This window comes from Dermacentor variabilis, chromosome 4 (genome assembly GCF_050947875.1).
Source record: "Dermacentor variabilis isolate Ectoservices chromosome 4, ASM5094787v1, whole genome shotgun sequence".
Classification (NCBI taxonomy): domain Eukaryota; kingdom Metazoa; phylum Arthropoda; class Arachnida; order Ixodida; family Ixodidae; genus Dermacentor; species Dermacentor variabilis.
In genome coordinates, this window is record NC_134571.1 from 211,491,265 (window position 1) to 211,563,072 (window position 71,808).

The 71,808-nt window shown below is 48.5% G+C and overlaps 2 protein-coding genes across 3 annotated transcripts; one reads left to right on the forward strand and one right to left on the reverse strand.

Moving 5' to 3' along the window:
* Window positions 1–5,895: 5,895 nt before the first annotated feature.
* Window positions 5,896–18,582, reverse strand: RpL27A (ribosomal protein L27A). The gene is made up of 5 exons (XM_075690885.1): window positions 18,494–18,582; window positions 18,164–18,227; window positions 18,012–18,087; window positions 13,024–13,198; window positions 5,896–6,058 (listed from the first exon to the last, which is right to left on the reverse strand). The coding sequence occupies exons 1-5, from the start codon at window positions 18,494–18,496 to the stop codon at window positions 5,930–5,932; spliced, it is 447 nt and encodes a 148-aa protein (XP_075547000.1). The 5' UTR covers window positions 18,497–18,582; the 3' UTR covers window positions 5,896–5,929.
* A 228-nt stretch (window positions 18,583–18,810) lies between these two features.
* On the forward strand, window positions 18,811–47,578 carry LOC142580099 (uncharacterized). Of its 2 annotated transcripts, none has more exons than XM_075690886.1 (5): window positions 18,811–19,126; window positions 19,985–20,216; window positions 23,594–23,754; window positions 25,074–25,159; window positions 44,490–47,578. In XM_075690886.1, exons 1-5 carry the CDS (start codon window positions 18,944–18,946, stop codon window positions 44,737–44,739), a joined length of 912 nt encoding a protein of 303 aa, XP_075547001.1. In that variant the 5' UTR covers window positions 18,811–18,943; the 3' UTR covers window positions 44,740–47,578. The 2 variants fall into 2 exon arrangements, with proteins under 2 accessions (XP_075547001.1, XP_075547002.1); XM_075690887.1 differs by having other exon boundaries at window positions 20,006–20,216.
* The last annotated feature ends 24,230 nt before the right edge of the window (window positions 47,579–71,808 follow it).

Genomic DNA, 71,808 nt, shown 5'->3' on the forward strand with positions numbered 1-71,808 from the left:
ATTTTTGTCAATTTTTAATAAAAAATTGACGACCTAACTCAAAAATTCGAAACCAACAGTCACTAGATTTTAATTTTGTCTTGTAAATGCAACAAACCTCGTCAAATTTGGTGCAGTGATTGCCGAGAAAAACGAATTCTCCTTTTACATGTATTTAGATAGGAGCACTCGAGCTAAAGCTTCCTCTTAAGAGGGAGCTTTAGCTTCTGCACAGGCGCAAGTAAGAGCGGGTGCGAGAGAGAAAATCTGGGAGCCTTTGCTCCTTGAATATGTGAATCTGCCTAGGCACAATGGAGGAGGTTTCGCGTGCTGTATGCGTTTGTCCCCTAGACATGCCATCATTGCGGAGTGCGGTCAGGTTGCGCTCCGCCGCTGGCTGCCAGCGCGGTGAGGCAGTGGGCACGGACGCCCCGTTTGGTGATCGTTGTGTCTGAAGGGGTAATGTTCTGACTGGTGTTGTATAACTCCCGGGTCGCTTTTTTAGTAGCGACGATAGATTGCATTTGTTACAAGCACTGCTCCAGGACGGCACATGTAACCGGCAAATGGAGGCCTCAGGAAAGCATCTGAGGTTATATTAAAGCAGGCGGCGCAGGATCTCCAGGGCGCCCAAGCGGTAGCGGGGGGATCAAGTCTAGAAGCAGGGCGGCCCTTGGGTTGGGGCCGCGGAGGCCGCACAAGCCTCTGCGAGCCCCAACCTATGGACCTGTCCGGGTTCTAGCTTTGATGTCCCCGTTGCCGCTTTGGTGTCCTGGAGGCGCCGCCAATAATTCGAAATAATGACGCGTTGTTTTGATTTGTAGGAAACACGATTGCATAAATATAATTGCGTCGAGCCGCCAACTTGGGATGCTAAGTTCAGCAGTACCGCGCCTCGCGACTTCTGCCGGCACGCCTAGGGACAAGTGCATACAAGAAACTCCCCCGTAGTGCCTAGGCAGAGTCGTATATTCAAGGAGCAAAAGCAACACCCTCTAGAGATCTCTTGTCTAGGTGGTGTTGGCAAAAGTCCCCACATTTCCTCTCTCGCACCCGCTCTTACTCGCACATGCGCGCAAACGTCCGTCGTATCCGCAAGTGCCACGCCCCGCTGTACCTACTAGCAATTGAAAATACGCCGACGGGTGCTGTTGTGGTCGGCGGTGCAGGACAGCATGAACAAATGTCGGGGGTGGGGCTGAAGCCCCATAAGCCCCCCCCTCCCCATCCTCTGGCTACGCCCCTGCTACACACATTGTCTGGATAGGATGCCACAAAGAAACTCGCTTTAAAGGGACACTAGAGTAAAAAATGATTTCTTCTGCATCAGTAAATTACCGTTATACAACACCAAAAACACCACTCTTACAACGATGAGACGTTTGGTAAGCCAGAAAAAGCGCAAGAACGGAATACGGGTGGCGACGCCTACTTAAGTTCCCGCACCTGGGGGCTGTGACGTCTTGGATTTTGATGGCATCTTCTAGGGCCTACTAAATATATATAGCGGTACAGATTGACTACATTGTGTTCTAAAGCAACCAAATATTAAACATGGCAAGTTTTGGAGACCTTTATTTAGCCAACGCGGCCCAAACGCGAAACATACTTTGGAATCCCTGACGTCACGCTGACGTACTGGCGCTGGCGTGTCGGCGCGAAATTCAAATGCTGATACTTGGACCTTCATTTTCACATCTAGTAATCAAACTATTTTTTTGAAATGACTGCCTGCAGGGTTCTCACACAATGCTTCATTAGTCTAAACTGATTTATTGCTTCGCTTTAGTGTCCCTTTAAGCTTTAAGGAACCTATGCCGCAATGGGTGCGGGTTAATTCCTTGGTGCACCATAGGAAATTGACCAATTTGATCGACAGTTGTTCGACCTACTCTAAAGCAGTGACACGGGAGCACTTCCACAAGAAACGCAATGCAGTCTGAAATGACAACTATACTTTTTGGCCACATTTGGCTGTATTTAATGCATATTGTTGTCTTGAAGACTATAATTTTGACAGCAGGTTTTGTTGAAACTGGTGTCAGAGCTTGTAACTGTTCCTAAATTTAACAATGAACGAGAAGAAAAGGGATTAACCGAGGGGCCCGATTTTTAATAATCATATCGTAAGAAGCCAACAAAGAAAGACACCAAGGACAACATAGGGGAAATTACTCGTACTTACTAATTAAAGAAATGATAAATTAATGGCAATGAAAACGGATGAAAAAACAACTTGCCGCAGGTGGGGAACGATCCCACGTCTTCGCATTACGCGTGCGATGCTCTGACCATCGTACTCGTAATGCGAAGACTGCGGGGGATTCACTCTGCGTGCGACTAGGGCTGAAGGCGAGCTCCTGATCTAGCCCCACAGAGTCGCTCCGTGGTACTCCCCAACTAGTAGCGCAGGAATCGTGGCTACGTCGGGTTCGAACGAATAAGGCGAAGTAAGGAAGGAATAAAGCAATAAAGAGCACTGGCAGAGGGAAATCCTCTCTGTAATAAGTAATAATAGGCTGGCCTCGTTGCCCGGGATAGTCAGGCGAACGAGGTCACTCAGAGGTTGCGGCAGGTACTCCGGTGGCGCTGTTTTATGCCTTTCTACCTTTGCGAGGGGCATGTCCTCCTCGCCCGTCAGATACATTCCCGCGAGTTGGGGAGGAAGGGTGCACGCGTCGTGAGAGCAAGGGAGAACCGGGAGAGGGCGTCGAGCACCGCTCCCGTGTCTACGCCGGCTCTCGACGAGACCGCAACGACAGATGGGCGCGTGTGCTCCCCACAAGACGTGGGATCGTTCCCCACCTGCGGCAGGTTATTTTAAAGCGAAGCTTTCTGTGGTTCTTTCTTGGGCTTTCCCACTGCTGCTGCTGTCGGGCACACCGCGTCCGGGGGTTGTTAAGAGCGTCGCAAGCCAGAGAGGAAAGGCGACAGGAGAAACTCGTTTTCACCCCCACCGCAGTTTTGGAACACCTTGGTAAACATCAATACGAGAGAAATACAGGCCTATGAAGAAAATGTGCTCCTTATTTGACTTTGCAGAACATTGTTAGGTTAAGGCAAATCAGTTTTGCACGCAAGGAAAGCAAAACTTATGAAACTGAAAAATCGGCACCTAACCGACTGAAGCATGAAGCTACAAAGGCAGCCCATACAGGTTTCTCAGAAACCAGCATTAAATTACATACCGTATGCGCCAACTAAATGTGTCCATCAAAAAATAACCTAGGGCTTTCCGTGAACAGGGCCCACTACATGCCAACAGGCTTATTTTAATGCTAGTCGTTTTTTTTTTGTGAGCAAGCGATTAATGTTTAATGTTAATGAACTACCATTTACTACTTTATTCAATAAGGTGCCAATGCGAAGGTTGTGGTATACACAGAGAAATGACCGATAACATCAGTCTTGTGTGGTTTTCTTTTCCGACAAAGAATTTTGACTTTTCTATATAAAAAAAAAAGCTTGTAGTTTCTTTTAAATTGCATTATTGGGCTTCATGTGCCAAAAGCACGATCTGATTGATGCACGCCGTAGTGGGGGACACAGGAAATCTGGTCCACCAGGAATTCTTTAACATGGAACTAAACCTATGTACATGGGTGTTTTCATGCTTCGCCCCCATTGGAAGGCGGGTGCCGTCGCCAAGATCCTGCGACCTCGTGCTTTGCAGCCCAACACAAGAGCCACTAAGGTCAGATGCAACTTACGTCTGCAGTGAAGCCCCGCCCACAGCCTCATAACTGCCAGTCACTGTTCGTCTGTGAGGCTGCAAATAGTTCATATTTCAAACTTCCCCTGTTACCTAAATAAGGTGGTAGCCGCAAAAATAAAATTATAAGCATGTAATTCTATACATTTTGACTCGTCTATTACAGTGCAACGATGAAACCCTAATTTTATATTGAACTGAAATAGAACGGTTGTTTCGCTGCAACTATTTACTGTCAAGTTTCACTTCAGTTGGCATTGAAATTTCATCAGTAAAACAGACTCAGCAGTGAAATGACTTTTGAAGAGTGAAATCCTAACTCTGTACACATTGTCCATGTCTGTTGCACACCTCATCACTTCCGACGATGAAACGACTCTTCCAGAACAGCAGATGTCCCGATATCAAGTACAATGCCATTTTGAAAACATCGCACGACTTCTTTTGCTTCTGCGGTTGGCTAGTGGAGTAACACAACCCCATGCGGTCCGTGTGCCTTGGTTGCCAACTGGTTTCTTTAAGTCCACACAGCACTTCCCCATGCCAGTATTATAACTGGCCTCAGACACAGGTGTCATCATCAGTGCACTGTTTGCAAAAATGTAGAAACCTGGGGCATGGTCTTGTAACGGTTTGCTTTTAAAAACGTTAAAAGCTCTCGCTACTTCACAATGGAGAGGTACCAAAGATGCGCACCAAAAACTGCTGACGCCGCAAGAAAGAAAGCCGGTCGCTCATTCTCAGTGCCCCAATTTGACGAGGTTTGCATAAAGATTGATGCAATCTTTGGTGTGCAGCATTGTCATGGTCACTCCCAATTTTTAAAAAAATTATTTCACGGGCTTTGTATTCAAAAAAGCCTTCATGAATCCCAGGTTGTTTTAAATGTTGTCAGTCATTTGTCAACATCACTCAAGTTTTCATTCACATCTGATCGATGAGGTTACTTAAAAAATTTATTGAACATGTTCCTGCACAATGAATGAGAAATATTCACAATGGCCACCATGGACAACACCCATCAAGGTACAGTGAATGCTGTTCACGTAGTGCTCTCAGGCCATTCTCAATTCTTGGCAACCTTCAGACAAAATAGCAGAATACCACAGAATGCAAAGTAATGTACATTGCACGTTTGCCGATATATTTCGCATCGCGTGCCAAGGAAAGACTCAAAAGATATTTCTGAAAACAGTAAAGGGACAAAAAGGTTCACTGGCTTTCCTATGTGCATCATTGACCAACATCTTGAACAAGCTTGATTATTCGGCCTTATTTGCGGTTCTGCCACAGCAACCATAAAGCTAATGTAAAACGGCAACCGATATTTCGTGCAACGAACGGTCATTGATTAAAATATTTATTTGTGCCGGTCATGTCAACGAACGCAACTTTGGAAGTTTGTGGTTTCGTCAAACAATTATGTTCACACAGCTAGGCCGTTAAGGTTGACTAAATATGAAACTTTACATCCTTGGCTTGCTTTCTGCCCGATTTTGTGTGGAGTGGCCTGGCAGAAAATAGTGGAGCCTGCATGCAAATTTGAGAAGATTGCGGTTGCCATAGGATACTTGTGACCAAGAAGCTTCATCAAAGCAAGCAGGTCGTATGTCAGCGTGCCGCACTATCATCCCGGTAACCGGATGCGGTGCATGTGCGAAATAGACTTAGAATGTCACATGCACGGTGTTCGCCTATTAATCGATGTAGCTGTGCCAATAGGACGCAAAATAACGAAAGTGATGAGCTACATGCTGAGCAGGCTTATGGCCTTATTCATTCAGCGCGGCTTTTCTTTCTGACTGCCACACGAAATGAGGGCAGTCTCAAATCTTTAGCCGATATACACAAACGAGCAACACTTTTGTAACATTTGCGATGCATTGCTTAGCACAAAAACGTCATCTTGTGGCCTAATTACAATTATGCCACCAAACAGACCCATGCTGATTGCTTAGGCTTAGATTGCAGGGTTAGTGCTAGTCAAATCATGTATGGCTGTGTGGTTGTCACTGAACAAGCACATCCTGCTAAATTTGGCAATTTCATTTGAAATTAGTGTTATGGCACAGGTCGGTGCAGCACTTCCATCCCTGTTGAGTGCATCACTTGCCTGTTTCACAAAGTATATGTATTATCTGTGGATCACCATCACACTCATAACAGACTACACAGTGTTGACAAACCACCAGTACGAGGCCCAGTAGCGTGGCAATGTACATTTTATTGGTGAGCAACTTATGCGGTGAGGATGCAGGCGCCACCGACACTCTTCACTTTCTCCTCAGCCTGCCGGCTGAACCACTTTGCCTTGACAATGACCGGCTGCTTGGGAAGAACGCCCTTGCCCAGAAGCTTGTAGTAACCCTGCAAAAGACAGTTGCGGACATGCCATGTCTGTTCACTCAGGATTATTCAAAAAAGGGGCAGTTAAGGGGAGACACGGGTCTTCAAATGACAAAAAATCGCAAAAAAGTCAATTTTCTGAAAAGTGCACTTTCGCTATGTTTATACATTTGAATCCTTCTGTAAAATCTAGAACCTAAATTTAATTTGAAAATAATTTGAAAATAATAATAAAAAAGTACTTATAGGGGCCAGGGTGGCCGCGGAATTAGCAAAAGATTGCCAACAATGTTCGAACTTCGCGCCGTCGTTATTTGCGAACACGGTGGCCGGCGGGTGCCATCTTGAGCTTGTTTGCAAGCTTTATTTGTGCGTATTTTGCGCTGGTTCAAAATAGCGTAGGTGAGGAGGAACTGACGCTATCGCGTCATCTCTGAAGGATGCGCCCATGCTGCTCACTCCTATTGGCTGCTGATTCTCGCGTGCCCGATGGACTGGTCGCTCTCATGTGCGCTGCGTGTTTCTTTGTGGTTTTATTGCGGCGCTGTGAACGTTTGTTCAGCCGCTCGCCTCTCGACAACGTTCGATAAGGTGTCTTTCTCGCTGCCTGAATGGTCGGAGGAGATCGCCGTCTGAAGACTAATATGCGTCAAGCGTTCGGCAAGGTGCAAAGGCGGCCGTGGAATGCACGTCATGCACCTGCAGTTGCCGGTTGCTGGTCTGCCTGAAGGTTCTGCCGGATCGAGTTTCGAGCTGCAACTCGGTACGTCTAGCATCAACACTTCGTCGACCCACGCCTCGCGTGTTGGCACAGACTGTGTAGATATAGTTTTCTTCACGACCGAAGAAAGTAGCAAGCGCGCAGCGATCGCCGATAAGGTGGAAACGTGCCTGGCGTCGCAGTCTGCAACAGAGCGAAAGTTTGAGCTGCTGGGTGTTGACACGAAAGAGGACATCAATGACAGCGGAACGGAATTAGCGATTGTGGATTTATCCGTGGTACAGTGCAGTCCACTTATAACGATACCACATATAACGATATATCGGTTATAACGATGGGTCGACATGAGAGTGTCATTTTATGCATTAGGTCTATGGGGAAAAAAACCATTTATAACGATAGGTTATTCACCGCATATCGGATATAACGATAAAATTTTTGCAGTCCGGAGGGCGTTTTCCGTGCCAAATAATCGTAACACTTGCGTTGCTTAGTTCCCTGAAACGAACGATGTTGAGACGAGGCGATGTTTACCTCCGTAAGTTTGTATCTGCCGCCATTACCGCGCAGCGAGTCTCGCCCCGCCCGCGCACCGGAGAATAGCCGAGTAGGCGCAGCGCGCCACAAGATGGCGCTAGCTGCTTCATGCGCATCGGCCACAGTCGCTCCGAAAGAGAGAGAAAGAAAAAAAAAAGCGACAAGCAAAGCAGCGCGGTGACGCCCGTCCCGCGTCTCTCTCGCGATAGCAGGCTGACGCCACCGGAGCAGCGTGCAACCAACGGTTCAAATGGTTCAACCCAGTTAGAAGATGGCGCCGACAAAGCTCGAAGCTGTGTCGCTTGACACAAAGATGGATATTTTGCAGAACTCTCAATGCGGCTTCAAGGTGAGCGCCCTCGTGAAGAAGTATGAGCTCGACCAGTTAACGATATCAACCATCTTGAAAACCGGGAGCACCGCGATTGTGAAGGCAGGAGCTATCAGCGGCCATGCCGATCAGCGGAAAAGGGTACCCTTTGTACGCCGATGTTGAAGAGGCGCTTTACCAGTGGTTCACCAATTGCTTCAAGGCCGGCTTTGTGCGTAAGGACGAACTTCCCCAACCCACTGAGACCGACCCGGTGGAAGTCGCTGACATACCGAGCTCTGGGAGCTCGTTCCTACTGGTGACACAGGTGTTGTGTCGAAGGAGTTTTTGACTGCAGACAGTGCTGCCTCGTTCTGCGATGAAGTCACCGACGAGGTGATCGCCGAAGATGTGCTGTCTCGACAGACGGCAAAGTTGTGCGACTGTGGCAACGGCATCAGCGACAGTGACAACGAGATCGACAGTGGCTCCTTGACCCCGACCACAATGTCCACGCAAAGTGCACTGTCGTCGATCGACTCCTTAATTGATGTTATGCATGCTAAAGGATTGCCGCCAGTGTTCGCGCAGCAGCTGGAATCCATGCACACCGTGGTTGTGAATCTGAAGCTGCCGCAAAAGCAAGTGCAGATTTCGGACTATTTCGGCGCGCCTACCCATTGACATGGTCATTGGCGCTAGAAATAAAGTTTGTTTTTTACGGCCTACTGTCTACTTCATATATTCTTTAGAGCAAGTAGCGAATTGGAGTTCGGAGCTGCAAAGGTATGTTCCGCGTTTAAAAAAAAAATTTTTTTTTTTTGATAACTGCAGTCCAGATGTAGCGATCATCGGTTATAACGATCATATTTTTCGTCTTTCTCGATATCGTTATAAGTGGACTGCACCGTACAAGACTTTTTTGGACTTATGCCGTGTCCCGTGTGCGGCAAGAAAACACTGATGCTTTCGAAGGACCCCGCCAAGGAGTACGGGCTCTGTGCCAAGCCTGTGCTGGAGAGCTCCACATGTCCAACAACGATCACACAAACAGAAATGCTTTGACAAACAAGCTTGCAAAGAGGCCCAAGCCAGCAACAGACTCTGGCTACAGTCCTGGGCTTTTATAGGTCTAGGTGCAACCTGTGCTGAATGCACAATTGTGCGAGTGTGCAAGAGATATAATTTTTTTTTAAAATTTGAATTCTGGGATTTTACGTTCCAAACCATGATATGATTCTGGATTAATTTTGACACATTGGAAGCACTATGACACAAGCACATGAACTTTTTTGAATTTCAGCTCCACTGAAATGTGGCGACCACTACTGGGATTTGATCCAGATTTTTTTTGTTGTAGCCATAAACTTTGTGGAAAGGACATATTTTGTTGTGGCCATGAACTATGTGCAACTTTATTTGCATAGAGATGCCATTTGCGTGCCTTCTGTTAGACAAGGAACTAAAATAGAAATGTGAAGCTCATGGCGCTAGCTTTCTAGCATTGCTTTCAATGACTATGCATGATGTTGCAACCAATATCTTATTTTTTGCACAATGGCCATATATATGTCATGAACTTGTCGCTGAAAGACAGGGCTACATAGTGATGCAATTCATATCGCCATATTGTTAGGCCATTAAAAGTTACAGTGAACTGAAAGTTCAAATTCGTTTTTTCTCAGCTTCATTTTTTTTTTTTGGACACCACACACTGCCTTACGGGGATCTTCATATGTTCTTTCCAAGTACCAGCAAAAATGTTTGGTATCAATATATTTGTGTCGTGATCTAGCCGGTGATGCTATTTATTTATTTCTAATGTTGCCGGCTAAACTTTAATTGCCACTAAATACAAATGAAAATTAGCAAAAATATTGCAATTATGTTTACATCTTTTTTTTTTTTGCATTATAAGTGCACTGAGAACAATAACTATAGCATCACCGGCTAGAGCTACTCTCTGGCATTCTGGCCGTATACTTTGTTTTTTGCTATTGACAAAGTTAAGTTTTTTTAAATGTCCCGTAAGAAATTGGTTGAATTTCTGTATTAAAATCTTTGCATCATTTGTTCTAATGAAGATGTATAAAATCTATTGAGATATTTGCAATCAGCACAAAAAACTGAACAATACTGTTAAATATCATCCAGTTCACACTAAAATTAACAAAATTGGTTTTGGAACCCACGTCTCCCCTTAAATTAAGTCAAGCTAGTGCTTTAACTTTAGTTGCATTCGTGAATACGAATTCTTGAATAAAGTAACGTTTAAGTCTTGGAAGAGAACAGCAGTTGATGATAGGTAGTGAGGCACTGGAAGTGGTAAGGAAATACAGTCGAAACCCGCAATAACGAAATCGCCGGGGAAAGCAAAACATTTCGCTTTTGCGGGAATTTCGTTAGTGCGAGAATGAGGCAGAAAAGACAAGGAAGGGAACTGGCTTGCAAAAAAAAAAAAAAAATTTATTGCCAAAAGTCAGTCAGCTTACTTTGCCGAGCCTTGCCTTGCAGCAATTTTACTGCTCTCGACTCGCACTGCAAGAAGTGGTCCATTGCCACGTCGTCATCATGCTCACCGAAAAATGATCGAATTACATCGAAGGCATTCAACACATCCCGCGGGTTCGCAGTCCTCTCTTGATTTGGTGTCTGGTGGTCGTTGGCACCTTGGCAAACGCTACTTATGATGACTTCATCAGTGACCTCTTCATGGACGACAACACCTTCATCCACACAAAGGAAGTCATCGATGCTGAGGCCATCCGGAACACCATCTGTCACGGCAGAAAGTTCATCCCATGCGTGGGCCAGCGATGGCGGCACTGCGCCGTCAGCACTGTCAACTAGTGCACCTTCAGGCGAATCTTCTTGCGATGCCACTGGATCAGCGCATGATGCTTGCCGAGTGGCAATGAAGCCGGCACGATTAAAACAATTAGCTATCACGCCTGGCGACGTCTCAACCCATGCGGCGGCCATCATCTCAAGCGCCATGAACATGTCCACTACGGTGGGACGCTTCAACTGGAGGTTCAGCAGCAGACGCTGAATCAGCCTCTCCTTGTAGGCGCACTTGACGCTACGAATGATGCCTTGATCTAGCGGCTGCAGCACGGAAGTGCAGTTCAGTGGAAAAAAAACCAAGCGCACGTTTCCCAGTTCCACGTCATCGACATGATGGCCACTGCAATTGTCCACAAAAAGGCAGATCGATCTGCCTGCCTTCCGCATGTCCGTATCGAAGGCCTCGAGCCAGCTGCCAAATATGGCCCGGGTCATCCATGCCTTCAGGTTCGCGGTGTACTGTACGGGCAGCCGACGATTTCCCTTGAAGCAGCGGGGCTTCTTACTTCTGCCGATCACAAGTAGTGGCCGTTTATCTGTGCCGTCCATGTTGGTGCACAACAAAATTGTTACACGCCGCTTGCTGTGTTTCCCCCCGCGGCATTTTTGGCCTTTTAAGTCCAGGGTCTTCGATGGCAGCATCTCGTAGAATAAGGCCGTCTCATCTGCGTTGTAAATGTCCGAGGGCTTGTACTGGTCCAATACTTCTTTGTTGGTCAGCAGCCACGACGACGTTGTCAAAGGGTCGACGGCTGCTGCCTCCCCGGAAATGACTTTGGCCACTATGTCGTGGCGGGCTTTGAAACGGCTCAACCAGCCAGGGCTAGCCTTAAAATCAGCGTGCCCGAGAATGCATGCGAAGTCCAGCGCTTTCTGCTGAAGAACTCTGCCAGACAGCGGCACTTTGTTGGCACGTTGTTCACAAAACCATGCAAACACCGCCTTGTCAACGTCTGGAAAGGCCGCAGCGCTCACCGTTTTGTTTTTCGCACTCACACCATTTCCGAGCGCGCCGAGAATGGAGGCCTTGTTTTTCAGAATTGTCGATATCGAACTGCACGCAATTCCAAATTCTTCGGCGATATCCATTTTCTTCCTGCCCTTTCCAGCTTGGGCAATAATTTCAGCCTTATCCTGCAGTGTGATAAATTTCCTCTTTTTGGCTGGAGGCGGCATCTTAGCAGGCTGTCAAAGCAAATGGTCCGATCGGCACAGAGCCACACAATTGACGCACTCTAGCACCAACGACACTGAGCAAACGACCATGTGCGGCGGTACACAAAGCCCACCGATACTAAAGCGTCATCCGGGTTATCGGAGCCTTCACGTGCAGTAGATGTCGATTTGGCTGCCACGCACGCAGGCGTTTCGCTCCGCATTTAGCACAAACTGTAATGGCACACAGGATTAAATAAAATGTGCTCACTGCGAGATCGCCTACGGTTCTTGTCTTCTTTTTTTTTATTTGTATCATTTAAATGCTAATTGCATTTTTGGCCCGGACACTGCGCAGTCACCCGTTGCGATGGGCGAACGACCACCATTATCATCATTGCTGTCGTCTGTCACGAGAGGCGGTGCGAGGCTTTTTTTATTGTAAACAATGATGGCGGCGGCCACGCAAGTGTGCTGTGGCGGTAGTTAATGCAATTTAAGCGCACAACGAATGCATTTGAGCAGTTTCCGGACACATGAGTAGATTATTACATTACATAGTGTTACATGAGTAGATTATTTGCGGTCTGTCGTTTCAGAAAATTTCGTTGATGAGGGATTGCTATAGAAAAAAGTTTCGTTGTCGCGAGATAGGAAATGCATTGACTCCTATGGCTGTTCGCCGGGGATCCGAAAATATTTCGTTGCGGCGAGAATTTCGTTCCCTCGGGATTTCGTTACCGCGGGTTTCGACTGTACATCTACTTAGGGCAGGTAGTGACCACGGATCCAGATCATGAGACTGAAATAATCAGAAGAATAAGAATGGGCTGGGGTGCATTTGGCAGGCATTCTCAGATCATGAACAGCAGGTTGCCATTATACCTCAAGAGAAAAGTGTATAACAGCTGTGTCTTACCAGTACTCATCTACGGGGCAGAAACCTGGAGGCTTACAAAAAGGGTTCTACTTAAATTGAGGAGTACGCAACGAGCTATGGAAAGAAGAATGATAGATGTAACGTTTAAGGCATAAGAGCAGATTGGGTGAGGGAACAAACGCGGGTAAATGACATCTCAGTTGAAATCAAGAAATAGGCATGGGGTAGCACATGTAATGAAGAGGGAAGATAACCGATGGTCATTAAGGGTTACGGACTGGATTCCAATTGAAGGGAAGCGTAGCAGGGGGCGGCAGAAAGTTTGGTGGGCGGATGAGATTAAGAAGTTTGCAGGGACAACATGGCCGCAATTAGTACATGACCGGGGTAGTTGGATAAGGATGGGAGGGGCCTTTGCCATACAGTGGGTGTAACCAGGCTGATGGTGATGAATATGAGGGTTAGTGTGCCTTTAAAAAACTGCTTCACAGCTAACTTCACAACAGGCACGCAATGTCACAAGACAGGCCACTCACGTGTTTGACAATGTCAATGACTGGCGCCTTGCCGTTGCCGTCGCTCTTGAGCTTCTGGCGCGTCTGCTCAGAGACCAGGGACCACAGCTTGTCCACGTTCAGGCACGGCTTCCAATAGTGGTTCTTGCGCAAGTGGTAGTTGCGCATACCTACCTTGCCAAAGTAGCCCGGGTGGCTGTTGAAGGAAGTGAGCCATGTACAATCAGCACAGCAGAATAAAACAAATGTAAACACCAAGTATGCAAGACAAATAATAAAACGACAATGGCTTTTCGTAACCTACGAGCAAAAATCAATAATGGTGTATTCCACTGGGAGACCTGGAGCAGCTGACCGAACCCTCGAGAAAGCAGTGATTTTGCAAATCCAAATCCGACAGTGAAGAACAAACTTTTATGCACAAGACCAAAGCGGAAGCTGTCGCTGTGGTCCAGTTCTGGAAACGGGTCTTCACGTTGGAATTCACTGTCCCATAGCATGTTTTGATATGTATGAGTTGTGGCTAGCATGTGGCCGAGTTTGGTGCTGAATTTGCAAGAATCGGCATGGGTGGCATCACAGAGATGACACCAACTTCGAGTCGAGGCAATGCGGTGCAACATTTACGACAGTGCGCAACCTGCTAAAACCAAGCTCCTTTGGCCCTTTCTCCGAGCTCTTCTTAATCGGCGGATATGACGTGCAATAAGCCATCAAAAGTCTGACCAGATCAGTGATCGCTGGCAGAGCTAGATGATCTGAAACAACCAGTCGAACGCACTCCAGTTCTACCAGTGGAATTCAGTAATGGGATCGTGGTAATTCTAGCACAAGAGCAAATTTGATATGTCAAAATCCTGAACGAGACCATGCAGTATTCCGGGCACGGCAGGAACTACCTAAGGCATTGCAGCATCACAGGTCAGAAAGGTGCCTGGCTTGTAGCACATGTTGCACAAACCGGAAGTAGGCAGTGCAACGACTTCCAGCCAACTCTAACATGCCTCCACTCTGTGCATTGATTACACTCCGCTGCGCTGCACTTCTACAGATCCCGAATACCGGCTATCACAACCGCTTGAAACACCAAGCGAGATTACGTTAATAAACTGCAACTGTTCCCAATAAGCACCCTCCAATGAAAACGATTAAGAACTTTTAAATATTTATATGTTGCAGGATGAAAATGAAGTGAGAATGAAAAGCAGAAGCTAAAACGCAAACGTCTGAATGTTAATAAGGCAGTGTTTCAATCACAGCTTTATCATGTGGCCAATTTCATTCCCTATTCGAATACATGTAAAATGCAGAAATGCTTTGATAAGAGAACAGCTGGACTTGTTTGAAAAATTTTGGTGCAATTGAAAGAGAAATTGGAACTCCAGCCACTTTTCATTCATGTTAAGCGCCTTGAATCATAAACATATGCTAGAAAATTGGCAAGTATTGCAGTTCTCTAAACTGTCTCTGTTTGGGCATCTAAATGCGGACAAATCAAGTATGTAAATTGACAACTAAGTGTTTACGGGGTTTTTAAGAAAGCCCTACTCACAAATCAGCAGTATATTTCAGAGTGGTGTGTATTACACCAATTTTGTCCACTTCAGAAGTTTTAATAATGCAGGTTACAGAATTCTGAGATTGTTACTGAATTAGAGCTACGAAGGCTACTGTGGAGCAGGGTATGTGCCCACAGGACTCCACCTATTGAATGCCACCATGGCGCACAATTCAAATTTGACTTTGGATGTTCACGTAGATGCCAATACTTCCAATTTTGGCACTTACTATGTGCCAAACGCAGTTGTTCTTGGCAAGCCGCAGTGCACTTAGCCAATGGACTCGTCGCAGCACTCCGCGGTATCTTTGTCATGTAGCAGACCGCAACTGCATGCAACTGTAGCGTGTATGCGCTCATATGATCCAGTCTGGCTGTGCTACGTGGTGGGGACTGGCTTTGTACTGCACCAGCTTGACCGTCAGATAGTAGTCGCATCAAACTTGAGCATTTTGAAGCACCGTCAATAGCTTAAAGGGCCCCTGAAACGGTTCGGACAAATTTTGTAGACGCGTAGGGTACAGCTTAAGTAGAACATTCGCACCACAATTTGAGTGAAGCGTTACGTATTAATGGAGCTACAAGCGATTAGAAGTTAACCTCCTCCCCATCCACGCTTTTCCTCCTCAACTCGTTCGCCGAGCGAGCAGGGCTACGCTCCGCCTTCACTGGTCCTGCGTCACGATGCGACGTCACATCGTCCACTTCCGTTTGTTTTGGAGCCCGCCCCCGCCCGCGCGAGACCTCTCCACTAGGCGCTTGGCTGTCGACCCCAAGCGAGAGCTATCGAAGCAGCGTGCGTTGCGAGCATTCTGTCGTAGCGCCGAACGTGTCTGGTATTCCGTTAACCACAGGCAAGCTGGTCATTTCGGCAAATCACTGGAGGCATAAACGCAAGCTGATGAAGGAACTTTGGCGTAGACGTACGTGAGCGGCCTGATCGGTCTACACGGTCCAGACACTTGTTGGCGCAGCGCTTAACCAGCCAAACAAAGCGCTAATATTGCTATAACCAAGTGTAAAACATTTTAAACATTTATAAAAACAACGTGTCGATGATTACACTCCTGCGAAAAATACGCACCAGCAGCAAAGAATACGCTTCGTTGCTGCTACTGTGTATGGTTGCGCTGTATGCCACCAGGTGGCTGCACCGTGCAGACCATTCACATTTGCCCTTCTGCTCATCTCGGCTCATCCCGTTACGGCACAGTCAAGCGGCCAGACCCTGTCCCCTTGCGCTTGCGTTTGCCCTAATATCGGACTCTCGAAACGCTGTTGCGTTAGCAATCTTCCGGTGTAAAGTGACGGCCACAAACGCGCAAATCCTGGCGCCGATCGGATAGCGGTAGTCCGATGCGCAGCAGCCAGTTCGCTCGTACGCTGCCTTGCAGAGGGACACGATGTCGCAGCTTGACATATTGCCAGTCGCTACGTTTGCAGTCCACAAGGCAACAAAGTCGAATCATAGTGCTCGCGAAAAGACTGAGACCAACTGTGACCGCGGAGCTCTCGTCAAAATGGAGCACGTTGTGACACAAGCAGACGACACTTGCTGTGTGCCGGAAGTGCTTAATGTACTGAAAAATTGTTCTTGTGCATTCTCTTTATGCTACTTTCTTATCATAAAAACAAATTAACTAACATTCCAACTATTACGAAGATCATTTGTTTATCATAAAGCTGGAAAAATTATCCATCACGCGCCCTGGTCAGCCAATCGGATAGCTCGCCCCACTGACGTCATATGGGTGATTTTGGACATATGGGTAGGGGCGGCTTACAATTCCGCCGAGCAGTGCGCTGCGATCGGCAGCGATGTGCATTTTTAAAACCTTATAATAAATTACACGCTTTACGCAGAGCACTTAGATGTGTCAATTAATGATCAGAAGGACCTACTCTAACGACTCAGTTTGTTTGTAGAAAATCGTCAAAAGCGTTTCAGGGTCCCTTTAATATGAAGCACAGTTTTCCAAGGCATCCAGCCAGGAGGAGTGCAAGCTGGCAAGTGTGCGTGTGGTCTGACCTTACGTTACATGTGGTTCGAGGCTAGTTGAGTGTACAAAACTAATTGCAATTAGCGAGACCCGATGGCCATGACACCAAAAAGCAGCTTGGCAAATGTTTAGTCCCTACATGGATGGCCATAAGTGTAGTCGGCTTGTTCCAGAAGTACGTAACTGTTGAAATTGGAAAGCAGATTTCTGCTTACTTCAGCCAGTTTATTAAACTGCATCAAGAAATATATAGCTAACAAATAGGAAGTGCAATGATCGAAATACCCTTCCTGATTGATATCGGTTATTGGCCAATAGCAGCTGCATGTGGGAATCTGCTATACTACAAAATAATATAATATGTCCAGAGAAGAGTGAGGAGCAGGCTTCGGTTCAAGAAGCATTTGAGAAAATCGTGACTTCGCGCTCCGCTTCCGTGCTGCGCACGACTGCACCATTTGGCCGAGATGTGCACAGCAGTATCTGCGCACTTTTTTCACTAAGCCCGAGGGATGGTTTAGGACCCCTTTAAGCACAGCACACAGATTTCACGCTACATCTTGAAACCATCCAGATGCAAGCTCTTAATATTTACAGATTTGTGGAACAGCTTATTTGCCCATTCAAGGCTCTACAATTGGCAGTGCAACATCATTTCGACAATGCTGCTGGAATGTGTGTTTCGAGAATTATGCTGCACTGACCATTCACCAAGGTTCACAACTATAAAAGAGCATGCAGCTTAAAGATGCCGATTAATTTGACTGCAAGCACATATGCTAGCCCTAAAAGCACAGCCATGCAGGCAAGTCCTGTCGTTACTAAAGTGCATCACTGCATCTGCAGAGAAATCTTGCTTAAAGTTAACACATGCAATTGTAAACAGGACTCGAGCCAGGCTGCTGTCATAGGTCATAATGAATCACCTTGGAAGTGTTTATGAAGCATCCCTTCAAGGCAACTGGGCCTTTTTACCGTTTTCAACGTACCACCAGAGTTCACAAAATCCAATTCCGTCGGATGTTGCTGCTGAATTATGTCAACCAACAGAGTAAGGTCGGCCGACACCTGAAGACAGCTTTTTTTTAATGTCCCCACCAACTGCCACCGCAGTCGCAATAGATTGATGCAAACGCGGCCGGCTTAACAGTGGTGGGGGTTCGTAACTCCAAATTCACGGTTTTAACCTTGCTGCTTGAAAACAGTCTCGGACATTATGACACAGGAGAAAGTCACAATGTCTACAAAATATCCGAAACTGCGTTTTATCCCGACAGCCAGAACCTCGTGTGTCACATGCACGTTTACTAGCAGGCAACATGCGAGTGTTCGTTTTCGAACATTAACTTCGGCTGAGCGTGCAGCGTCTGCAGCGCTTTGCTGAAGTTTGTAACACGCGTTGCCCGACGATGCCGGACGCGTTCGAGAAACAAGCGAGCTTCGTCACTTACTATTTGTCGAAGTTTATCCTGTGATGGTGCTGGCCACCAGCGTTACCCCGACCACCAGGATGCTTGCGGTGCTTCCCTGCGGAAAGCAGAAAGTTAGGATCGCCGCTCGACGCATGCGACACCGCGAACACAGCTGAGTTCGGCCAACTTACCCACACGACCGTGGCCGTGGCTCACGTGTCCTCTCAACTTCCTGGTCTTCTTTTTGTTAGTAGACTGCGCAAGAACGAGCACACAAGCAGGCAACAACCATCAGTCGAAAAGCACTCCGCACAAAAGATTAATAGCATGGCACACTCAGACGCCGACGCGAGAGCTAAGTTTGTCTGACCAATATAAACGCAGCGATTGTGATAACTGTATGGTTCAAACATTTCCTTGGGCATTTAGGTGATCGTGTTGTTGTATTTGAGACAAATTAAATGCGTGATATATGAAGATTACATGGATTTCGCATAGGAACACGAAAACACACCACCTACCATTTCGACCGTGCTATCCCAAAAGAGGAAATGATCACGTTGCTAGCGCCGGATATACCAGCGGTGAACGGGTGAAGTGCGTTGGCTGCATAGGCATCGGCCGCGTACCACAGAGAATGTCCGTACGCTACTGTTGGCCTAATAAACGTTCGCTAAGCGACAAGGTACGCACTAAATAAAATTATACCATACAGTGAATTATAATTTAATATTCTAAATTGTATAAAATGTATTTATAATAATGAGGTTTGCTGTGATATACCGCTTTTTACTTTTAATTTAGCGCCTTCTTTAAGTACATTGGCAACTTTGTGTAACATGGCGGCGTTCATAAGAAAGCTCGCTTTTTAAACTTCTCAATGCTTTCGTCCTTGTTTGTGGTATTTCATTTGGGTCTGCTTTTGTGAAAGCAGGGCTCGTTTTACTTCATAGCTCGCTCGTCAGGACACTATGGACGCGAAAAAAGAGCTAGATGGGCTAACTTTTAAGGAGATGAGATTCAAGATGTGCCGCTTCCTCGAAGAGCAAGGGATCGTCAATGACCTTCGTGCGCGACTGCGCTACAAATTTGTGGAGGCGCTCAAGATAACTACACAAAGCGCCAAGTGTTCTTCGCAAACTCTTCTCCATCAGGTTAGCGCTTTCATGTGTTACTTTGAACTATCGAATGACACGCGTACTTTGTTTGCCTTCTTCCGGTGACCGCTTTTAACCGGCTAACAAATGGCAAGATGCGCCTGCATAGAACCTTCTCGATTTTTATAGCCGATTGTACCTGTTGCTGTACCTGTTGTATGTATTGTCGCTGAACTTTGTAATCAGATTGTGTGCGCGACGCGAATAGTGTTGCAATTCCTGGAAGGTATGCGAACACAAGCTACTACGCTGAAATCTTCGACGATTCATGTATAAAAGCCGACGCACGTGACCCGTTGATCAGATTTTAAATGGTGAGCTCTCCGCTATCCTTGTGCCGAGTGTGACTTGCTTTGCTGGGCACAGGTTCGCCGAATACACAAGTTATTACTTTCGGGACTTGCGTTGTGCCACTGTGGTTGCTTACCGTCACTACAAGGTGGCACAGATGTCGCGACGACAGGAAGAGAGTGCCCGCTAGCTTTCGCTGGTTGTTGAGTTTACTTATGATCGAACTAAGCCAGTTCATAACGAGCGTGGTTACAAATGTTGCTAGTTGAGCAGGTTGATATGCGCCAACTAACGCACCAACAGAAAACCATCGACCCCGTCTCGAAATCGCTTTGAGCACTGCGCGCATTACCAACACATTTGATTCCCATCCTTGTCCGCAAGCCACGGATCACCGCAACCAACTCCCCCCTACATTTAGTTTAATCAAGTTCCTAGAACTCACGCTTCCCTGGTGTGCGTGTCGAGCGGACACCGCCAAGGGAAGCTCCGGGCAGCCAATGCGCAGACCCGCACTGCCGATACGCGTTGCTGGGCACAGAGGCAGCTTCCCGAAACACCCAGGTGGTGCTGTGGCTGATCCAGGACTACCTGTCCAGCCAGGGCTACGAGTACGCGCTGTGCACGCTCGCGTGCGAGTCTGGCGTCGGCCGGGCGCCCTTCTCGGCGCGCGACGTCGAGGAATTGCTGCGCGTGGCCCCTCAGCGTGGGGGGCCGTGCCTGCTGCAGCGGATCGTGTCGCGCCTGATGAGCCACCGGCCGGAGGCCGCCTCGGCGCAGGCGTCGGTCGCACCGGGTGAGCGCCTTTATACGTTTCTAATGCGAGTAGCGTTCTTAGCCTACTTTGCGCCGCTGACCCAAGCTAGCTGCGTGCTGGCTGGTATCTCGCCGAGCAGCCACAGTACTGGTTAGTATGTTTTATTTATTTATCGCTTTACCCACAGCACCACGAATGGCATTACAGTGGGGGCATTATAGTACAATGAAGGGGGAAAAATACACATGAATTGTTATGTGCATAAAACATTGCAATAACACCTTCCTGGAATACACAATCTTTCGGTACCAACGATCAGTACATCGCCAAACTATGATAGCGTGATACGTTTTCAGGCCACTAGTTCCTATGTAAACAAGAAAATGTGCGAGGTGCATGCAACTTAGAGCAGTAGGCGCCTCCCATGGCAGCTTCCCTGCCGTAGACACTCGCCCGTGTCACATGAAATTGCTGGCACGCACTCAGTTTCCTACTGCAGGTCCAGCAAATTTCCTTGCAAGTCGTTGCATGTCGCATTCACGGCTATCACCGCCAACACTACTTCGATCAACCACAATGAGTCGGCACACCATTCTGCACGAGGGATCGTCGACCGCATAGCTACCGGGCAGCGTGATTTTCGGGGTACAAACAATCGGGACTCTCCCCCTCGTACAATGAAATTACTAAGTGCTTTTACTTGGCTCAGAGGATATGCCCCCTCCCACATTCTATACTCAATAGACCTCAGGCTCTAACACTAAGGCTTCTACAGACGGGGGCATACCCAAACGCCCTACTTCTTCACAGGCTTTACCCTGAAATTCAGGCAACAAATGCATGTGCACTATGCAATGACAGCAAATTTAGACCACATGCTCTGTCGGTGTCCCACGTTGCACGGCGATGAAAGCGACACTTCTTTATGCTGGGATGCAGTTCTACACAGCCCCAACCTCGAAGAACAGTTATGGGCTGTCCAACGGCCTCTCTGTCCCGATGTGGGAGCGGCCCACTGCATGCTAACGCACGCCCTAAAGCACCACAGCCATCCATCCCATCCATCCATCCCCATCTCCATCCATCCATCCATCCATCTATCATGTTCTGGCGTCGCCGACCTGCTCAATTTTGTTTCGGCTTCCCATTGCCGTCTTAAAATACTACACAATAGGCCTTGAAGAAGACAAGTCCACTTATCGAAACGTTGGCTCCTGCCTTCACCTTGTTCTTGTTTTGCTCATTATCTTGAATTTCCATCTCCCGCCTTCCCCCTGTTTTTCCTGCATAACAAAAAAATGATATGTGTCTCGGGATGCTCAGGCCCCACCACTTCAAGACATCTCATTCCACAACCATTCTTGCCGAGTGGGTATGTCAAAATTTCCTGCCCAAAGAAGCTGCTCACCCAGGCCCCATTCGAGGGGCACCAATGTAAGCTTTCTAAAGCTGCCAAAATGACAATGGGTGTCTCAGGCCTCTAGGGTGCCACCAGCTCGGCGTGCATCGGCATTCTGTGCTGCACTAATTTGCACATTTTTATTACGTAGATGCCAATTGTAATTGGAGTCCACCACATTTTTAGTGACTTCAGATTGTACATCTTCCCAGTTGGTACATTTTTTCTTGCATTCTTTCCCAAAATGTATGAATGAAATTCTGCTGTATTTATGACATATTTGGGTTATTTGGGTGGTCACTTGAGAGCTGTTTGGCCGTGACAGCTTTAGAGCTCCATTACGAGAATAACCCACTATGGAAGTGCTGATCCTGCTCCCTTACAAAGGCCTTACAAAAGAGCAAATATGCGTTAGTTACTGCTAGCATAAGTGGGCTCCACTTCTTATGCTAGCAGTAACTAACGCTTAGTTGCTCTTTTACAAGGCCTTTATGACTCTGCCAGATTCCTGTGAAATGACCACCTAAAGATGCCATTAGTTTGTCCTCAAGGCCTAATGTATTACAGAGGGCAGTGGCTTAGAGGAACACAAATAATAAAGAGAACAAAAGTGCAGGGAGCGATTTAAACAAGCAATAACGTTATCTTCACTAGTTGCCATGTCAGCGGGGAGATGGGTTTTACTGTATGCGAGGTATGAGAAAAGCAGAAGAAATATTCGTATTGCACATTTGAATACCATGAACTGTTGGAAGCAGTAGTTTCATTTCGGACCTAAATATCTGCAAAGTTCAAGAAAATATGCTGCAAATATCAATAAAATTTATTTTGAAGTTGTGTAATTCCGCACCAAAAATTGTAGTGTAATGCACATGTAATGTATTCAAGAAGAGTTGATTGTTGGGCTAGCTGGTCTTGCATTGCTGATGAAAGTTAGCGCAACAAAAAGACAGTGCTTGTCTTGGTCTTCGCTTCCTGTGTGCATTGTCTTTTCCTTGCTGTAATTTTTCTCATCAGTAGTGATGTATAGCATTTTGCAGTCTATGTGAAACAGTTGCATTCTTCACATGAGTATTGATAAAAAGCCTACTCGCAAATCAACATTCTTTGAACAGGGCATGTTCACTGTCGATCAGTTTAAGCCTCCAACATCATGTGATCTTCTGTCTTGTTCGGTTTACTCACAAAGTCAGTAGTATGATTTATAAGTTTACTCAATCTTACATATCTTAATAAAGATAGTTTGCACAATTGGAATACCATGTTTTTTTTTTGCAGAGCTGCAAAGTTGCGAACTTAGCATCACTTTATTTTTTTATTTTCTGGCAGTTCTTTGTAAACGAAAAAAAAAAATAATGCCATCATAAGTGACAAATCTGCTCCAAGCAGTTGTTAGATTAATTTTTCTAAGGTATCAAACGGAGCAGATTGAGATTGGTTAGCTGCTTTGTAGCAAATTTCCTCCTTGCCCATGTATTTTAGCTACAAGCTCCTGAGGTAAAGCTTTCTGTTGACACTGTGGGCCACTTGGCACTACATGGGTGCATTGCAGGGCTAATGTTTTCATTATGTCATTGCACCGAATGACTGCAGTGTAAGTATCTCTATTATGCAGGAGACCCAGAAGGGTTGCGTTTTAGTCGAAAGAAAGAAACAGGCGCCAGAAGTGTGTGCAGGGGGGCAGGGTGATTCTTTTTCCGATAGTACCACTTGCAAAAATACAAATAAAATGAAAACAAAATAAAGCGGCAATACATTGAGTACAAAATTTGCATGTTTGACATTCATTGCACAACATTATAAAATTGATATACACATTTTTTGAATAAAATTGAAAATTTTTTGACTGGTGGGTAAAGCCAACAGCCCGCTGAGCATTGATACAAAAGAAATGTGTTACAGCTGCTATCAGATTGCCTGGTCAAATCAAACACAGAGTAGCATCTCGGGTATCCATGGGCAGTCCAGGATGATAAATCCAAGCGTGCTTATGTTGTCCTTGCGCCTTGAATCTCAGTGCCCGAGGCAAGCCAGGTGCAGGCCGAGCTGGAGAGGCTCAAGGGCTCCATGGCCGAAGCAGAGCAGAGGCTGCTTGCTGTCCGGCGGCAGCTGCAGAGTGCACAGCCTCCGAGCAAGGATGCTGTGTCACTGCTGGGTCAACAACCTTGTCACCGGCAGGTGGGTGACCAGGCCTTCTCCTGCACCACTGTGCTCAACCGAAGCAGCACGATACTTACGCTTGAGTCAAACAGTTTGATTTAACTTCTAAATGAAAGCATTTCAAGCATTGCCTTTCTTTCTTTTTGTTTAAAGGTGCTAACGTAAAAATCTTGTGCCTCATTAGTATTTTTGCTGTGTTGTATAGTTGTTAACTCTGTAATCAAGGCATGAAATTTGAATTCCACGTGTGTGCAAAAAATCAATGATTATGTCAGCTTGCTGTGCAACTAGTTGAATATGCGAGTACAGCACAACTGCAGAATTGAAGGAGGCTCACTAGATACGTCACAAGCTGTAGAGGTGATGGTCACAGTAGCCTGCATCAGTCATCTCACTGCAGCAGTGACAGAGGCCGCACTGACCGTATTGCCAAAATTGACCACCATCAAAGCAGGCATTCTCTCCTGCTCCTTCACTGTGGCCATTCAGCACAGGGTGAGCCTCTGCTCTCATATGCGTAGCAGTACTACTCATCTGCGTCAGCGTGACGCGTCTGCGACTTTGAATTCAGGTCGCAGATTGCGCTGTGTTGGTCACTAACTTTTATTGGGTGAACTTGTGGCCACAAAAGCAAGTTATACTCAAAGCACTGCGACAATGGTGAACATGGTCAGTGATTGGCGAAGTCTGATCTGCGGGGCAAGCGTGTCGGCTTTTACACATGAGTCATCGAAGGTTCCAGAATAATCGCTGGTACCTGCGTGTCTTCCACTACACAATTTGCATCACGAATACAAGCAATAAGATTACACAAGGTTCGGTGACAACAGACAGTGGGTAGAACCCTCAATAACATTCGAGAAACTTCTGATACATGCAGGCACGTCCTGCACTGAGTGATAACATTTCTTAGGCGGTGAAACGTGGCCACCCAATAAAGATAAACAGGTACGCGTGTCAATATTGTGAGCAGATATTAACAATGTGTGAAGGCATGCAGAAAGAGCAATGGAAGAGCCAGGCTAGTTCATTCTATTTACTGTACTTGTGCAATGTTTATAAATGTCCAGACGATTAAAGTGAAAGTAATCTATCACTTCTGAGTAATTGCTCAATTACTTTTCCGGGGCAGTAATTGCTCACTGTACTTGACGTTTCAATTAAGTACGAATTGTATTTTTTTTTCTGTGATGTAGAGAAGTCTGATGGTAAACTGTTCATGATATCCTCATTGACAGCATTGGCAGTTGAACTCTAGGTTAACTGTTATAGTAACCCCCGTGTTGCTTCAGGACATTAAACCCACACGAGCATTATTGCATTGCCTTCTGTTTCAGGCCGTGCGTCAGATGTCAGTACTGACTGAGTTGAGCAGCATCGGCAGCGACACCATTCCTGAAAGCAGCACTCTGTCTACCTCAGGGTAAGGAGTTGTGCCAATAGTGTGCTGCTATCCAGGCAGCTTATACAGTTAAACCTCAGTATTGTAAACAATGTTGGAACAAAGAATGTTTAATGAAATGAAAGGAAATATATTGCGACAACAGTCAAAGCACACGCGTGGACAAGCACATCTCGTCGTTTCACACCAACTGCTGATGATGATACGTTGGGCAGTGCCACCTAACGATAACTCTGCCATTCTGGCCCACTGACTGTCCTCAGTCAGTAGTATAGTGAAGGTCGATCCAAATAGGTCACAAAGCTTCGGGTGAAAAGTGGTTCAGTACAAATTGTCACCGACATCAGCAAGGGTGGTTATGGGAGCAGCGATTGAAGCGCGACTATGTTTGGAGAGAACTAACATTGGGAAAGAAAAAAAGCATTTTTTAATTCAAGTGAGACACAGTTAGATTCATTCAACGAAAATAAAATTTCTGGTCCAATCTATATATTCGTGAGGAGTTAAGAAAATAGAAGTTTATTTATTTCATTAATATAATAAATACATTTTTTTTCAGCGCCCATCGTTACAGCGGATGTTGACGCCGCTATCACTCGCAGTGCAATGCAGCTCTTGAAATGTGCAAGGAAGGCGCGCTCATAAAGTTCACCTGTGTAAATGTGCCCCCCTCACACATTGTACTTTTTTGCTTGTCGACGTTTGTCTGAATTTTGTGACGCCGGTAGCTTTATTGCTTCTTAACCTGTTCAATCAAAAGGAGTGAGTTACGACCGCCAGATAATTGTTTAGTTGCTTTCGTTGTCCTCCAAAGAAAGTACCGTATTTACACGATTGTAAGTCAACCTATTTTTTTTTAATTTGAAAATCTGAAGTTGGGGGGTCGACTTACATTCGAAACCAAAACATGGCACCGAAAAAAAAAAGCGAAACTAACAGGATATCAGGGGAGCCACAATGTACAGTTGCCGACTGATTTTCCGGACTCCAAAAATTCGGACATGCCCGATTATTTGGTCAGCTTCGCGGCACCGCCATTCTCCCCATAGACCATAATGTATAACAACTGCCGAAAGTTCAGACTCCTTGCAACCTCTTGTCTGATTTTTCAGACGCTCCTTGAGCCAACTTGATCAAGAGCACCATGCACCGACTCTGACCGGTGCATGGCTCGACTTGCTGAACGCCATTTTTGTTTTGAACGGAGCCTCTTTGCTGCCCCACGAAGTGGCGCTACTGGAAATCCCCGCTCATCATCATCGTTTCTGCCTGGTTCGATAGAGTGGCTCTACAGCAGTTCCGGTTTCAGCTTTGTAAGCCATGTCAAGACAATCCAGCAGCTTATTTGTTTCTTCGTGCACGACGCTGCGAGCAGGTCATGTTTTTCGTTTGTGCGACTGGTGTCGGCACTGTGGTGTTTGCTTTGAGTGCTGTGTCGAGGTTTTGGTGATCCAACGCTGCATACGGAAACATCGCGTCAAGTGTCTAATGGCGCCGACAGTGCCCGCGCAGACTGCGCTGGGGAGTGCCGGCAAGCGGGTGCCGGGAAGCCTAATATTTGTCGCCTTCCGATGTGCTCCCTACTGACGCGGAAAATGTTCTGCCGAGACCTGTGCAGTGGTTGCATTGCGACTCCGGACGCCGTCTCATTTGACAGTTTCCCAGGTGCTGACACAGCTATACTGACATGCGCAACTCGATGACGGCGAGATCAATCGTCAGGTTTCTGCTGCACCGCCGGACAATGACTGCGAGTCGGAAGATGACGCACCATTTGCTACGCTGCCGTCGCATGCGGAGCGTGTACAAGCAGTGACTGTGCTTTCAGCCGCCTATAATGATCGTACGACCCTCTCTGAGATTCAGGCTTATCTGATTGCGCGTAAACGGAACAGCATGCAACGGCGCATGGACGATTTCTTCAAGCCTACTGCCGAGCCCGAATAAGTGTGTGGAAATAAAGCATTTCATTTTTTTTTCTTAATCTGCTTTTTCGGACACCTGTTTGTTCAGACATTTCTGCAGTCCCCGTGAAATCCGAATAAACGGTCGGCGACTGTAGTTCCTATTTTATGTTTTGTCCATGGCCCCACCCATAGCTTTCCGCTATCCCGTGGGTTTGTTTGCTTTTCGGAAGGGTTTTTAAACATTTTTGAGAGTTTTACAGCACACACAGCACTGCTGTGGGAATGTCGATAGTTCATGGAAGTATCGCTGTTCCATTTGCAGTGGCACCCTCAGAACAACGCCGCTTGTGGGGAGTATCGATAGTTCATGGAAGAGCAGACACCGCTCGCGGCTCACATGTTTCTCTTTCCCTGCGGCTCTTTAGTTTCTTTCATGCGTTCGATTTGACTGCCGGCCACGTGCTACTTCCATGCTTCCTCAGTCGTCATGAGTAAGTCCACTAAACATTCGGCGCTCATTCACAGCGGCGTTGAAGAGGGCTGCCATCCTTTACGCTGAAGAAACAAATAACTGCGCAGCGGGCAGCAAGTTTGACCTTTCTTAATAGGTGGTGCGAGAGTGACAACGGCGGCGAAGCAAAATTTTCAGCTGTGACGGCAAGCAGAGTTTTCCGAGGGCCGATGTCGGGACGCTTTCCAGAGCTGAAGGCCGAGCTTGCGGTGTACATTGCCGAAATGTGTGATCGGTCCCTGCCAGTGACGTGTGATATGGTTGTGAGACAAGCCTGGATCTTCGCCTTTTAAGGACCTGCTCTGCCGTGAGTACGAGTGGCTGGTGGCAGAAGACCGCGAACTTGTGCCGACCAGACATGTCAAAAGAGCCTCCCTGACAGCTCTGTGTGGTTGGGTGCTTTCGGCGGGGACTTATGTATGCAAATGCGGAATTTCGCTGGACGGCGATGTGATTCGGGACCGTAGCAGCAATGACGATGGCAGCACTAGTGAAGAGTAGTAGTCCAGTGACCATGCCAGCTACAAATAAATTTTCATTATGGAATGCGCCCGCGGGTATGCTCTTCTTTCTTTTTTTCCCTGTCACACGTGATATGGGGGGGTCGACTTACATTCGACTTGACTTACAATCGTGTAAATATGGTATTTTCTGTGCAGAGGTGCGATTTCGACAACCGTACAGCTGGCCTTTTCCTGCATCACTTTCAGCGCTGAATGCTCGAAACACACATCAAGTCGAATGGCGGGGCATTTGAATATATAGCTCTAAAGGCAGGCCAACAAAACAAATTTCACACCTTCAAAAACACAATGATGTCACTTCTGTTTTTAACGGATATGGCGTCACATTATTTTTTCTTCTGCCGGAAGTGTTCCCTCCACATACAGATGGTGCTAAGCCCCATGAACTGCCGATGAACCGCCATGTTTTGAACGTATGGGCTCCTATGGAAGCTTCGCTACTAGGTGTATTTACCTTGGTATAGTCCTGGAGATCTCGTGGCCTCGTTTGTCGTCGCCCACTTTGTCTTGGCGCATGTAGTTCCAGAGCAGTTTAGTCGGCCCTACCCTCACCACTGTCGACTTCTTCCTTGGACACATTGCAGAATGGCTTCAACTGACTTGCATCTGCTGTCATAAAATACAGACTGGCATTCTTGGCATAGCAGTTCTTTTTTTCTTTTTCTTTTCTTCTTGACTAAAATAACTGGACTGCTGGGCTCAGACTCACTGTCTGGGATCAGTCCACAAGCCTTGAGCTAGTCGGCGATTTCTTGAAGCACCTGTCATTTTGCCCATGAAGCTTGGTAAAAGGGTTACTCACTGGTGTACTTCCTGGTTTTTTCTGATTGGTCGTGGTCAACACAGGCATGCATCAATGTTTCCTAGTGCTCATTGCAAAGCACTTTTGGTAACGGTTCAACAGCTCAAACAGCTCTTCTTTATGTGCTTCTGTCACAGATGGCCTGAACTTGACTTCCTCAGCCTCTATTGGTGATATCGTCTTTGTTGCTTGTTCAACGTAGTTGAACAAGCAACAAAGTATTTACACGATTGTAAGTCAACCCCTTTTTTTAAATTTGAAAGTCTGAAGTTGGGGGGTCGACTTACAATCGAAACCAAAACATGGCCCCGCCAAAAAAAGCGATACCAACTGGAGCTACAACGTAGTTACAATTTTATGTTTGCTCTATGGCCCTACCCGTCTCTTTTCACTATCCCGCGTGTTTGCTCGCTTTTCGGAAGGGTTTTTCAACATTTTTGAGAGTCTTACAGTGCATGCAACACTCATGGGGGAGTGTCGATAGTTGATGGAAGCGCCGCTGTTCTCATTTGCGGCGGCACCCTCAGAACGGCGGTGCTTGCGGGGAGTATCGGTAGTTCATGGAAGAACAGACACCGCTCGCGAGTTTCTCTTTCTCTGTTTAAAGGCATTGGTATTGGTTTGACGCGTTCCACTTGACTGCCGGCTACGTGCTACTTCTATGCTTCCCCAGTCATCATGAGTGCTCCTGGTCCACTAATCGTTCGGCACTCGTTCACAGCAGCGTTCGAGAGGGCTGCCATCCTTTACGCCGAAGAAACAAATCACTGCGCAGCGGGCCGCAATTGCGATGTTTCTAAACGGGAGGTGCGAGAGTGGCGACTGCAGCGAAGCGAAATTTTCACCTGTGTGACGGCAAGTGAGAAATTTCCCACGTGCCGAAGTATGGACGCTTTCCAGAGCTGTAGGCTAAGCTTGCGGCGTACGTCGCTGAAATGCATGATCGGTCCCTGCCAGTGAAGTGCGACGTGGTCATGAAATAAGCCCGGACCTCCGCCTTAATTTTAAGGTTCTGCTCCGCCGTGAGTACAACGAGTGGCTGACGGCAGAAGACTGCGAAATTACGCCAACCGGACCTGTCAAAAGAGCCTCCCTGATGGCTGCGTGTGGTTGGGTGCATTTGGCGTGGGCTGCTGTTCTGCAAGATGTCCTGGTGCGGTCGTTTGCCAAATTTGAAATTTCGCTGGACCACGACGCGCTGTGGGACCGCAGCAACGATGACGATGGCAGCACTAGTGAAGACGTGTAGTCCAGTGACGATGTAAGCTACTAATAAATTTTCGCTATCAAATGCGCCCTCGGGTATGCTCTCTTATTTTTTTTTTCCGGTGAAGCGATATGGGGGGGTCGACTTACAATCGTGTAAATACGGTGCCTTCATGCTTGACCTTCTCACTGGTTGAGAAGGCTAATCGATCATGGTCGCTGTTGATTTCAATCTCGCTGAGTAATGGGGCATCTTGCTCATCCAGCGGCATGACGGTGCCTTCTTACCTCTGCAGCACGACATTTTGTGTCAATGATGTCTGTTGCCACGATAATGTCAGGCCCTGTGAAGGCATCGTCCGGAACTATGTGCATCCTCAAGCCCTTGAACAGGTTACTGTCAACTTCTAAATCAGCCTCGATCTTGTGCATTGTTTTGCAAGTTCCACCAATACCGTATAACTGCTTACAGTTATTGGGCTGGCTACTCTTTTGCCCATCTGCATGGCACATTTTGACGTGATCAAGGTCATCTGCGCACCAGTGTCCAGAAGAGTGGCCACAGGTTCACCATTGACATGTACAGTTTTCAATGACTGACGTTCCAGGCCTGTCTTCCTAATTCTTCCTTTATGTGGACCACGTGAAGTGCGTTTCCTTTGAGCTTGGGACAGACCTTTGTGCCGTGCCCTTGTTTGCTGCAAGAAGGGCATTTTGTTTCATGTCGTGGACTCACGCAATCTTGCGCAAAGTGACCACAATCTTGACAATTATAGGTCCCTGCCGGTGTGTCTGCTTTGCCACATTCTCGTCCTGTCATGACGGCAGTTCGCTTGTTTTCGAAAATTGCGCAGGCTTCTTGTCACTGTGTCTTCGATCTGGCATGAACTTCACTTCTTTTTCTTTTGAAGCACTCGTAACTCTTAATGTCGCGCAGCAGGTCATTCATGAAATTGTAGACACGGATCCTCATAGCGTAACTTAATTCTCTCGACACCACTCCTGTGACGATTTCTTTCGTTCTCTCCACAGTGAGGCTAAGACTGACAAAGTTTTTCTCACGAGCGTAGCTCTTGTAATGCTCCCGTTTTTGTTGGACGCACTGTTCCATGAGGCTACATCGCTGTGTCTTCGATAGCGAATGAACGTAGGCATCTTGGAAGGCAGCTTCTCAGGATAGTCATAAAGCACAACTTCCTCCTGTGGACTGCTGCAAGTCCAATGAGGTGACGCAATACCCAACATTTTTAACTTTGCCATCCCACCAAGCTTGCAGTTTGGGTGAACTTGTCAATCTGTTCCTTCGCAGGAATGCTAGCTAGAGAATGTTGACACGATTGCTGATGTGTCCAGAATCACTCGCTTGGGCAACTGCACCTCAAGTTTCTCGAGGAGCTGTTTATTCTGACGCAACATTTGCAACAACATCTCCAAGACTCCCATGGACTCACCCCTCACCATAGGTAGCTGCCCTCTGCAGTAGCATGCTTCTTGAACTCCGAACGGTAGTGGGAACTCATGAATGTTTGATGGCCTTCTTATTAATTGAAGGAGCGCAGTCTTATCCCACTTCTGATCTGCAAACAATGTTGGAACAATGTTGAATAAAATGAAAAGAGATACATTGCAAGAACAGTCGTAGTGCGTGCACACACAAGCACAGATCAGACATATGCACACACAAGCACACACTGCACACACAAGCACACACTGTCATATGTAAGAGGCATGCCGCACAGAAAGGAAGAAAAGGATGATGTGCACGTATCGGTCTGAATGGCATGAGCCCTCAAGGCGTGTGACCCGAGCTGTGATCGAGGGAGAAGCGGTGCCGAGCTGGCATTATCGACGTGGCTCTGGGCCAAGAAGGTCGTAGCGTCAGCATCGCACTGGCGATGGGAGCCATGGAGGTTCGGTCAAGTCTGTGATGCTGGCGGGCCAGGTGTGTGGCCGTCGACCTGTGCGACGTTCGAGCGAGGGTTCTTGGACCTGCTGCATCCTCTCACGGCAGTGCCAGGCCCTCCAAGAAGGATCCACCTTCAGAAGCAGACCAGCAGGTACGATAGTCTCTGGGGCGTCTTGTTGGCACTCGAAGAAGTAGTAGCGGAACCCGGAGTTAGGCCTAACCGGTGAGGTCAAGGTTCCATGATGGAGTTCGGGACATCGGCATCAGAGATGGACGAGTTGACTGGCCAACACCAAGGCAGCAACACTTACAGAACACCGACTATGAAGGTCTGACACGCTTCACACTCTGAAGAAACGTGCGACGACAAAAGTCTGTAAGAACGCTCCTTTCTGATAGCATCGCAGCCATAGGCTAGGGTTGCCTGACTTTCGCATAGAAAATGCCTAGGACTATTGTAGATGGGGATAAGGACATGTTTAGGTTACGTAAGTGCTACCATTCCTTCATTGAGTTTTATTTTGAGTCAATTGAGGTTTGAGTTTGTGAGTTTCGAGTGTAATTAAAATCTGTTTGCTGTGCTGCTCTGCGTCTCCCAATCTCATCTCACGTGGCTTCCGCACGCCCCTGTGATCAGTGAAGCATGACACACACCAACTGCTGATCATGATAGTTTTGGCAGTGCCACCTAACTATAACAATACTGTATAATGAATTTTAATATAACGAAATTGTCATTATAGCAAAGTATATAACTCTTTATAACTTCTTGCCCATATTGCCACATCCTATATGGTCGCCGTGGGTACGTGCCAGGCGATAAGAACGATGCTGAAGTAGCGCGCGAGTGGAAAAACAGAGACAACGACGACGTCGCATTGACTGCTCTGATAAAGTGCTTTTACATGCCCTCGACACTGGCTTTCCCGTCTCCTACTGGGCTGTGACACTGGTGGAGGTGCGGAATAGGATTGCCTCATGCTCGGCACCCCTTCACGGAGCCATACATCGAACGCGGAATCACCTGCGTTCATCGAAACTCCTATTCACCGGTACAGTCGCCGCCTGCTAGGCCTGATGCCCGAGTTCAACCCTTTGCAGGACTCTGCAGGAATGCATCTACCTACTTGCGCCATGGCTACTGCAACTCCATCGCAGGTGACGCTACAGAATCCTCAGATACCAGAAAGTGTCCATGGTGACGCTTTTGAAGATGTCCAGATTGGCTGGAGCAATTTGAGCATGTCGCCAGTTATAATGAATGGGGCTCCCACCAAAAGCTGGCTAATGTCTATTTTGCGCTTCAAGACAGTGCGCGGACGTGGTTTGTGAACCGGGAGAGAAGTTTGACCACATGGGATGCCTTCCGCACCCAGCTGCTAGACACATTCACTAGTAGCGACAGAAGAGACAACGCGCAGCGCCTGCTCGAATCCCGCATTCAAAAACCAAACGAGAGCGTTGCCATGTTTGCAAAAGATAGACCCGCCTTTTCCGCAAAGCAGACCCTGAGATGGCCGAAGAAAAGAAGTTACGCTATCTCTGGCGTGGAGTGAAGGAGGAACTGTTTGCTGGACTCGTGAGGAACCCACCGACGACAGTGGCCGAATTCACCAAGGAGGCTACCGCTATAGAACGGGCACTAAAGCAACGGTACCGCCAATATGATCGCACGGACTCACCGGTGAATGCTTCAGTTCTACCTGAGAGCTGCGGCACGTCTATGCGTAAGGTCATCCGAGAGATCGTGTGAGAGGAGATCCGGCAGCTTGGGATTTCCTCTCCTCCTGTGGCACCAGCGGTGGCTTCTGTCGCTGATATCGTTCGGGAGGAAGTTCGACAGGCCTTTTCGTCGCCCGACTGGCAGGCGGTGCCGCGACGACTAACCTACGCGGAAGCTCTCTGTCGTCCACCTCCCGCGACTTCAATGCTGCTGACACCGTCAACCACTACGACGCAGCCATCACCACCACCCCTGATGCCATATTTTCGACAGTTACAGCTGCCGCCAGCTATGCCATATCGCTGTCAGCCGATCGCTGCACCTCGGTCTTACGGCAAATCCCCTGTCGGTTACCTGCTTCGAAAGACCGACTTGTGGCGCACCGCTGACCGCCGCCCGCTATGCTTTCACTGCGGCGAAGCAGGACATGTTTATCGCGCGTGCCACTACTGTGCAGCCGGATATCCAGTTTCCCAACTGCAATTACCCTGTGTTTGATGCTGCACGTACCTGCGACGAAAATTCTACAAACTTTCGGCCGGAAGGTTCAGTGACGCCTCGATCGCGTTCTCCTTCTCCAGCTCGTTATACCCCACCGACCCGTCGCGATTTTTCTGACGCCTCCAGGGGCAGGTCCCCTAGCCCGCGCCGGGGAAACTAGAGGCAGCCACCTCCGGGGGTGGGGTTGCAAACCGTTTAGCTTTCCAAGAGCCCCCATCACCGACGACCGACGACTACAACCACACCTCCTGTAACCGATGCCGTCAGCGCCGATATTGTCGTTTGCATTGACGGCCACCAAGCGGCTGCTCTCATCGATACTGGTTCCCATTTTTCGATAATAAGTGAGAAGCTGGCCGACAGGCTGAGAAAAGTGAAGACGCCGTGGACCGGGCCCAACATCAGAACTGCCGGTGGCCAGTTGATGACGCCGATTGGAAAATGCACAGCCAGAATAGTAATCGCCGGTGCAACCTTCATCGCCACCCTTGTCGTTCTCTTTGAGTGTTGTAAATAACTTATATTGGGGATGGATTTTTTGAGAGAGTATGGTGCAGTGATTAATGTCCGTGACCTCGTCGTCACATTTTCTACGAGTTCAGACGACGTCGACCCCGCGGTACACCAGTGACCCTGCTTATGTATCGCCAACGGCGACGTCACGCATCTGCCGCGAAGCTGTTCCCTCGTACCTGTAATCTGTGACAGCTTGAACACCAGGACTGGCGTTGCTGAACACATCGACGCACTGGTACTGAGTCAAGGCGTTTCCATCGCCAGGGCCATAATTAACGTTCACGATGGACATGCTGAACTCCTGCTGACGAATTTTACCAGGGAACGTCGACACATTGTTAAAAGCACGGCTGTTGCTTACTTCGACGAATTTACCTCAATACAAGACTGCCTCTCAGTAGAGCACGTGACGTCCACCGTGGCCATGCCTGCCTCTGTGGTTGATATCAGTCCCACCTTGTCACCCGTCGAACGCAACAGCCTCCTTGAGCTCATCAATGAGTTTCAGAGCTGCTTTTCATCCACGTCACGAGTCAGCCAGACGCCGCTCACTAAGCACCGTATTGTCACCGAAGTCGACGCCAGACCAATTCAGCAGAATCCTTATCATGTAGCACCGAAAGAGTGCGAGGCGATACAAACGCAAGTGAAGACGATGCTCTTGAGGACGGGGTTATTCGGCCATCTAAGAGTCCTTGGGCATCGCCTGTTGTGTTAGTGAAAAAGAAGCACGGTAGCCTGCGCTTCTGTGTTGACTATCGAAAACTCAACCAGATCACAAAGAAAGACGTTTATCCGCTGCCGCGTATCGACGATTCACTGGACAGGCTACGAAATGCACGTTACTTTTCGTCGATGGACTTGAAAAGTGGCTACTGGCAAATAGAAGTTGATGAACGAGACCATGAGAAGACTGCTTTTGTGACGCCCGACGGACTTTATGAATTTCAGGTGCTCCCTTTCGGTTTGTGCTCTGCGCCAGCAACGTTTCAACGACTAATGGACACGGTACTCTCAGGCCTCAAATGGCAAACCTGTCTGGTCTACCTTGATGACGTGATTGTTTTCTCCGTCATGTTCAAGGAACACTTACGGAGACTAAAGATGGTCTTTGAAGCTATACGCTCAGCTGGTCTAACTTTAAAACCTTAAAAGTGCCATTTTGGCTTTGAAGAGCTTCAATTTCTCGGCCACATTGTCAGTCATGAAGGTGTCCGACCTGACACTGATAAAATCTATGCCGTTGCTAATTTCCCAACGCCATCAGATAAAAAGGCCGTGCGACGTTTTCTGGGCCTTTGCGCTTACTACCAATGCTTTATTGCAGAATTTTCGTGCATCGCATGGCCATAATACATCTAACCAGAGAAGATGTCCCCTTCGTGTGGGGTGAAGACCAGCAACGGGCATTTCACGACCTACTGCAACGACTGCAGACGCCTCTCGTGCTCGCACACTTTGATGACGACGCTCCTACGATTCTTCATACCGACGCTAGTAATGTCGGCCTCGGCGCAGTGCTTGTACAGCGGCAGGACGGCACCGAAAGAGTGATTGCTTATGCCAGCAGGACGCTATCAAGGTTGGAGGCAAACTACTCCACTACAGAAAAAGAATGTCTCGCACTGGTGTGGGCCGTCCTGAAATTTCGGCCATATTTGTATGGTCGGTGTTTCACCGTTGTCAGTGATCATCATGCACTTTGCTGGCTTACTAATTTAAAAGATCCAGCTGGTTGGCTTGCGCGCTGGAGTCTTCGTATTCATCTTCAGTTAGATGAATGCGTCTTCGCATTCATCTAACTTTGGCGTGCAGTTACAATCTCGGCAATGTAGGGAAAGATTAGAAGGCGACCTACCGGTTAACGACCTTTTATGTTCCATTTGCCTCTGATTGATACACCGTCCCGTTTGCCCTACGTAGAACTGGCCACAGCTAAGGGGAATTTTATACACCACACCCATATGACAGTGAGTAAAACTGTTGTTCTTATTGTGCTTCACTGGACAAATATCTGTTCGTTTTTTGCCTTTTACCCGCTTCTTTTTATTCTGTACGGCAGCACATATCTTACCTAGCTTATTGGGAGCAGTGAAAGCAACATTAACATCATATCTACTTGCAACTTTTTTAAGCCAGTGCGACACTGAATGAATATACGGAATAGCCACTACTCTTTTTTTGCTACTAATGCTTTCTGTAATCACGTCCGTCCCTCTCGAAATCGACTTCTTTAGGCGCTCAGCCACAGTGGCCATCGCTACACTAGGATAACCTGCTTCTAATAGGCGCCGGACCTGCGCATTAAAACTGGCGCTCATTTTGTGCATGCAGGATCTGGTGAGGGAAGACTTAAGGCACGACATGGCAATTCAGTTTTTTACTAATTTGGAATGCTTGGATTGAAAGTTTAAAAAAGCTTTTTTGCATAATGAATCCTTACCAACTAGCTCAGCTTTCTGTCGTTCTAAGCAACAGGAATACAATGCCCGACACTACCAACTTCGGCACAGACCCGTCACATACAATGTCGGTGACCAGGTGTGGCTCTGGACTCCGATTCGTTGGCGGGGGCTGTCTGAGAAGCTCCTGCGAAGATACTTCGGCCTGTATACAGTTCTGTGCCGCGTCAGTGATGTGAATTATGAAGTTGTCCCCGGCAGCCATAACTTCTCCAAACGCTGGCGGCATCTGCCCGATGTTGTGCACCTGCTTCGTATGAAGCCATACATTTCCTCATGAGTTCAACTTTGCACCGTCTGTGCACAGCCTTCGGCGGTGGGTGCATAGGGACGATGCCTTTTTTTTTTCAAAGGGGGGGTAAATGCCACATCCTATATGGTCGCTGCGGGTATGTGCGAGGCGATGAGAATGACGCTGAAGTAGCGCTCGAGTGGAAAAACAGCGACGACAACGACGTCGCGTTGACTGCTCTGATAAAGTGCTTTTACACGTCTTCAACACCGGCTTTCCCATCTCCTACTGGGCTGTGACAATATAACGCCCTGTATTTTGAATCCTAATAAGCAAGGTGTGGTTATACAGTCGAACCCAGTTATAATGATACCGCTTTTAACAATATATCGGTTATAACAGTGAGAAGCTACTGCACCGTCGACTTTTGTATGCGTTCCGTGGTGAAATAACCCGCTTACTACAATGCCCCGATGCCGCATTATCGGTTATAACGATGAAGTCTGGCTGCTGGGTGTCCAAGCTGAAAGCCGAAAGGTAGTGAAATGTGAAATCCTTAAAAAGAATTTGAACCCTTTGAGGGTCAATGACCTAAATATACGGCGCCACGAACAAGTCCAAACATGGTCGATGCCTTATATTTATGGCACCGTCTGTACATTTAAAAAGCGCTCTAATTGTCTAACTTTTTCTTTTCTATCATGTGCTGCCACTATGTGGGAATAAGGGAATTTTTTTCGCTTGCCTCCCTCTCGGTTTTCGTTGCATGGTTTGGTTTAGAGCTAGTTTGCTCCCGCACATCTATATACTACCGCTCGCACATTGGCACGCGCGCAGGCAGGTGGCGGTTTGGGCTTCGTTCCATGGGCAGTTCTGGCTTCTTGCGCTCGCAAAACTGATGGCTATCTCGTTACTAATTGCTCAAAGGGCTACCGCTTGATTCTCGCTCGTTTAGTGCTCACAAGGGTGCGCATATAAAGGATGCCGCTGTGCATATGTTTCCATTGCTTTTTTCTTTTCTTTTGACACTCGCGAAAACTAATTGCCTCTGATTGGTGACAAGATGAAGATTAGAGGAAGTTTGTCGCACGTTTTGCTTTTTTGACGGGCACACAACCACACAGGTTTCTTGAGTGCGTGCACCTATGCAGTTTGATTACGCTATGGACAAAAATATTAGTGTAAGGTGAGCGTTGCGAAATGTTCTCGTGTGTGCATTTTCAAAGCCTTGAACTATGTGTATAACAATGCATCAAATTTTTAATTCCTATAAGTTTATTTCCGTTTCTATTGTTGTTATTCGTGAATGAAAAGTACATATATACCAACGCAAAATAATTTTTTCTCACTTTGCGGTCACCCTAGAAAAATTACTGTAAATTTATTTTGAAATAAATCCATAAGAAGAATTGGAATCTGCAATAAAAAAACGACCCTCAACGGGTTAAAAAAACGAAAAATTCGAGCCGCTTTTTGATGTGTCGCTGCTCCAACAACCGCTGCGCACTCATTTTCCAGCCGTTTCCGTGCGGCTCTCTCCCATCGCCCTTCCATTCCTCCGAACACGAATGGGCTGCGCCCATAGCTCTATGCCGCCCCACCCTCAGAAACACTAATGCACTGGCTCCTCATTCCTCGCTGGCTCCTCATTCAATGTAGTTCTGCGAACAGCTTAATCGCTCGCATTCGTTTTTGTTGGTTGTGTCAGTCATTCCTGGCTACGTGGTTTCTCAACTTCATTCACTTGACTCGCTGCCGAAACGGAAGATGGCTGATCCGCCCGCTGATAATCGGCAATGCACGACGTTGCCGGTGAGAACAAAGCGCACGGCTATAGATTTGGAAACTCAGTGCTTCTAACCTATGAGACGATCGTCGCGAATGTGGTTGCATTGGATAGCCATGGCAGCGATGACACGGTAGGGCAGGCTGCCTCAACGTTGTCCTCACAGGAGGCCCGGCATGATTCAGTCACTCTGGAGCTTCGTTTCCACGAGGAACCTTCCACTGCACTACTTGGAGCGCTTGGATACTTTGGAGAAAGATGTGGGCATGCTTCGCGTAAAGTATGCGTGGCTGACAGACATAGGCTTTTCTTGTGCAATCCAGTGAGAAGTACCTGGTGAGATGCTTGTGGCGATCTCTCCTCAGCATTTCGTCTGGATTTCGCAAGCTGACAGGCTGCCACGGCAGTCTTCTCGCAATTTTTAAAAGGCCCCTTTTGGGGCCACGAGAGTGATGACTCAGCGCTGCTTGCCACCCGTGACACCTCTTTGCAGTTATTAGAGCAGTGCCATTCTTTGAAGGGACACTAACAGCAAATACTCAGTCGATGTGAAGTGTTTAAATGCCATTGCAGAAACCTCACACCACTTTTTTTGTGCCAAGAAAAGACTTAGTTTACGAGAAAATTGCATGTGAAGGGTCGAAATACTTTTTTGGAAATTCAAATCTCACGCCACCCAACCGGGGGAGGAGTGCCATTGCATATGTCATCACCACCTTTTGCTGCCGTCGGTGAGTAAAATGGCGCCCGACAGACAGTGGTACCGAGCAAAGACAGTGCTGTTAAGAGGAAGGTTTAGCTCGAGTGCTCCTATCTACATACATGTAAAAGGAGAATTCGTTTTTCTCGGCAACCACTGCACCAAATTTGACGAGGTTTGTTGCATTTAAAAGACAAAATTAAAATCTAGTGACTGTTGGTTTCGAATTTTTGAGTTAGGTCGTCAATTTTTTATTAAAAATTGGCAAAAATCGTAAATTTTCAGAAAACGAAACTATCAAGTTTACAACTCTGTAACTCAACCACTAAATATGATAATACAATTCTGTGAATTGCATCTGATAGTACATCTAAAGCAGACGAAATTGATATGTTACACATGAATATAAAAAAATTTAATCGTAGGGAAATACTTTTGCAAAACCGTTGTAACCAACGTAACAAATTCACGTAAGATGTAAAATGACATATTGAATTGGTCCGCTTTGAATGATCTAATGGATGCCGTTTACAGAACCGCGATATCAGTTCTTGATGCAGAGCTATGAATTTGTAAACTTCGTGCTTCTATTTTTTTCAAACGGTCAAATATTTGAAAATCGTTTTAAGAAAATTTAAGTCCTAAATCGAAATTCCGCTTCCAACAGTCACTAGAATTTAACTTTATCTTTCAAATGCAACAAATTTCATCAAAATCGGTCCAGGGGTTATCTCATAAAAGCATTTTTGCATTTTACATGTATTTGAATAGGTCGCGTCGGAGTTGGGCCCGAGCTAAAGCTTCCTCTTAATGGCCGCTGCAGCTGCTTTTTGTTCAAGTGGAGTAGACCATCCGGGCATCCCGCAACATTGCAAGTGATCACATGGAAGTTGAATTCTGTGTTACGTGCAGTTTGTGCAAGTTTCGCGAGCCAGCAAAACCGGTGCAGCACTACGAGGTAATGAAAATACTGAAAAGTGAAAGCGTGAGTGGCGTGGAGGCGAGCGAAAGTGAAACTTTTCATAATTTCAATGAGTTCTTTTTTCTGAAAGTGAAGTAGAACTGGACAAGTAGCATTCTATTTCGTCTTGTAATACAGTAGAAGGATGGTTGAGCACTAGTAATAGAATTTAACTGAGGAGCGCTCTTGTGATCGGGCAAGTGCTTGAATTTCCCAGGGGAGTTTCGAATCATGTCCTGCACTTATCTCAATTTCTCGATTATTAAGGCTCTGTTTCCAATAATATTGACACCTCAGAGATTCTCGAGCACTAATCTATCATTTTAGTTTGACTTAATATTTGCCTTTAGTGTCCCTTTAACGCTGACAGCCGTGGCTTGTTACACGTAATCAGAGCGCCCAGCAAGCAGTTAAACGAGTGAATACAATCAGCAGCCGGGCGAAGGAAGGTGGTGGAGAGGGGCTTTGGCCTCCCTGCCTATATAGTTTTGTCATATCAGCTTAGCCATCCCCCTATTTTGATTTTTTCATGCAACCCGGTTATAACAATTATCAGTTGTAACAATGGAATTTTTGTGGCACTAGAATATTGTTATAAGTGGTTTTGACTGGACATGATTTCAGTATAATGAATTTTCCTGCTGTAACAAAGGAATACTGAGGCAATAAATAAAAACTGCCACAAGCACATACGGTCAAATGGTTGAATCACATGTGGCTCCATGCAAACGCACTTCTCAAGTTGCACAGCAGCAAGACCCTCTTGATGTCATGTTTTGTATCAAGTCCAAGTGTGACAAGATCTTGTCACACCTTGCGTGCCATATGCTGTGGTTGCAAGGGAAAGCATGCGAGGGTGAGCTGAAAATGGTGCTGGCTTGATGCGTGCTGACTTCCTGTGCCCGCAAAAGGAAGGTGCGGAGCTGAGCACATGGTAACATGATCGTGTGCACGGTTGGGGGCAGTGGAGGGCAGGTTAGTGTGCATCTCCTTCTCCAGTCCGCCCATGGCTGTGCATTGTTGTCACTAAGGCTGAGTGCATATGTGGCTCGCGTGCCCTATCTTAGCAGTAATCTGTAGTGGGTGCAAATTCTTGGTGAGCCGAGATGGCCGTGGCTTCATGCGCGCTGTCTTTCCTGCACGATTAGTTCTGGAGGTTGCGCACTGTCAAGTTTGAGAGGCACGGTGAAGCAAGAGGCAGATGATGCACTCTCTACCCTCTGCCTGCGCTCTTTATGATAGTGTTTTCCCATTGTGGCCAACACTATCAGTCACGACAAAGGAGAGGACACGATTTCCGATTTCATCCCTCCATCCAATGACATTGTGTAGGGATGCTGCATTAATGACACATCTAGGAGGAATTTGTATGGTATCGCGTATTTGATTGTCAAAAATGTTTAAAAATTTGTTCAAGAAGCTAAGTACTGCACAGTGAGCTATGAAAGTTAAAATAGGCACAATATTAAGAGACAGGAAGACAGCAGCCTAGATTAGAGAGCAAGCGGAGGTAGCTAATATTCTAATTGAGATTTAAGAGAAAGAAGTAATAATTTTTAGGGTCTTGTCATATGTAGAGCAGATAGTCTGTGGTCTGTTGGGAGAATGAGGGTGCCACAGCAATGGAACTGCAGTTGAGGACAGCAGAGGATTAGGTGGTGTGAGGAAATTAGAAAGTTCGTAGGCAAAGCATGTAATCAGCTGGTGCAAGACAGGTGTAATAATAATAATATTTGGGGTTTTATGTGCCAAAACCACTTCCTGATTATGAGGCACACCGTAGTGGAGGACTCCAGAAATTTTGACCACCTGCACCACGTGCACCTAAATCTAAGCACACGGGTGTTTTCGCATTTCGCCCCCATCGAAATGCGGCCGCCGTGGCCGGGATTCGATCCTGCGACCTCGTGCTCAGCAGCCCAACACCATAGCCACTGAGCAACCATGGCGGGTAAGACAGGTGTACTAATCACCCTAATTTATGTCTTGCAGTGTACATTAACCTTTTCAGGGTCGATTTCTTTTGCCATATGCAACCACCCAGGGTCGATTTTTTTAATTGCAGATTGCAATTCTTCTGAGGGACCTATTTTGAAAAAAATTTACTATAATTTTTCTAGGGTGATCGTAAAGTGAGAAAAATATTTTGTGTTGGTATATATGTACTGTTTATTCATGAATAACAACAATAAAAAAGGAAATAAACTTGAATTAAAAATTTGATGCATTGTTATACACATAAGGCTTAGAAAATGCACACACGAGAATGTTTCGCAAGTGTCAAATGTTCCTGCTCTTACACTAATATTTACGTCCATAGCGTAATCGAACTGCGTAGGTGAGTGCACTCAAGAAAACTGTGGTTGTGTGCCCGTCAAAAAAGCAACACGTGTGTCAAACTTCCACTAATCTTCATCTTATTGCCAACCAGAGGCAATTAGTTCTCGCGGGTCTCCAAAAAAAGAAAACAAAAGGAAACGCATGCACGGTGGCATTATTCCTATGCGCACCCCCGTGAGCACTAAACGAGCGAGAAGCAGGCAGTCGCCTTTTGAGCGATTAGTAACGAGATAGCCATCAGTTTTTGCGAGCATAAGAAGCTGAAACCGCCCGCGGAACAAAACCCATACCGCCGCCCACCCTTGCGTGCGCCAATGCGTGAGTGGTAGTATATAGACAGGCGTGAGCAAACTAGCTCTAAAACAAACCATGCAACGAAAGCCGAGAGGGAGGTGCGAGAAAAAATTCCTTTTATTCCTACATAGTGGCAGCATATGCCAGAAAAGAAAATGTTAGGAAATTGGCACGCATTTTAAATGTACAGACAGCGCTGTAAATATACGGCGTCGACCATTTTGGACTTGTTTGCGGCATCATATATTTACATCATTGACCCTGAAAGGGTTAATTGGAGTAGTAGTAATTTATTCAATCACATGTTGGCTGCAGATGTAGGATGAACTTCCGTGTTCAGAGCCACATGCCAGTAAAAAGATTATTTGAATGTAGTCCTTTACTGGAAAGAGTGAAAGTCAGAATGAATAAACAGAAGGCAATGGAGAGAAAGAAACCTGTCACTGTTGCACAGCTTGACACAGCATTCTAATGTGCCTGTGCCTAAAGTTTCGAATCAAATCAATTTTATGGGCCAGTGTACATGCTAGATGGTCATTTCGGGCTAAAGGCTGCACAAGTAGTTTGATATGTCCCAAAAGACCTTACAAGGCAGAAGCAGTCAAACAGTGTTGCCAGTTACAACAGTACAGAATAACAATAACTAAAAGCAAATGCAAACGTACGCTGGAATTGCTGTAAATAATTTAGCATTGTTCTCACCCATAGAGAACGTAACAACATAAAAGAAAATTGGAACACTGATGAAAATGTAGCTAGGAAGTAGGTTTGATATATGGCTTGACAAAAACCAGAGAGGACCGTCATTGATAAGCAAAGGGAAGTTGGCTGCTGACCATACATTCAAAGCGTTATAACTAACACCATAACGGCCTGTAGAACAAGCAGAGCAAGAAGCATCGCAAAAATAATGTAGTAGACTGCTTTCAGTTGTAGTGTTTGACTTTCTCTGAGTAGTGTCTCCTCCTGGGCTCTTGCAGCACTTCGAGGCAGGTGCTGAGCTGCAGGGTCAACAATTCTAGTGGGAGCAGCCTGTCCAGCCTTCCCCTGAATCGCGCAAGGCGTCGTCTGCAGCGGCTGGCACTGCAGACGGACTACCTGGATGACAGACTCCGTGCCATGGGCTCCTTAGGAGACAGTGCATCTACGCTCTTGCGGAGTGTGTCAGGCGACGTGAGCATGGCATCGTGTGAGAAGAGCTCAGCGGCACATTCTTTCGATGCAGGCTGAGGGATTCGTCTCATCTAACGAGAGAAGCCGATACAAACTGTCAGTGCCTCGAGTTACTCTAAGGCTGAGGTCTGTCGTACAGCTTCGTACACAGTTCAGGCTCAACATGATGTTTTCAGAAGAATGAATGCTCTCCTCTTCATTTGAATTTCAAGCGTGGCTGGTATAGAACATCAGCCAGAGAATGTCCACCAACGGAGCCTCCGTCGCAGTAGCTGCTCTGTAAACAGGCCGTTGGAATGTGCAGCCAGACGCCAGCATTGCTAAAGCTGGCACAGCACACAGGAACATGTGCAGAGAGCAGAGGGTATGAAAGCGAAGCGCTCAGTGGGTGTATGGTGAGGTATTTCGAAATATTCCGGCTTATTGCAGTAATTTCACTGGATATACATGGTAAGGCACTTGCAAAGTGTTTGGTAGATCTTGGGCAATGGCAAACCAGGCCTGAAGGACTTTCAAAGGGTGCTGAAACCTCTTACACAGCATTACTGTCTTTGATGCATGAATTGCTCAAATTTTCATACATCTGCAGTGTATTTTCTTTTTTTTTTGCCATTCTTGCAAGTGACAAACCTGCTTAGCACTGTCCCTGTGCTTATGCAGCCTGTATAGTGCATGGCTGAGCACCCCAAATTGTTGAATCCATTGCACCTATTCTGGCTGTCATGCTCATTAGTATGTTTCCCTCACATGGTCCTTAGATCATCATTTACATTAAGCTTGTCCATCACTTGTCATAAGGATCTGTGAGTACCCGTAAAGGAAATTCTGCAGAATCATACCCTTAAGTAGGGCTGCGTGTCGGTTTCCATTCTCTTGTACTGTACTTTTCCCAGAATGCCTGTCTTGGTAATGCTGTCATCATGTTTGCCACCTTGCTAGCATCGTTATCACTATACTTAATAAGGTATATGTACTAGCTAGCTGTGGTGTAATTCAGTGTCCTACAAAAAAAAAAAGGTCTGCGTGAAGTACTGCAGTCACTAACTGATTTATCAGACACAAAAAAGCCCCAGTGAGCAGGCAGTCTGCAAAAACAAATTTTAGGAAATTTTGTTCTTTTGTACAACGCCAGCAGTACAGAAAACTCATTTAGACTTTTTCACAGCACCGTATTTCAGTGCAACAATCTCTGAAATTTCATGATGGTCAAAGTCATAGGCGCGCTTTGCATTGATTCATCACAAAGCTTGATGTGCATAATGTGTCGTTGTGAAGTGCAGATGTCGCATGCAGCTTTGACTGTGTGACATCTACATTTTAAGCCGTATGGTGTAAATTTGGTTTGGAATGCTTTGCTTATATGCAAAATCAGCCTATTCCCTTTATGGAGTAAGTACACAGATAAACTTTGCAGGCGATCTCATGGTAGCTGCTGGCTGGTTGCCTACAGACCCAAACGTGGCTTCGCATGACCGATAGGCCACTCGTACAAACATATCAGTGTCAAGCTTTTCATGACTGCTTGCTATCAACCACTGTGCAGGCCTGTGTGAATTTTCATCATGGCCCCACTGCCTGATCGCTTTGGCCTAGCGAATGCTACTTCATTTGTTTTCACACCATAAGTGATCGTGAGGATGAATTGTAAAAACATTAATGATATGCAGATAAAAACAGACAGCTTTATAGCACTCCTCAGTGTTTCAGGATTGGTGTGCAAAAGAAAACAGTGATTTTGCATTCATTTGTTCTCCAATGGCACTGGGATGTAACACAGCAACTGCACAAAAAAATGAAAGCTGAAAAAACTATTAGTTGAAAACATTGCAAAGAGAACTTTGAAAACCTCAAAACCCCTTGGGCTGTAGTTTTTTGCCTGTGTGGACACATTCTCCTTCCATTTTGATGAAATATTTTGCTTCTTTGTATCAGTTTCATGCACCTGGTAAAGTTTGTTCTTTCTCCTTGAAGTTGATCAAGTCTCTTCAAGGTGATAATCGGAATTGATGAAGCAGGAGGCAGGTTGGAGGTAACAAACTTGGAGATATAGCAGCAAAAATATTTACACAGTCAAATGCAAAGTTTGTAGAAGGATACCGATGAAAAACACGTGTAAACAGCGCCTTACTCTTCTACTATTTCCTGAGTTAGAGCCTAGGACTACTGTCCCCACATATGACTAACCGAGTCGCACTGTTCGGCCACCAAGTGGATACGGCCTGGACTAGCATTCCATCGTACGGAGTCTTACTGACCTATCAGTCTAGTGATTACAGCCTAGACTGAAAGGAATGGGTTCCAGACAGTCTTCAAGTACATTTAACTAAACAAATGAGAAAGGGAAAGTGAAAACTGCAGGCCCGCTTCGACATTACCCTAGCCAATCCGGTTACAGCTGCACTTAAATGACCACCTACTGCTTTTTGTTTTTTATTATTTTATATACAGATACTGCAGACCCTTCTCAACCCCATGCAGGAGTGGGTACATAGAAAACAGACAGCAGCAATGAATTTAAATGACTTGCTTGGTATAGTTGCCAAAAAATAATGCATACAAAAGTGGAAAAACATAGCAATGCACTGGACATGAATAAATGCTAGTACAAGGGAATATCATTCCACTCGGAGTATACTACACTGGACTTGAATTTCAGCAAAAACTCTTATTAGTACTAATGCAATTTAACAAATGATTCCAATGAGACGGAGTTCACAGTATCTCCAGATAACGTATTCCGATAATAAACTACGCAAGGAAATAGAGAATTTGTGAACCTTAATGTAGCTTCTGGTTGTCTAATAGTTTTACTGTGATGTGTTTGAAAGGATGCTGAAGATATCATTCCTGTTATAAAGTTCATGTGATAAAGTTGGTAAATAAATGTTACTCTAGATATCCTGTGCTGCTCTAGTTTTTGTAGGTTGGCCCTATTACTTAAGTGGCTGACAATGGAATGACATGAGTAAACAGAATAAATAAAACACAAAACTAAATTCTGTACCCTTTCAATTTTATTAATCAAGTATTGATTGCAAGGGATCCAGATAGCAGATGCATACTTCGATTTTCGTTGTACCAGTGTTTTGTATGCAATTATTTTTACTTCAGGGGTAGTATTACGTAGCTTACTTTTAAAAAATGACAATTTCTGTAGTGCACCCTGACAAGACATTATCAACAGGCGGTTCCCAATTGAGATTACTCATAAGTGTGATGCCTAAATATAAAAGTTCTCATCATGGTAGCGTTACCTAAGAGTAAGTAAAGTCAAGGAGTCTCTTTTTGTTGCATAAGCATAAGGCAAGCTGTTTTATAAGTGTTTATTCTTAAGCCCCACTTTGCACACCAGACATAAAGGCAGTGCAAAGCATTGTCCAATTTAATTTGGTCATCTAGGTTGCTTATGGATGTGTATACATCACATTCATTCGCAAATAGTTTAATCTGATTGGTGTTTCAATGCAAAGATGAATATCATTAATATATACCAAAAAAGAAGAGGTCAGAGGAGCAAGCCCTGTAGAATGCCTGAGTACACATCTAAATCTTTGGAGACACTCCCATTAATGGCAACACACTGCATTCTATGTGTTAACTAAGATTCAATCCATGCCTTCCCCCAGCTCCACAGGAGGAAGGCCAGTAAAACAGTGCCAAACCACACACTTAGTCATGCGTGGCTCTGCTTTCGCAAACACCAGAGACCAGCGGAGCTGCAGGAAGGCCAGTAAAGTAGTGGCAAATCACACACTTAGTCATGTGCGGCTCTGCAATCGCAAATACCAGAGACCAGCGGAGCTGGGGGAAGACCAGTAAAGTAGTGCCAAACCGCACACTTACTCATGCGTGACTCTGCTATAGTAAACACCAGAGACCAGCGGAACTTCGGAAAGGCCAGTAAAGTAGTGCCAAACCACACACGTAGTCATGCATGGCCCTGCCATCGCAAACACCAGAGACCAGCGGAGCTGGGGGAAGGCAAGTAAGGTGGTGCCAAACCGCACACTTAGTCATGCACCGGCGTGACTCTGCTATTGTAAACACCAGAGACCAGCGGAGCTCGGGAAAGGCCAGTGAAGTAGTGCCAAACTGCACACTTAGTCATGCATGACTCTGCTATTGTATACACCAGAGAACAGTGGAGCTCCGGAAAGGCCAGTAAAGTAGTGCCAAGCCGCACACTTAGTCATGCATGGCCCTGCCATCGCAAACACCAGAGATGTGCGGAGCTGGGGAAAGACCAGTAAAGTAGTGCCAAACCGCACACTTAGTCATGCGTGGCTCTGCTATCGCAAGCACCAGAAACCAGCGGAGCTGGGGGAAGACAAGTAGTGCCAAACCGCACACTTAGTCATGCCTGGCTCTGCTATCGCAAACACCAGAGATCAGCGGAGCTGCGGGAAGACCAGTACAGTAGTGCCAAACCGCGCAATTAGTCATGCGTGACTCTGCTATTGTAAACACCAGAGACCAGTGGAGCTGGGGGAAGGCAAGTAAGGTAGTGCCATACTGCACACTTAGTCATGCGTGGCTCTGCTATCGCAAACACCAGAGACCAGCGGAGCTCGGGAAAGGCCAATAAAGAAGTGCCAAACCGCACACATTGTCATGCGTGGCTCTGCTATTGCAAGCACCAGAGACCAGCAGAGCTGGGGGAAAGCCAGTAAAGTAGTGCCAGACCGCACTCTTTGTCATGCCTGGCTATGACGCAAACACGAGACCAGCGGAGCTGGGGGAAGACCAGTAAAAAAGTGCCAAACCGCACACTTAGTCATGCGTGACTCTGCCATCGCAAACACCAGAGACCAGCGGAGCTGGGGGAAGGCAAGTAAGGTACTGCCAAACGGCACACTTAGTCATTCACCGGCGTGACTGCTATTGTATACACCAGGGACCAGCGGAGCTGGGGAAAGACCATTAAAGCAGTGCGAAACCGCACACTTAGTCATGCGTGGCTCTGCTATCGCAAGCACCAGAAACCAGCGTAGCTGGGGGAAGACAAGTAGTGCCAAACCGCACGGTTAGTCATGCCTGTCTCTGCTATCGCAAACACCAGTGGTCAGCGGAGCTGGGGGAGTACAAATAGTGCCAAACCGCATACTTAGTCATGCCTGGCACTGCTATTGCAAACACCAGAGATCAGTGGAGCTGCGGGAAGACCAGTAAGGTAGTGCCAAACGGCGCACTTAGTCATGCGTGACTCTGCTATCGTAAACACCAGAGACCAGTGGAGCTGGGGGAAGGCAAGTAAGGTAGTGCCAAACCGCACACTTAGTCATGCGTGGTTCTGCTATTGTAAACACGAGAGACCAGCGGAGCACGGAAAAGGACGGTAAAGTAGTGCCAAACCGCACACTTAGTCATGCATGGCTCTGCTATCGCAAGCACCACAGACCAGCGGAGCTGGGGTTAGAAAAGTAGTGCCAAACCGCACACTTAGTCATGTCTGGCTCTGCTATCGCAAACACAGAGTTCAGTGGAGCTGGGGGAAGACCAGTAAATTAGTGCCAAACCGCGCACTTAGTCATGCGTGACTGCTATTGTAAACACCAGGGACCAGCGGAGCTGGGGGAAGGCAAGTAAGGTAGTGCTAAACCGCAACCTTAGTCATGCGTGGCTCTGCTATCGCAAACACCAGAGACCAGCGGAGCTCGGGAAAGGCCAGTAAAGTAGTGCCAAACCGCACACTTTCTCATGCGTGATTCTGCTATTGCAAGGACCAGAGACCAGCGGAGCTCGCGAAAGGCCAATAATGTAGTGCCAAACCGCACATATAGTCATGCGTGGCTCTGCTATCGCAAGCACCAGAGACCAGCGAAGCTGTGGGCAGGCCTGTAAAGTAGTGCCAAATCAATACGTAGTCATGCGTGGGTCTCCTATCGCAAATACCAGAGACCAGCGGAGCTGGGGGAAGACTAGTAAAATAGTGCCAAACGGCACACTTAGTCATGCGTGACTCTGCTATTGTAAACACCAGAGACCAGCGGAGCTTGGCAAAAGCCAGTAAGGTAAGTGCCTAAAGGCACATTTAGTCATGCGTGGCCGTGCCATCGCATACACCAGACCAGCAGAGCCGCGGGAAGGTAAGTAAAGAAGTGCCAAACCGCACACTTTGTTATGTGCGACTCTGCTGTTGTAAACACCAGAGACCAGCGGAGCTCGGAAAAGGAAGGTAAAGTAGTGCCAAGCCGCACACTTAGTCATGCATGGCGCTGCAATCGCAAACACCAGAGGCCAGCCGAGCTCGGGAAAGGCCAGTAAAGTAGTGCCAAATCACACACTTATTTATGCGCAGCTCTCCTATCGCAAACACCAGAGACCAGCGGAGCTGGGGGAAAACCAGTAGAGTATTGCCAAACGGCACACTTAGGCGTGCGTGGCTCTGCTATTGTAAATACCAGAGACCATTGGAGCTGGGGGAAGACCAGTAATGTAGTGCCTAACCACACACTTGGTGATGCGTGACTCTGCTATTGTAAACACCAGAGACGAGAGGAGCTCGGGAAAGGTCAGTAAGGTAGTGCCTAAGCGCACATTTAATCATGCGTGACCCTGCCATCGCAAACACCACACCAGTGGATCTGGGGAAGGGCAAGTAAGGTCGTGCCAAACCGTACACTTAACCATGCGTGGCTCTGCTGTGGCAAACACCAGAGAACAGCAGAGCTCGGTAAAAGCCAGTAGAGTAGTGTCAAACCACACTTAGTCATGCGTGACTCTGCTACCGCAAACACCAGAGACCAGCGGAGCTGGGGGAAGGCAAGTAAGCTAGTGGCAAACGGCACACTTAGTCATGCACCGGCGTGACTCTGCTATTGTAAACACCTGAAAACAGCGGAGTTCAGGAAAGGCCAGTAAGGTTGTGCCAAACCGGACAGTCATGCTTGGCCCTGCCATCGCATACACCAGAGACCTGCAGAGCTGAGGGAAGACCAGTAAAGTGCGAAACCGCACACTTAGTCATGCGTGGCTCTGCTATCGCAAGCACCACAGACCAGCGGAGCTGGGGGAAAACAAGTAGTGTCAAACGGGAAACTTAGTCATGCGGGACTCTGCTATTGTAAACACCAGGAACCAACGGAGCTGGGGGAAGACCAGTAATATAGTGCCAAACGGCGCACTTAGTCATGCGTGACTCTGCTATTATAAACACCAGGGACCAGCGGAGCTAGGGGAAGGCAAATAAGGTAGTGCTAAACCGCAACCTTAGTCATGCGTGGCTTTGCTATTGTAAACACCTGGGAACAGCGGAGCTCGGGAAATGCCAGTAAAGTAGTGCCAAACCGCACACTTAGTCATGCATGGCCCTGCCATGGCATACACCAGAGACAGCGGAGCTGGGGAAAGACTATTAAAGCAGTGCCAAACCGCACACTTAGTCATGCGTGGCTCTGCTATCGCAAGCACCAGAGATCAGCGGAGCTGGGGGTTGACGAATAATGTAGTGCAAAACCACACACTTAGTCATGCGTGACTCTGCTATAGCAAACACCAGAGCACAGGGGAGCTCGGGAAAGGCCGGAAAAGTAGTACCAAACCGCAACATTAGTCATGCGCGTCCTCTGCTATCGCAAACACCAGTGACCAACGGAGCTCGAGAAAGAGCAATAAAGTAGTGCCAAACCGCACACTTAGTCATGCGTGGCTCTGCTATCGAAAGCACCAGAGACCTGCGGAGCTGGGTGTAGACCAGTAGAGTAGTGCCAAACCGCACAATTAGTCATGCGTGGCTCTGCTATCGCATGCACCACAGGCCAGCGAAGCTGATGGATGGCCAGTAAAGTAGTGCCAAATCAACACGTAGTCATGCATGACCCTGCCATCGCAAACACCAGAGACCAGTGGAGCTGTGGGAAGGCAAGTAAGGTAGTGCGAAACAGCACACTTAGTCATGCACCGGCGTGACTCTGCTATTGTAAACTCAAGAGACCAGCGGAGGTGTGGGTAGACCAGTAAAGTAGTGCCAAACCGCACACTTAGTCATGCGTGGCGCTGCTATGGCAAGCACCAGGAACCAACGCAGCTGGGGGAAGACGAGTAATATAGTGCCAAACGACGCACTTAGTCATGCATGACTCTGCGATTGTAAACACCAGGGACCAACGGAGCTAGGGGAAGGCAAATAAGGTAGTGCTAAACCGCAACCTTAGTCATGCGTGGCTTTTCTATTGTAAACACCTGGGAACAGCGGAGCTCGGGAAATGCCAGTAAAGTAGTGCCAAACCGCACACTTAGTCATGCATGGCCCTGCCATGGCATACACCAGAGACAGCGGAGCTGGGGAAAGACTATTAAAGCAGTGCCAAACCGCACACTTAGTCATGCGTGGCTCTACTATCGCAAGCAACAGAAACTGGCGGAGCTGGGGAAAGACAAGTAATGCCAACCCGCACAGTTAGTCATGCCTGGCTCTGCTATCGCAAACACCAGAGATCAGCGGAGCTGCGGGAAGACCAGTAAAGTAGTGCCAAACCGCGCACTTATTCATGCGTGACTCTGCTATCGCAAACACCAGAGAGCAGCGGAGCTGGGGGAGGACCACTATAGTAGTGCGAAACCGCACGCTTGGTGATGCGTGACTCTGCTATTGTAAACACCAGAGACCAGAGGAGCTTGGGAAAGGTGAGTAAGGTAGTGCCTAAGCGCACATTTAGTCATGCGTTGCCCTGCCATCGCAAACGCCACACCAGCGGAGCTGGGGAAGGGCAAGTAAGGTCGTGCCAAACCGTACACTTAGCCAAACGTGGCTCTGCTGTGGCAAACACCAAAAAACTGCAGAGCTTGGTAAAAGCCAGTAAAGTTGTGCCGCACCACACTTAGTCATGCGCGGCTCTGCTACCGCAAACACCACAGACCAGCGGAGCTGAAGGAAGGCAAGTAAGGTAGTGGCAAACGGCACAATTAGTCATGCACCGGCGTGACTCTGCTATTGTAAACACCAGAGACCAGCGGAGCTCGGGAAAGACCAGTAAAGTAGTGCTAAACTGCAGACTGAGTCAGGCGTGACTGATTTGTAAACACCTGAGAACAGTGGAGTTCGGGAAAGACCAGTAATGTAGTGCCAAACCGCACCCTTAGTCATGCATGGCCCTGCCATCACATACACCACAGACCTGCGGAGCTGGGGAAGACCAGTAATGTATTGCCAAAATCCACACTTAAACATGCGTGGCCCTGCTATCGCAAGCACAAGAGACCAGCGGAGCTGGGGAAAGACCATTAAAGGAGTGCCAAACCGCACACGTAGTCTTGCGAGCCTCTGCTATCGCGAACACCAGAAACCAGCGGAGCTGGGGGAAGGCAAGTAGTGCCAAACCGCACACTTATTCATGCCTGGCTCTGCTATCGGAAACACCAGAGATAAGCGGAGCCACGGGAAGACCACTGAAGTAGTGCCAAACCGCGCACTTCGTCATGCGTGACTCTATTGTAACCCCAGAGACTAGTGGAGCTCTGGTAAGGCCAGTAAGGTAGTAGCAAACCGCACACTTAGTCATGCATGGCTCTGCTATTGCAAGCACCGGAGACCAGCGGAGCTGGGGGAAGACCAGTAAAGTAGCGCCAAACCGCACACTTAGTCATGCCTGGCTATGCTATCGCTAACAGCAGAGACCAGCGGAGCTGAGGGCGGACCGGTACAGTAGTGGGAAACCGCAGCCTTAGTCATGCTATCGCAAACACCAGAGACCAGCGGAACTCGGGAAATGCCTATAAAGTAGTCAGAAACCGCACACTTAGTCATGCGTGACTCTGCTGTGTAAACACCAGAGACCAGCGGAGTTGGGGGAAGGCAAGTAAGGTAGTGCCAATAAGCACACTTAGTCATGCACCGGCGCGACTCTGATATTTTGAACACCAGAGACCAGCGGAGCTCGGGAAAGGCCACAAAGCAGGGCCAAACCGCACCCTTAGTCATGCGTGGCTCTGCTATGGCAAACACCAGACACCAGCGGAGCTCTGAAAAGGAAGGTAAAGTATTGCCAAACCACACACTTAGTCATGCATGACCCTGCAATCGCAAACACCAGAGACCAGTGGAGCTGTGGGAAGGCAAGTAAGGTAGTGCGAAACAGCACACTTAGTCATGCACCGGCGTGACTCTGCTATTGTAAACACGAGACCAGCGCAGGTGGGAGTAGACCAGTAAAGTAGTGCCAAACCGCACACTTAGTCATGCGTGGCTCTGCTATGGCAAGCACCAGAGACCAGCGGAGCTCTGAAAAGGAAGGTAAAGTAGTGCCAAACCACACACTTAGTCATGCATAACCCTGCCATCGCAAACACCAGAGACCAGTGGAGCTGTGGGAAGGCAACTAAGGTAGTGCGAAACAGCACCCTTAGACATGCACCGGCGTGACTCCGCTATTGTAAACACAAGAGACCAGCGAAGCTGGGGGAAGGCCAGTAAAGTAGTGCCAAATCAACACGTAGTCATGCGTGGCTCCCCTATCGCAAATACCAGAGACCAGCGGAATTGGGGGAAGACTAGTAAAGCATTGCCAAACCGCACACTTAGTCATGCGTGGCTCTGCTATCGCAAACACCAGAGAACTGCGGAGCTCGGGAAGGGCAAATAAAATAGTGCCAAACCGCCCACTTAGTCATGCGTGGATCTGCTATCGCAAGCACCAGAGATCAGCGGAGCTGGGGGTTGACCAATAATGTAGTGGAAAACCACACACTTAGTCATGCGTGGCTCTGCTGTCGTAAGCACCAGAGACCAGCGAAGCTGGGGGAAGGCCAGTAAAGTAGTGCAAAATCAACACGTAGTCATGCGTAGCTCTCGTATCGCAAATACCAGAGACCAGCGGAGCTCGGGAAAGGCCAGTAAAGTAGTGCCAAACCGCACACTTAGTCATGTATGGCACTGCGATCGCACACACCAGAGACCAGCGGAGCTGTGGGAAGGCAAGTAAGGTAGTGCGAAATAGCACACTTGGTAATGCACCGGCGTGACTCTGCTATTGTAAACACCTGAGAAAGGCGGAGTTCGGGAAAGGCCAGTAAGGTAGTGCCAAACCGGACAGTCATGCATGGCCCTGCCATCACATACACCAGAGACCAGCGGAGCATGGGAACAGCCAGTAAGGTAGCGGCACACCGCAAACTTAGTCATGCGTGACTCTGCTGTAGCAAACACAAGAGAACAGGGGAGCTCGGGAAAGGCCGGTAAAGTAGTGCCAAACCGCACACTTAGCCATACGTGGCTCTGCTATCGCAAGCACCACAGACCAGCGGAGCTGGGGGAAAACAAGTAGTGTCAAACGGCACACTTATTCATGCGTGACTCTGCTATGCAAACACCAGGGACCAGCGGAGCTGGGGAAGACCAGTAATATAGTGCCAAACGGCCCACTTAGTCATGCGTGACTCTGCTATTGTAAACACCAGGCAGCAGCGGAACTAGGGGAAGGCAAATAAGGTAGTGCTAAACCGCAACCTTAGTCATGCGTGGCTATGCTATTGTAAACACCAGGGAACAGCGGAGCTCGGGAAAGGCCAGTAAAGTAGTGCCAAACCGCACACTTAGTCATGCGTGGCTCTGCTATCGCAAGCACCAGAAACCAGCGGAACTCTGGAAATGCCAATAAAGTAGTGAGAATCCGCACACTTAGTCATGCGTGGCTCTACTATCGCAAGCACCAGAGACCAGCACAGCTGGGGGTAGACTAGTAAAGTAGTGCCAAACCGCCCACTTAGTCATGCGTGGCTCTGCAATCGCAAGCACCAGAGACCAGCGAAGCTGGGTGAAGGCCAGTAAAGTGGTGTCAAATCAACACGTAGTCATGCGTGGCTCTCCTATCGCACACACCAGACAAGCGGAACTGCGGGAAGGTAAGTAAGGTAGTGCCAAACCGCACACTTAGTCATGCGTGACTCTGCTATTTTAAACACCAGAGACCAGCAGAGCTCGGAAAAGGTAGGTAAAGTAGTGCCAAAGCGCACACTTAGTCATGCATGGCGCTGCAATCGCAAACACTAGAGATCAGCGGAGTTGGGGGAAGGCACGTAAGGTAGGGCCAATAAGCACACTTAGCCATGCACCGGCGTGACTGTGCTATTTTAAACACCAGAGACCAGCGGAGCTCTGAAAAGGAAGCTAAAGTAGTGCCAAACCACACAGTTATTCATGCATGACCCTGCCATCGCAAACACCAGAGACCAGTGGAGCTGTGGGAAGGCAAGTAAGGTAGTGCGAAACAGCACACTTAGTCATGCACCGGCGTGACTCTGCTATTGTAAACACAAGAGAACCGCGGAGGTGGGGGTAGACCAGTAAAGTAGGGCCAAGCCGCACACTTAGTCATGCGTGGCTCTGCTATGGCAAGCACCAGAAACCAGCGAAGCTGGGGGAAGGCCAGTAAAGGAGTGCCAAATCAACGCGTAGTCATGCGTGGCTCTCCTATCGCAAATACCAGAGACCAGCCGAATTGGGGGAAGACTAGTAAAGTAGTGCCAAACCGCACAATTAGTCTTGCGTGGGTCTGCTATCGCAAGCGCCAGAAACCAGCGGAGCTGGGGAAAACCAATAAAGTAGTGCCAAACGGCACATTTAGCCATGCGTGGCTCTGCTATCACAAACATCAGAGACGATTGGAGCTGGGGGAAGACCAGTAATGTAGTGCCTAACCACACACTTGGTGATGCGTGACTCTGCTATTGTAAATACCAGAGACCAGATGAGCTCGGCAAAGGCCAGTAAGGTAGTGCCTAATCGCACGTTTAGTCATGCGTGGCCCTGCCATCGCAAACGCCACACCAGCGGAGCTGGAGGAGGGGAACTAAGGTCGTGCCAAACCGTACTCTTAGCCATGCTTGGCTCTGCTGTGGCAAACACCAGAGAAGAGTAAAGCTCAGGAAAAGCCAGTAAAGAAGTGCCAAACCACACTTAGTCATGCGTGGCTCCGCTACCGCAAACACCAGAGATCAGCGGAGCTAAGGGAAGGCAAGTAAGGTAGTGGTAAACGGCACACTTAGTCATGCACCGGCGTGACTCTGCTATTGTAAACACTAGAGACCAGCGGAGCTCGGGAAAGACCAGTAAAGTAGTGCTAAACTGCACACTGAGTCATGCGTGACTCTGCTATTATAAACACCTGAGAACAGCGGAGTTCGAGAAAGGCCAGTAAAGTAGTGCCAAACCGCACACCTAGCCATGCGTGGCTCTGCTATCGCAAGCACGAGAAACCAGCGGAGCTGGGGAAAGACCAATAAAGCAGTGCCCAACCGCACAATTAGTCATGCGTGCCTCTGCTATTGCAAGCACCAGAGACCAGCGGAGCTGGGGAAAGACCAGTAAAGTAGTGCCAGACGGCACGCTTAGTGACGCCTGGCTATGACGCAAACACCAGAGACCAGCGGAGCCGGGGGAAGACCAGTAAAGTAGTGCCAAACCGCACACTTTGTCATGCGTGACTCTGCTATCGCTAACACCAGAGACCAGCGGAGCCGGGACAAGTCAAGTAAAGTAGTGCCAAACCGCACACTAAGTCATGCCTGGCTATGCTATCGCATACACCAGACCAGCGGAGCTGCGGGAAGGTAATTAAGGCAGTTTCAAACCGCACGCGCGTCATTATGGACTCTGCTATTGTAAACACCAGAGACCAGCGGAGCTCGGAAAAGGAAGGTAAAGTAGTGGCAAACCGCACACTTAGTGATGCATGGCCCTGCCATCGCAAACAGCAGACAACAGCGAAGCGGGGGAAGGCAAGTACGGGAGTGGTAAATGGACCACTTAGTCATGCACCGGCGTGACTCTGCTATTGTATACACCAGGGACCAGCGGAGCTGGGGAAAGACCATTAAAGCAGTGCGAAACCGCACACTTAGTCATGCGCGGCTCTGCTATCGCAAGCACCAGAATCCAGCGTAGCTGGGGGAAGACAAGTAGTGCCAAACCGCACGGTTAGTCATGCCTGTCTCTGATATCGCAAACACCAGAGGTCAGCGGAGCTGGGGGAGTACAAGTAGTGCCAAACCGCATACTTAGTCATGCCTGACACTGGTATTGCAAACACCAGAGATCAGCGGAGCTGCGGGAAGACAAGTAAGGTAGTGCCAAACCGCGCACTTAGTCATGCGTGACTCTGCTATCGTAAACACCAGAGACAAGTGGAGCTCGGGGAAGGCAAGTAAGGTAGGGCCAAACAGCACACTTAGTCATGCGTGGTTCTGCTATTGTAAACAAGAGAGACCAGCGGAGCACGGAAAAGGACGGTAAAGTAGTGCCAAACCGCACACTTAGTCATGCGTGGCTCTGCTATCGCAAGCACCACAAACCAGCGGAGCTTGGGGTAGAAAAGTAGTGCCAAACCGCACACTTAGTCATGTCTGGCTCTGCTATCGCAAACACCAGAGTCCAATGGAGCTGGGGGAAGACCAGTAAATTAGTGCCAAACCGCGCACTTAGTCATGCGTGACCCTGCTATGGTAAACACGAGGGACCAGGGGAGCTGGGGGAAGGCAAGTAAGGTAGTGCTAAACCGCAACCTTAGTCATGCGTGGCTCTGCTATCGCAAACACCAGAGACCAGCGGATCTCGGGAAAGGCCAGTAAAGTAGTGCCAAACCGCACACTTTCTCATGCGTGGTTCTGCAATTGCAAGGACCAGAGACCAGCGGAGCTCGCGAAAGGCCAATAATGTAGTGCCAAACCGCACATATAGTCATGCGTGGCTCTGCTATCGCAAGCACCAGAGACCAGCGAAGCTTTGGGCAGGCCTGTAAAGTAGTGCCAAATCAATACGTAGTCATGCGTGGGTCTCCTATCGCAAACACCAGAGACCAGCGGAGCTGGGGGAAGCCTAGTAAAATAGTGCCAAACGGCACACTTAGTCATGCGTGACTCTGCTATTGTAAACACCAGAGACCAGCGGAGCTTGGCAAAGGCCAGTAAGGTAAGTGCCTAAAGGCACATTTAGAAATGCGTGGCCCTGCCATCGCATACACCAGACCAGCGGAGCCGCGGGAAGGTAAGTAAAGAAGTGCCAAACCGCACACTTTGTCATGTGCGACTCTGCTATTGTAAACACCAGAGACCACCGGAGCTCGGAAAAGGAAGGTAAAGTAGTGCCGAGCCGCACACTTAGTCATGCATGGCGCTGCAATCGCAAACACCAGAGACCAGCGTAGCTGGGGGAAGGCAAGTGAGGTAGTGCCAAACAGCACACTTAGTCATGCGTGACTCTGCTATTTTAAACACCAGAGACCAGCAGAGCTCGGAAAAGGTAGGTAAAGTAGTGCCAAAGCGCACACTTAGTCATGCATGGCGCTGCAATCGCAAACACTAGAGAGCAGCGGAGTTGGGGGAAGGCAAGTAAGGTAGGGCCAATACGCACACTTAGCCATGCACCGGCGTGACTCTGCTATTTCAAACACCAGAGACCAGCGGAGCTCTGAAAAGGAAGGTAAAGTAGTGCCAAACCACACAGTTATTCATGCATGACCCTGCCATCGCAAACACCAGAGACCAGTGGAGCTGTGGAAAGGCAAGTAAGGTAGTGCGAAACAGCACACTTAGTCATGCACCGGCGTGACTCTGCTATTGTAAACACAAGAGACCCGCGGAGGTGGGGTTAGACCAGTAAAGTAGGGCCAAACCGCACACTTAGTCATGCGTGGCTCTGCTATGGCAAGCACCAGAAATCAGCGAAGCTGGGGGAAGGCCAGTAAAGGAGTGCCAAATCAACGCGTAGTCATGCGTGGCTCTCCTATCGCAAATACCAGAGACCAGCGGAATTGGGGGAAGACTAGTAAAGTAGTGCCAAACCGCACACTTAGTCTTGCGTGGGTCTGCTATCGCAAGCACCAGAAACCAGCGGAGCTGGGGAAAACCAATAAAGTAGTGCCAAACGGCACATTTAGTCATGCGTGGCTCTGCTATCACAAACATCAGAGACGATTGGAGCTGGGGGAAGACCAGTAATGTAGTGCCTAACCACACACTTGGTGATGCGTGACTCTGCTATTGTAAATACCAGAGACCAGATGAGCTCGGGAAAGGCCAGTAAGGTAGTGCCTCATCGCACATTTAGTCATGCGTGGCCCTGCCATCGCAAACGCCACACCAGCGGCGCTGGGGGAGGGGAACTAAGGTCGTGCCAAACCGTACTCTTAGCCAAGCTTGGCTCTGCTGTGGCAAACACCAGAGAAGAGCAAAGCTCAGGAAAAGCCAGTAAAGAAGTGCCAAACCACACTTAGTCATGCGTGGCTCTGCTACCGCAAACACCAGAGATCAGCGGAGCTGGAGGAAGGGAAGTAAGGTAGTGGTAAACGGCACACTTAGTCATGCACCGGCGTGACTCTGCTATTGTAAACACTAGAGACCAGCGGAGCTCGGGAAAGACCAGTAAAGTAATGCTAAACTGCACACTGAGTCATGCGTGACTCTGCTATTATAAACACCTGAGAACAGCGGAGTTCGAGAAAGGCCAGTAAAGTAGTGCCAAACCGGACACCTAGCCATGCGTGGCTCTGCTATCGCAAGCACAAGAAACCAGCGGAGCTGGGGAAAGACCAATAAAGCAGTGCCCAACCGCACAATTAGTCATGCGTGCCTCTGCTATTGCAAGCACCAGAGACCAGCGGAGCTGGGGAAAGACCAGTAAAGTAGTGCCAGACGGCACGCTTAGTCACGCCTGGCTATGACGCAAACACCAGACACCAGCGGAGCCGGGGGAAGACCAGTAAAGTAGTGTCAAACCGCACACTTTGTCATGCGTGACTCTGCTATCGCTAACACCAGAGACCAGCGGAGCCGGGACAAGTCAAGTAAAGTAGTGCCAAACCGGACACTAAGTCATGCCTGGCTATGATATCGCATACACCAGACCAGCGGAGCTGCGGGAAGGTAATTAAGGCAGTTTCAAACCGCACGCTCGTCATTATGGACTCTGCTATTGTAAGCACCAGAGACCAGCGGAGCTCGGAAAAGGAAGGTAAAGTAGTGGCAAACCGTACACTTAGTGATGCATGGCCCTGCCATCGCAAACAGCAGACAACAGCGAAGCGGGGGAAGGCAAGTACGGGAGTGGTAAATGGACCACTTAGTCATGCACCGGCGTGACTCTGCTATAGTATACACCAGGGACCAGCGGAGCTGGGGAAAGACCATTAAAGCAGTGCGAAACCGCACACTTAGTCATGCGTGGCTCTGCTATCGCAAGCACCAGAAACCAGCGTAGCTGCGGGAGACAAGTAGTGCCAAACCGCAAGGTTAGTCATGCCTGTCTCTGCTATCGCAAACACCAGAGGTCAGCGGAGCTGGGGGAGTACAAGTAGTGCCAAACCGCATACTTAGTCATGCTTGGCACTGCTATTGCAAACACCAGAGATCAGCGGAGCTGCGGGAAGGCCAGTAAGGTAGTGCCAAACCGCGCACTTAGTCATGCGTGACTCTGCTATCGTAAACACCAGAGACCAGTGGAGCTGGGGGAAGGCAAGTAAGGTAGTGCCAAACCGCACACTTAGTCATGCGTGGTTCTGCTATTGTAAACAAGAGAGACCAGCGGAGCACGGAAAAGGACGGTAAAGTAGTGCCAAGCCGCACACTTAGTCATGCGTGGCTCTGCTATCGCAAGCACCACAGACCAGCGGAGCTGGGGGTAGAAAAGTAGTGCCAAACCGCACACTTAGTCATGTCTGGCTCTGCTATCACAAACACCAGAGTCCAGTGGAGCTGGGGGAAGACCAGTAAATTAGTGCCAAACCGCGCACTTAGTCATGCGTGACTCTGCTATGGTAAACACCAGGGACCAGCGGAGCTGGGGGAAGGCAAGTAAGGTAGTGCTAAACCGCAACCTTAGTCATGCGTGGCTCTGCTATCGCAAACACCAGAGACCAGCGGATCTCGGGAAAGGCCAGTAAAGTAGTGCCAAACCGCACACTTTCTCATGCGTGGTTCGGCAATTGCAAGAACCAGAGACCAGCGGAGCTCGCGAAAGGCCAATAATGTAGTGCCAAACCGCACATATAGTCATGCGTGGCTCTGCTATCGCAAGCACCAGAGACCAGCGGAGCTGGGGGAAGACTAGTAAAATAGTGCCAAACGGCACACTTAGTCATGCGTGACTCTGCTATTGTAAACACCAGAGACCAGCGGAGCTTGGCAAAGGCCAGTAAGGTAAGCGCCTAAAGGCACATTTAGAAATGCGTGGCCCTGCCATCGCATACACCAGACCAGCGGAGCCGCGGGAAGGTAAGTAAAGAAGTGCCAAACCGCACAGTTTGTCATGTGCGACTCTGGTATTGTAAACACCAGAGACCAGCGGAGCTCGGAAAAGGAAGGTAAAGTAGTGCCAAGCCGCACACTTAGTCATGCATGGCGCTGCAATCGCAAACACCAGAGACCAGCGGAGCTGGGGGAAGGCAAGTGAGGTAGTGCCAAACAGCACACTTAGTTATGCGTAGCTCTGCTATCGCAAACACCAGAGGCCAGCCGAGCTCGGGAGAGGCCAGTAAAGTAGTGCCAAATCACACACTTATTCATGCGCAGCTCTCCTATCGCAAACACCAGAGACCAGCGGAGCTGGGGGAAAACCAGTAAAGCATTGCCAAACGGCACACTTAGGCGTGCGTGGCTCTGCTATTGTAAACACCAGAGACCATTGGAGCTGGGGGAAGACCAGTAATGTAGTGCCTAACCACACACTTGGTGATGCGTGACTCTGCTATTGTAAACACCAGAGACGAGAGGAGCTCGGGAAAGGTCAGTAAGGTAGTGCCTAAGCGCACATTTAATCATGCGTGAACCTGCCATCGCAAACGCCACACCAGTGGATCTGGGGAAGGGCAAGTAAGGTCGTGCCAAACCGTACACTTAGCCATGCGTGGCTCTGCTGTGGCAAACACCAGAGAACAGCAGAGCTCGGTAAAAGCCAGTAGTGTCAAACCACACTTAGTCATGCGTGGCTCTGCTACCGCAAACACCAGAGACACGCGGAGCTGGGGGAAGGCAAGTAAGCTAGTGGCAAAGGGCACACTTAGTCATACACCGGCGTGACTCTGCTATTGTAAACACCTGAAAACAGCGGAGTTCGGGAAAGGCCAGTAAGGTTGTGCCAAACCGAACAGTCATGCATGGCCCTGCCATCGCATACACCAGAGACCTGCAGAGCTGAGGGAAGACCAGTAAAGTGCGAAACCGCACACTTAGTCATGCGTGGGTCTGCTATCGCAAGCACCACAAGCCAGCGGAGCTGGGGGAAAACAAGTAGTGTCAAACGGCAAACTTAGTGATGCGTGACTCTGCTATTGTAAACACCAGGAACCAACGGAGCTGGGGGAAGACCAGTAATATAGTGCCAAACGGCGCACTTAGTCATGCGTGACTCTGCTATTGTAAACACCAGGAACCAGCGGAGCTAGGGGAAGGCAAATAAGGCAGTGCTAAACCGCAACCTTAGTCATGCGTGGCTTTGCTATTGTAAACACCTGGGAACAGCGGAACTCGGGAAATGCCAGTAAAGTAGTGCCAAACCGCACACTTAGTCATGCATGGCCCTGCCATGGCATACACCAGAGACAGCGGAGCTGGGGAAACACTATTAAAGCAGTGCCAAACCGCACACTTAGTCATGCGTGGCTCTACTATCGCAAGCACCAGAAACCGGCGGAGCTGGGGAAAGACAATAATGCCAACCCGCACAGTTAGTCATGCCTGGCACTGCTATCGCAAACACCAGAGATCAGCGGAGCTGCGGGAAGACCAGTAAAGTAGTGCCGAACCACGCATTTAATCATGCGTGACTCTGGTATCGCAAACACCAGAGAGCAGCCGAGCTGGGGAAGGACCACTACAGTAGTGCGAAACCGCACGCTTGGTGATGCGTGACTCTGCTATTGTAAACACCAGAGACCAGAGGAGCTTTGGAAAGGTGAGTAAGGTAGTTCCTAAGCGCACATTTAGTCAAGCGTTGCCCTGCCATCGCAAACGCCACACCAGCGGAGCTGGGGAAGGGCAAGTAAGGTCGTGCCAAACCGTACACTTAGCCAAACGTGGCTCTGCTGTGGCAAACACCAAAAAACTGCAGAGCTCGGTAAAAGCCAGTAAAGTTGTGCCACACCACACTTAGTCATGCGTGGCTCTGCTACCGCAAACACCACAGACCAGCGGAGCCGAAGGAAGGCAAGTAATGTAGTGGGAAACGGCACAATTAGTCATGCACCGGCGTGACTCTGCTATTGTAAACACCAGAGACCAGCGGAGCTCGGGAAAGACCAGTAAGGTAGTGCTAAACTGCAGATTGAGTCAGGCGTGACTCTGCTTTTGTAAACACCTGAGAACAGTGGAGTTCGGGAAAGACCAGTAATATAGTGCCAAACAGCACACTTAGTCATGCATGGCTCTGCCATCACATACACCACAGACCTGCGGAGCTGGGGAAGACCAGTAAAGTATTGCCAAACCGCACACTTAACCATGCGTGGCTCTGCTATCGCAAGCACAAGAGACTATCGGAGCTGGGCAAAGACCATTAAAGGAGTGCCAAACCGCAAACATAGTCTTGTGAGCCTCTGCTATCGCGAGCACCAGAAACCAGCGGAGCTGGGGGAAGGCAAGTAGTGCCAAACCACACACTTAGTCATGCCTGGCTCTGCTATCGGAAACACCAGAGATAAGCGGAGCTACGGGAAGACCACTGAAGTAGTGCCAAACCGCGCACTTCGTCATGCGTGACTCTATTGTAACCGCAGAGCCCAGTGGAGCTCTGGTAAGGCCAGTAAAGGAGTAGCAAACCGCACACTTAGTCATGCGTGGCTCTACTATCGCAAGCACCAGAGACCAGCACAGCTGGGGGTAGACAGGTAAAGTAGTGCCAAACCGCACACTTAGTCATGCATGGCTCTGCTATCGCAGACACCAGACCAGCGGAGCTGCGGGAAGGTAAGTAAGGTAGTGCCAAACCGCACACTTAGTCATGCGTGACTCTGCTTTGTAAACACCAGAGACCAGCGGAGTTGGGGGAAGGCAAGTAAGGTAGTGCCAATAAGCACACTTAATCATGCACCGGCGCGACTCTGCTATTTTGAACACCAGAGACCAGCGGAGCTCGGGAAAGGCCATAAAGCAGGGCCAAACCGCACCCTTAGTCATGCGTGGCTCTGCTATGGCAAACACCAGACACCAGCGGAGCTCTGAAAAGGAAGGTAAAGTATTGCCAAACCACACACTTAGTCATGCATGACCCTGCCATCGCAAACACCAGAGACCAGTGGAGCTGTGGGAAGGCAAGTAAGGTAGTGCGAAACAGCACACTTAGTCATGCACCGGCGTGACTCTGCTATTGTAAACACAAGAGACCAGCGGAGGTGGGGGTAGACCAGTAAAGTAGTGCCAAACCGCACACTTAGTCATGCGTGGCTCTGCTATGGCAAGCACCAGAGACCAGCGAAGCTGGGGGAAGGCAAGTAAAGTAGTGCCAAATCAACACGTAGTCATGCGTGGCTCTCCCATCGCAAATACCAGAGACCAGCGGAATTGGGGTAAGACTATTAAAGTAGTGCCAAACCGCACACTTAGTCATGCGTGGCTCTGCTATCGCAAACACCAGAGACCTGCGGAGCTCGGGAAGGGCCAATAAAATAGTGCGAAACCGCACGCTTAGTCATTCGTGGCTCTGCTATCACAAGTACCAGAGACCTGCGGAGCTGGGGGTAGATCAGTAAAGTAGTGCCAAACCGCAGACTTAGTCACGCATGGATCTGCTATCACAAGCAGCAGAGACCACCGAAGCTGGGGGCAGGCCTGTAAAGTAGTGCCAAATCAACACGTAGTCATGCGTGGGTCTCCTATCGCAAATACCAGAGACCAGCGGAGCTGGGGAAGATTAGTAAAATAGTGCCAAACCGCACACTTAGTCATGCATGGCCCTGCTATCGCAAACACCAGAGAACTGCGGAGCTCGGGAAGGGCCAATAAAATAGTGCCAAACCGCAGACTTAGTCATGCGTGGCTCTACTATCGCAAGCACCAGAGATCAGCGGAGCTGGGGGTTGACGAATAATGTAGTGCAAAACCACACACTTAGTCATGCGTGGCTCTGCTGTCGTAAGCACCAGAGACCAGCGAAGCTGGGGGAAGGCCAGTAAAGTAGTGCAAAATCAACACGTAGTCATGACCAGCGAAGCTGGGGGAAGGCCAGTAAAGTAGTGCAAAATCAACACGTAGTCATGCGTAGCTCTCGTATCGCAAATACCAGAGACCAGCGGAGCTCGGGAAAGGCCAGTAAAGTAGTGCCAAACCGCACACTTAGGCATGTATGGCGCTGCGATCGCACACACCAGAGACCAGCGGAGCTGTGGGGCGGCAAGTAAGGTAGTGCGAAACAGCACACTTGCTAATGCACCGGCGTGACTCTGCTATTGTAAATATAAGAGAGCAGCGGAGCTCGGGAAAGGCCAGTAAAGTAGTGCTAAACTGCACACTTAGTCATGCGTGACTCTGCTATTGTAAGCACCAGAGACAAGCGGAGAGCGTGAAAAGCCATAAAGCAGTGCCAAACCTCACACTTAGTCATGCATGGCCCTGCCATTGCAAACACCAGAGACCAGCGGAGCTGTGGGAAGGCAAGTAAGGTAGTGCGAAATAGCACACTTGGTAATGCACCGGCGTGACTCTGCTATTGTAAACATAAGAGAGCAGCGGAGCTCGGGAAAGGCCAGTAAAGTAGTGCTAAACTGTACACTTAGTCATGTGTGGCTCTGATATTGTAAACACCTGAGAACAGCGCAGCTCGGGAAAGGCCAGAAACGATGTGCCAAATCGCACACTTAGTCATGCATGGCCCTGCCATCGCATGCACCAGAGACCTGCGGAGCTGGGGGAAGACCAGTAAAGTAGCGCCAAACCGTACACTTAGTCATGCGTGGCTCTGCTATGGCAAGCACCAGAGATAGCGGAGCTGGGGAAAGACAATTAAAACAGTGCGAAACCGCACACTTAGTCATGCGTGGCTCTCCTATCGCAAGCACCAGAAACCAGCGTAGCTGGGCGAATGCAAGTAGTGCCAAACCGCACAGTTATTCATGCGTGGCTCTGCTATCGCAAACACAAGAGGTCAGCGGAGCTGCGGGAAGACCAGTAAAGTAGTGCCAAACCGCGCACTTAGTCATGCGTGACTCTGCTATTGTTAACACCAGAGACCAAAGGAGGTGGGGGAAGGCAAGGAAAGTAGGAACATACCGCACACTTAGTCATGCGTGGCTCTGCTATTGCAAACACCAGAGACCAGCGGAGCTCGGAAAGGCCAGTAAAGTATTGCCAAACTACGCACTTAGTCATGCCTGGCTATGCTATCGCCATCACCAGAGACCAGCGGAACTGGGGGAGGACCAGTACAGTAGTGCGAAACCGCACACTTAGTCATGCGTGACTCCGCTATTGTAAACAGCAGAGACCAGCGGAGCTCGGGAAAGGCCAGTAAGGGAGTCCTATCCCCACACTTAGTCTTGCGTGGCTTTGCTATCGCAAGCACCAGAGACCAGCGGAGCTCGGGAAACCCCAGTAAACTAGTGCCTAATCACACACTTAGTCATGCACAGCTCTCCGATCGCAAACACCAGAGACCAGCGGAGCTGGGGGAAAACCAGTAAAGTATTGCCAAACGGCACACTTAGTCGTGCGTGGCTCTGCTATTGTAAACACCAGAGACCATTGGAGCTGGGGGAAGACCAGTAATGTGCCTAACCACACACTTGGTGATGCGTGTCTCTGCTATTGTAAACACCAGACACCAGAGGAGCTCAGGAGAGGTCTGTAAGGTAGTGCCTAAGCGCACATTTAGTCATGCGTGGCCCTGCCATCGCAAACGCCACACCAGTGGATCTGGGGAAGGGCAAGTAAGGTCGTTCCAAACCGTACACATAGCCATGCGTGGCTCTGCTGTGGCAAACACCAGAGAACAGCAGAGCTCGGTAAAAGCAAGTAGAGTAGCGTCAAACGACACTTAGTCATGCGTGGCTCTGCTACCGCAAACACCAGATACCAGCGGAGCTAGGGGAAAGCAAGTAAGGTAGTGGCAAACGGCACACTTAGTCATGCGTTACTCTGCTGTTAACACCAGAGACCAGCGGAGGATGGGAACGGCCAGTAAGGTAGCGGCACACCGCAAACTTAGTCATGCACCGGCGTGACTCTGCTATCGTAAACACAAGAGACCCGCGCAGCTCGGGAAAGGCCAGAAAGGTAGTGCCAAACCGCACACTTAGTCATGCGTGGCTCTGCTATCGCAAACACCAGAGACCAACGGAGCTCGAGAAAGACCAATAACGTAGTGCCAAACCGCACACTTAGTCATGCGTGCCTCTGCTATCGAAAGCACCAGAGACCAGCGGAGCTGGGTGTAGACCAGTAAAGTAGTGCCAAACCGCACAATTAGTCATGCATGGCTCTGCTATCGCAAGCACCACAGACCAGCGGAGCTGGGGGAAAACAAGTAGTGTCAAACGGCACCCTTATTCATGCGTGACTCTGCTATATAAACACCAGGGACCAGCGGAGCTGGGGAAGACCAGTAATATAGTGCCAAACGGCGCACTTAGTCATGCGTGACTCTGCTATTGTAAACACCAGGGAGCAGCGGAGCTAGGGGAAGGCAAATAAGGTAGTGCTAAACCGCAACCTTAGCCATGCGTGGCTCTGCTATTATAAACACCAGGGAACAGCGGAGCTCGGGAAAGGCCAGAAAAGTAGTGCCAAACCGCACACTTAGTCATGCGTGGCTCTGCTGTCGCAAGCACCAGAAACCAGCGGAACTCTGGAAATGCCAATAAAGTAGTGAGAAACCGCACACTTAGTCATGCGTGGCTCTACTATCGCAAGCGCCAGAGACCAGCACAGGTGGGGGAAGGCCAGTAAAGTGGTGTCAAATCAACACGTAGTCATGCGTGCCTCTCCTATCGCACACACCAGACCAGCGGAACTGCGGGAAGGTAAGTAAGGTAGTGCCAAACCGCACACTTAGTCATACCTGACTCTGCTATTTTAAACACCAGAGACCAGCGGAGCTCGGAAAAGGTAGGTAAAGTAGTGCCAAACCGCACACTTAGTCATGCATGGCGCTGCAATCGCAAACACTAGAGACCAGCGGAGTTGGGGGAAGGCAAGTAAGGTAGGGGCAATAAGCACACTTAGTCATGCACCGGCGTGACTCTGCTGTTTTAAACACCAGAGACCAGCGGAGCTCTGAAAAGGAAGGTAAAGTAGTGCCAAACCACACAGTTATTCATGCATGACCCTGCCATCGCAAACACCAGAGACCAGTGCAGCTGTGGGAAGGCAAGTAAGGTAGTGCGAAACAGCACACTTAGTCATGCACCGGCGTGACTCTGCTATTGTAAACTCAAGACACCAGCGCAGGTGGGGGTAGACCAGTAAAGTAGTGCCAAACCGCACACTTAGTCATGCATGGCCCTGCCACCACATACACCAGAGACCTGCGGAACTGGGGAAGACCAGTAAAGTAGTGCCAAACCGTACACTTAACCATGCGTGGCTCTGCTATCGCAAGCACCAGAAAGCAGCGGAGCGGGGGGAAGGCAAGTAGTGGCAAACCCCACACTTAGTCATGCGTGACTATGCTATTGTAAACAGCAGAGACCTGCGGGGCTCGGGAAAGGCCAGTAAGTGAGTGCTAACCCCTCCCTTAGTCATGCGTGGCTCTGCTATCGCAAACACCAGAGGCTAGCGGAGCTCGGGAAAGGCCAGTAAAGTAGTGCCAAATCACACACTTATTCATGCGCAGCTCTCCTATCGCAAACACCAGAGAGCAGCGGAGGTGGGGGAAAACCAGTAAAGTATTGCCAAACGCCACACTTAGTCGTGCGTGGCTCTACTATTGTAAACACCAGAGACCATTGGAGCTGGGGGAAGACCAGTAATGTAGTGCCTAACCACACACTTGGTGATGCGTGACTCTGTTTTTGTAAACACCAGACACCAGAGGAGTTCCGGAAAGGTCAGTAAGGTAGTGCCTAAGCGCACAATTATTCATGCGTGGCCCTGCCATCGCAAACGCCACACCAGTGGATCTGGGGAAGGGCAAGTAAGGTCGTGCCAAACCGTACACTTAGCCATGCGTGGCTCTGCGTTGGCAAACACCAGAGAACAGCAGAGCTCGGTAAAAGCAAGTAGAGTAGTGTTAAACCACACTTAGTCATGCGTGGCTCTTCTACCGCAAACACCAGAGACCAGCGGAGCTGGGGGAAGGCAAGTAAGCTAGTGGTAAACGGCACACTTAGTCACGCACCGGCGTGACTCTGCTATTGTAAACCCCGGAAAACAGCGGAGTTCGGGAAAGGCCAGTAAGGTTGTGCCAAACCGGACAGTTATGCATGGGCCTGGCATCACTTACACCAGAGACCTGCGGAGCTTGGGAAGACCAGTAAAGTAGTGCCAAACCGCACAATTAGTCATTTCGTGCCGCTGCTATCGGAAACACCAGAGATCAGCGGAGCTGCGGGAAGACCACTGAAGTAGTGCTAAACCGCGCACTTAGTAATGCGTGACTCTGCTATTGTAACCCCTGAGACCAGCGGAGCTCGGGAAATGCCAGTAAAGTAGTGCGAAACCGCACACTTAGTCATGCGTGGCCCTGCTATTGCAAGCACCAGAGACCAGCGGAGCTGGGGGAAGACCAGTAAAGTAGTGCCAGACCGCACTCTTAGTCATGCCCGGCTATGACGCAAACACCAGCAACCAGCGGAGCTGGCGGACGACGAGTAAAGAAGTGCCAAACCGCGCACTTTATCATGCGTGACTCTGCTATCGCAAACACGAGAGACCAGCGGAGCCGGGGGAAGAGAAGTAAAGTGGTGCCAAACCGCACACTCAGTTATGCCTGGCTATGCTATCGCCAACAACAGAGATCAGCGGAGCTGCGGGAAGGTAAGTTAGGTCGTGCCAAACCGCACGCTTAGTCGTGCGTGGCTCTGCTTTTGCAAACACCAGAGACCAGTTGAGCTCGGGAAAGGCCAATAAAGTAGTGCCAAACAGCACACCTAATCATGCGTAGCTCTGCTATCGCAAGCACCAGAGACCAGCAGAGGTTGGGGTAGACCAGTAAAGTAGTGCCAAAACGCACACTTAGTCATGTGTGGCTCTCCTATCGCAAGCACCAGAGAC

Excerpts from the sequence above, each read along its gene's own strand:
- RpL27A (XM_075690885.1), bottom strand. Across the intron at positions 18,088-18,163 it reads CCACGGCCACGGTCGTGTGG|GGAAGCACCGCAAGCATCCT; the intron begins GTAAGTTGGCCG and ends TGCTTTCCGCAG. Across the intron at positions 6,059-13,023 it reads TCATTGACATTGTCAAACAC|GGTTACTACAAGCTTCTGGG; the intron begins GTGAGTGGCCTG and ends TGTCTTTTGCAG.
- LOC142580099 (XM_075690886.1), top strand. The coding sequence starts at position 18,944 with ATGGACGCGAAAAAAGAGCTAGATGGGCTAACTTTTAAGGAGATGAGA. Across the intron at positions 20,217-23,593 it reads GCAGGCGTCGGTCGCACCGG|TGCCCGAGGCAAGCCAGGTG; the intron begins GTGAGCGCCTTT and ends CTTGAATCTCAG. Across the intron at positions 25,160-44,489 it reads AGCACTCTGTCTACCTCAGG|CACTTCGAGGCAGGTGCTGA; the intron begins GTAAGGAGTTGT and ends GGGCTCTTGCAG.